This window comes from Balaenoptera musculus, chromosome 3 (genome assembly GCF_009873245.2).
Source record: "Balaenoptera musculus isolate JJ_BM4_2016_0621 chromosome 3, mBalMus1.pri.v3, whole genome shotgun sequence".
NCBI classification, from domain to species: domain Eukaryota; kingdom Metazoa; phylum Chordata; class Mammalia; order Artiodactyla; family Balaenopteridae; genus Balaenoptera; species Balaenoptera musculus.
In genome coordinates, this window is record NC_045787.1 from 1,867,244 (window position 1) to 1,938,643 (window position 71,400).

General features: G+C 47.9%; 1 protein-coding gene across 10 annotated transcripts; it reads right to left on the reverse strand.

Annotated features, from left to right (window-relative positions):
• Positions 1–2,737: 2,737 nt before the first annotated feature.
• IRX2 (iroquois homeobox 2) lies at positions 2,738–41,159 on the reverse strand. Of its 10 annotated transcripts, XR_005019407.1 has the most exons (6): positions 38,845–39,514; positions 37,063–37,485; positions 36,037–36,759; positions 35,144–35,219; positions 32,257–32,384; positions 31,106–31,367 (listed from the first exon to the last, which is right to left on the reverse strand). XR_005019407.1 is itself a non-coding variant. In XM_036848271.1 (5 exons), exons 1-4 carry the CDS (start codon positions 39,413–39,415, stop codon positions 35,167–35,169), a joined length of 1,770 nt encoding a protein of 589 aa, XP_036704166.1. In that variant the 5' UTR covers positions 39,416–39,514; the 3' UTR covers positions 2,738–3,089; positions 35,144–35,166. The 10 variants fall into 10 exon arrangements, 9 of the variants coding, with proteins under 9 accessions (XP_036704166.1, XP_036704167.1, XP_036704165.1 ...); XM_036848271.1 differs by lacking the exons at positions 31,106–31,367; positions 32,257–32,384 and adding an exon at positions 2,738–3,089; XM_036848272.1 differs by lacking the exons at positions 31,106–31,367; positions 32,257–32,384 and adding an exon at positions 20,157–20,364.
• Between the last annotated feature and the right edge of the window lie 30,241 nt (positions 41,160–71,400).

The following is a 71,400-nucleotide window of genomic DNA, read 5'->3' on the forward strand; positions in this document are numbered from 1 at the left end:
CCCCATGGCCAGGGATGGCCCCCCTAAACAGGCTCTGCAGGCATCTCTCCACGAGCGTGGTCTGGGGAGAATGCCGAGGAGGTCCGCAGGCCACAGGCGTCCCCGGCCAGCCCCCAGCCAGCACGGGGGGATAACTCACAGCTCTCAGCCTCCCAAGTAGTGGGAAGATTAGATAATACATACAAAACCTCACTTTTGTAAAGCAACTATAAATAAAAGTTAATTTAAAAAAACACCTCACTTTCTCCCGTGGTCAAGGGCCCACACTGCACATTTGGCCATTTGGATGCAAATCGCAAAGTGTAGGAACCTCTAGGAACTGGCTACGTATGGAGGAGAAGGAAGAGGAAGCATCACCGCGAGAGATGGGTCACCTGGGAAAGCAGGAGGGGTGGACTCCCATAAAGAAGGAAAGCTGCCTGGGACAGCCTGGGAGCTGTGGACAGCGGCCTGAAGACGCTGCCTCTGGACAGGACGAAACAGCTCAACGGGACCGACTCCAGGCGGCTCAGGTGTCCTGTCGTGGGGACAGAGAGGGAAGCGTGGACGCTCCTTCTAGGGTCTGCCAGAGAATGGAGGGAAACCGGACGGGTGCGTGGGGATGGCAGGGGCCAGGAGAAGGTCAAGGGTGTGGGCTGGCCATGCTTACAAGGCAGAGGCAGCAGGCACGTGGGCCAGCACGGAGGCACGGGGGGCAGGCGACCCCCGGCACAGACGACGTTGTGCCCATGATGAGGCTGGAGCAGAAGCTTGGGGGCCCTGCCCGCTGCAGCCCACCTTGGAGGCCACCTGTGCAGGGGGCTCCGCTCCGGCCAAGGCTTCCTGCTTGACAGCCCTCCTCTGTGTCCGGGAGCCACCTGCAGCCACTGGGCTGGGACTCAGTGGATAAATACCCAGCTCGCCTACCCTTGGTGGCCCCGCCAAGACACCGAGACTCCCACCAAGGAGTCTCCTGACCCAGCCTCCGGAATCACTTCCCAAATAAACTCCTTGTCCTCAAATCCTTTACTCAGAAGCTGCTTTGGGGTCACTGTAAGCGATGATGAGGCATGAATGGGGGAAGTGTTAGCAGAATGCCTCCTGGAAAAAACCAAAAGGACGGTCAGGGCTGTGCAGACGGACAGACAGGGGGACGTGGGGTCCCCTCGGGGGAATTCAGGGGAGGCTCAGGGGGCAGAGTAGAGAGGGATTCAGATCTCAGAAAATGCCCCCTTTTGCCCTTTTAAAAGAATTGATAATGGTGCTGAAGAAGAAACGCCATTCAGTCAAGGTTACCAACGTGGGATTCCATGATCAGAAACAGGGAAAGGCTGGGTTCAACCACGTGCAGGACACGCAGCCCTCCTGTAACAACGGTGCACTTTTTTAAATTATTACTAATTTTTACTGGAGTACGGTTGCTTTACAGTGTTGTGTTAGCCTCCACTGCACAACAAATGAATCAGCCAGACACATACAGATATCCCCTCCCTTTTGGACTTCCCTCCCATTTAGGTCACCACATATACATTATTGATACTACGTATAAAATAGACAACTGATGAGAACAATGCACTTTTATCAGCAAGTCTAGGTGGATTTGCACAATCCAGTGAAGCTTCCCTTTTCTTCCATCAAGTTGCCCTGCAGGTTGGAGAGAAACCATCACTGTTCTCTCTCGCCCGGGACATATTCCTAATTAGTTTGCTTTTTTTAATTAGAAGAAACTCTATATCTCCGCCTTGTCCCCAACTTTATGGGCTCCTCCAGATGTTGAATAGGAAACAAGAAACCCCAGAAAAACAGCTGGATGTTAAAGACAGCGAGAATTACCAACAGATCACTTTGGAAACGATGCCTTATCCTCACGTTATCTCTGAGTAACCACTGCTGTGGCATTTTCCTTCTAGAAGGACCGAGTGGTGTGAGCCTGGGGCAGGACGTCCACTCTCGCTGTGCTCTGATGTCTCCTGCGCTTACTTCCCTGGGGTGCGCCCACGCCACCGCCTGCCCCTCCTTACGGTCGCTGCCCAGCAGCTCCCCCGGGCTCACAGGGCCTGACTTCCCTCCTCTGGCTCTGCAGATGGATTAGCCGAAGGTTGTGGGTGGAGGTGCCCTCTCACCCAAACCTCCCACCTTCAGCCACTAACGCTAACCTCCCCTCCATCAGGCTGAGAGTGATTTGGCATCTTTTCCTTAGAAAACCACATCTCTCAGGTGACTTAGAATTGGTAGAGATGTCTCCCTTCCAGACCAGCGACCTGCCTTCTCTGGAGCGAGAGCCTGGAGTGAGGAAACCTCTGCGGGAAGGCACCCGGTGTCCACAGCGGTGACCTCAGCCGCTGCTCAGGGCCGCTGCATGGGTGTCTGTTGAGGGGCTGTGTGAGTGCGGGACCCTCCCTCCTCCCCCGACCCCTTCGGATGGAGGTCAGTTGGATCCAGGGCACAGGCCAGCACCTCTAAGGCCCTCATCCTTGGTCACATGGAGCTTTCTCTACCAGGACTCACTCTTCCAAGAAGACGAGGGGAGATGGCAGGGGGCCTGCTGGTGTCAACCCAGCAAATGCTGGTCAGCTCTGCAGCACCTGGTGGGGAGGAATTGCAACTGGTGGATGCCTGGCCAAGCATTCCCTTCTTGATTCCGTGGAGAAGAACGACCTTGGTTCTCATCTTCTTTGAAGAAAGAATTCAGCAAAGAGACCAAGACTGTGAAATAGAAACAGTGTTTATTTAAAGCAAAGTACATGTGGAAGGGCACACGGGTGAACTTGGAGTGAGTTATGCGGGCAGCAGGGGAGGCTTAGTTTGCTTATGTGGGGACAGGTTTCTGGGTTGTCTCCGGCCTATCATCTCACTTGTGCCCACATTTGGTCTGACTCAGGGTCCTTCCAGGTGTGTGCGCATCTCTCAGCCAAGATGGATTCTAGCTGCCTCTTCTCCCTCCTTTTGTCCTTCCCCTAGACTGAGGGCCTTCTCTGCACACATGTTGGGCTGGGAAATCCACAGGAATGCACCCAATCAGAGCACATCGCGAAGCATCAGCAGGAGACCAGCTGCAGCTGCTTCGCCTGGGGCCTAACTCCTTCCTCAGTCTGAGTTCTCTATCATTCCTGAAATGATTAAAGCAAAATATATGACAAAAGCAAAACCCAAAGTATCTTTCTGTCATTTTCATGACTGCATTTATATAATTAACATACATAATAAATAAATAGATATTCAAGTTTAGTTAAGTTCAGGATAAGTTCATGGTGATAAATACACTCGTTTATTACCAAAAAATTGAAAAAAGAAATAAAAACACCTGTGTGATTTGACTAGCCCATAACTGTCATGTTTCGGATATTCTGTTTCAGTGTTTTTCTATATGCAAACTTTTTCATAAAATTCCGTTTATTTACGGTTTCTATGAGTTCATGTCCTGTTCCTTTCATTTACTGTCACAAAAAAATTATATGTTTGGTCTCTGCTCATTATTTTTTGTTTAAAATAAATGACTTTGATGTTTCAGTCTTTTGCTGTCTGAATCATGTTTAGTTTACCTTGTCTTTTCTAAGAAACTGCAGGATATATTTCTCCTGCCTTCAATTTTTCACATGATTACTTTAAATTTAGAAATGTGTTAATTCATATTTTATCATTAGAGTCAGAAATTACAATCATCTTAATCTCTTCATACAAGATAAAATTTCAGTCTATTTTTACCATTTCCCAACATCCTAGATTTTCTTGACCAAGTTTGAGGGTTGAGACACGAGTTACCCTCCTTTGAAGAGCTGGGGTCTTCCTTTCATTGTGGTTTGTAAACACCTCTCCAACCTCTTTCTGGATTTACTTGATATGTACTTTCTAAGACCCTCTGCCAAGTCTGGGTCTGTCTGCCCCACTCTGGTTTGCTTCAACCCCCAGCCTCCTTATGCTTCCTCAAGTTGTAGAGCTTTTGTTTTGTGAAGAAGGCAACCACGCGCCCTGCTCTCTGAGCACTGTCGATCTGGGTGGCTTGTCTGTGGGAATGGAAGCTTTCAGCTGCAGTAACAACAGGCCCTACTCCAACAGGCTGGAGCAGCAAGGAACACCCAGCCGTGTGCAGGGGTGAGGGAGGCCACCCGGGTGCTAGATGGAGAAGTTAAATGGGGCCATGGATGTCGCAGGTGTGTTCTGCCTCTCTCTCTGTGACACAGACCACCAGGGTCGTCCTAGGCTGGAAGCCCTCATGGTCACGGCAGGGCTGCCAGTGCCCAGCAGGACTGCACACCTCTTCCCTAGTCATGTCCTCTGGACAGAGAGTGGCTCATGTGTCACCATCAGAGTGTTTTCCAAGCAACCTCCACAAACCTCTCCTGAGCTCTCATCGTCAACTCTCGTTCCTCCCAGGGGTCAGGCTTGGCAGGGATAGGGTTAGTCCTAGAGCAGTCAGGGCTGCTGCTAGACGAGGCTTGTGACCACACAGGGGGAGCATGAGGAGCCCCCAACACAATCTGGGAGGAGGGAGTGGGGAACACACCCTCCAGGACGGAGTTCTGCTGACTTCCTGCATAAACAGCCCATTGTCTGGGCCGACGACGATGCTAGAATAAGTGTATATCTTTGGCCTCCGTGCAGTTGGGGAGGCCTAACCTCTGTTCCCTTTATAGAACAGGAACTTTTGTTGCAACTCTGTAATTAAAAAAATGATAGAACTGCAAGCAGTATTTCTGCCTGGAATATTCTAAGCATCTAAAATTTCCTTCCTTAATGAAAGAAAATTTTCTTCAATTTTAGTTCTAATTATGCTTCTCTTTTAGTCGCCCTAGCTTTTCCTACAAGGACATTTATAATTCTTAGTCTAGATTCCTTCTCTGCCCTATCTTCATTTACAAAGAATAAAACAATTAGTTTCATTTATTCTGCATATTAAAAAAAAATGTTTCTTATTGCAGTGAGCCAATACCAGAAGTTAGACATAAGAATACAAATGCCCATCACCAGGGGGAAAAGCAGTATTAATAGTGAACCATGTATCTTTTGGTCTTTTTTCTATGCGATGTACATCAAGTCACGTGTTAAACAGTCATCAAATACTTCTTGGCAACCTATTACGTTGGCCTTAGAATATACCCCTCTGAAGGTATACAGAATGCAGCGCTTAAAAATTAATCAAATTGGTTATTTTTCCCCTGTACTTATATCAGTGTGATCTACATTTATTCCTATTTTGATGTTGCCGTTTATCTCTTTTAAAATTGGATTGTAGTTTTGCCACGTGCAACATGTCTTGTTGCAAACCTCAGCCGGCACTCTGCACAGAGCTCTCCCCCTACACCCTCCCCACTCCCCTCCTGAGTGACCACTTTCACCATCGGTCCCCATGGGCCCTTTCTGTGTTCAATTTTACCAAAGTAAGGAAGATGCTGACCTTCTTATTTCACCTTCTCTCTGATTACACATGTAACATCCTCGTCCCTGAGCATTTGACTTCACAGCGTCACCATATCCTGCTCTGGGGTGGGGGGACAGTCCTCCACACCCTTTCCGTGTGTGGCCACACGAGTTTATGGTCACCTTCTCCCCGACGGGCTCTCTGTGTTTGCTTCCTGTGATTGCTGTGATAAAGCACCGCAAAATGCGTGGCTTACAACACCCAAAATGTTTTCTCTCCCAGCTCGGGGGGCCCAGAGTCTGAGATCAAAGTGTCAGCAGGGCTATGCTCTCTCCAAAGGCTCTAAGGGAGGCTCCTTCCTGCCTCTTCCAGCTTCTGGGGGCCCAACACTCCAACCTCTGCCTCCGTCTTCACGTGGCCTCCTCCTCTGTGTCCCTCTTTTCCCCTGTCATCTGTCTAATCTCCCTCTTAGAAGGACAGCTGTCATTGGATTTAGGGTCCACTCAGGTAACCAGGATAAGCTCCTCGTCTCGAAATCCTTAATTACATCTTCAAAGACCCTTTTTCTGAATAAGGTGCCATTCTCAGGTCTGAGGTCAGGACGTGGACAGTATCCTGGAGGCCACTGCTCAGCCCACTGCAGTTGGTGGCTTGCCATGTCTTACTGTAGCAAACACCACCTTGTGCACACGCCGCTTTGTGCTGTGTAGATAAATCTCTGGCACAATTTCTAGAGGAGGTGTTGAGACTTGAAGGGTGACTGCCTGCACGGTTTTGTTAGATTTTGTCCAATTCCCTTCCATGGATTGCATTTCTCTTAACACAAGTGACCTTGAGCATCTATCTACGGGTGTAAAAGCAATTTGTATGTGTTTGCATTTTCAGTGAAATATCTTTTCATGTTGTTTGTCCACTTTTCTTTTGAGTGTTTTGGTCTTTTTTTTCCTTGATTGTTTAAAACATCTTAAAATTTAAGGTTTTTAGCCCTCAAGCTAAGATAGGAACTGTTGATATATCCCCCAGTTTGCCATTGCTTTGGATCAAGGCAGTTGGCGGGGGGGAGATTTTTGGGCCATGCAAACATTTATATAGTGTTGAATTTATTCATTTTTTTCTTATTTACTTGAGTCTTTATTTGGATCATAGTTGGAAGGCTTTCACCAGTCAGGTTAAAAAGGAATGTGTGCTCTTCCAGTGTACTTGAAGTCTCATTTTTCATATGAATTTCTGACTCATTGTGGTTTGCTCTGTTGTTTAGAGGGAGATTTGGGTCCAATTTTGCCTTTTTCCAAATGGATGTTCAGTTCCCTTGATGTCATTTACTTTTACCTTGTTGGTATAAGATGCCACCTTTGTCATAAACAAAGTCCCCTGGGTTGGTGTCTCTACTCTGCCCCTAGGACCCATTTGTCCAGCTGGGCGCTAGAGCTATTAGTTACAGGATTTATACCATGTTTGCGTGTCCTTCTTCCTCACTCCTCTTTTTGGGATTTTCATATTCTTACATGATTATTTGTCCATACAAACTTTAAGGTCAACTGCATGTCTATAAAAAATACCTGCTGCCACGAGTGTTGGATTTATGCTAAATTCATATATTAACTCGGTAGAATTAACTCTTCTTATCCAAGATCAAGGTACAAGTCTACCTCGGAGACTTTGAAAAGTATTTGAGAGTTTCCCCATATAGATTTTACAATTTCTTATCAAGGGCATAAGAATTTCATGTTCTTAGTTGTTTTAAACAAGATTTTCTCTTTCTTTACGTTTTCTAAGGGGCCGTTGTGGGTCCATAGGAAGGAGATTGATTTTTGTTGGTTAGGCTTATAGCCTCCTAAATGTTCCTAAAGGCAGCTTTTAATTATTTAAATAATTTGCTTAGCTCTCAAAGTCATGTTGATAAAGGGATAAGAGTTGAATCTTCTCTCTAAACACACGGATATGGTAGATAAAGATTATTCAATATTTTAAAAAATGCACAGCCACCCATGAAAGCAAGCAAGGAGAATCCCTGTGGCTGGAAATGGGTGGAGTGCATGGTGGGGCCCATGGTCACAGTGGACCCAGAGCAAAACAGGTCCTTGAGATCGGTACTCACCTTGTGCAGGGCCGGACTTGGTGGGTGAGGACTTTGGGTCTCGGCAGGAAGCTGCCCATCCAGGAAAGGGTTGAAATTACCCACCCCTCACTCCCTCCCACACACTCAGGGTTGAGGTTGGGAATGAGTTTCCTGCCCAGAATGAGCCCAGCCATGCATTCAAATCAAGCCAGGCCCCCAGTGCATCTGTGTGTAGCCCCTGACCTGGGCTGTCGGGGCAGGATGAGGCCGGACCAGGTGCCTGCCCCGGGGACTGCGTTCCAAGCAGGTGGGAACAGTTGGCAAAGGGCCCTGCAGGAGAGGCCCTGCTCAGGATGAGCTCTTAAAACACAGGACTTGAAAAACAGTTAACAGTCCCATAAATGGGAGACGTCAATAATGATCAAAGAAATGTTCACATATTGAGGTGTGGGGAAGTCATTCTAGCTTATACATGAGATAACTTGAATTTTCTTCTAACTAGAACAGCCTGTTTGCGGCCCGTCAAACACACATTGTGCATCTGCTTTAATGATTAAAGGAAAGGGCACATAGACTAGAAGGGAAAGAATGTCCATGTTAAAAATAAAGATTAAATGCCCCTCTTGCTGGACGCTAATGCTGGTCCTCCTTTGACGATAAGACCCCCTTCCCGGGCACCAAGGCCATACTGACTCACTGGATATGTGCAGATCTTTTTTTTTTTTTTAAACCAGGAATGCCTCCCTGACTAGTTTGATGTTCTTGGTTCTGACGAGACATAAAACTGTGCTGAAAACCGTGCTTCTCAGGAGCAGCTCCGCAGAATAATCTGAGAGGCTGTCTCCCAGGCTATAGTCCTCAGTTTGGCTCACATAAAACTCTTTTCCATTCCTATTATACGTTGCTTATTGATTATTTTCATCCGACAGTAAGGAGGATATAGAAATAGCAGAGCGGGAATTCCCTGGAGATCCAGTGGTTAGGACTCCTCACTTTCACTGCTGAGGGCCTGGTCAGGAAACTAAAATCCCTCAAGCCATGTGGTGTGGCCTAAAAAGAGAGAAAATAGCAAAGCAATTTTCAAGAAACACTAAGCTAAGCAAGTGTGTACTACATTCTCAAGTAAATAAAGTAAAAATCTTCTTTGTGGAAAAATAAAACAGAAGGTTATAAAGCACACGTAGGCAGATTAGAAAAATGGAAAATCTGAAGACAAAAAATAGCAGCGATGAAACTTATCCAAATTCTTACACCCAGATCTCAGGAGGAGGGCTGCGCTGTGTAGCAGGCATTGTGGAGCCTGTTGGAAAAGGTGGGTGGTGGGGCTGGAGCCAGTGGGGCCCCCGGCTGTGCAGCCGCTCCTGCACTGAGGTCAGCCCAGCAGCCAGCAGGGTGGTCTGGTCCAGAGATTCCTGCCTGCAGAGGGGGGACAGCAGGGTCCCAGGGGTCACACTGGCACCTCTGGCCCCAGAAAGTCTTCCCCTCCGGATGGAGCTGCCGCCCCAGTTGGGTCTTCGGGTTTGATCAGGCTTCGTGCACCACCACCACCACCACCCCCCCTCCCCACGGTTTGGCTCACTCCTGCGTTTAGGCCAGTTCCCGGCAAGAGGCTTCTAGAGCATCTGCCCGCCCTGCAGCCCGTGCCGGCCACTGGGCCTGCATCCTCAGCAAGGGCATCCACCCCGCCGCAGGCACCCTGCCTGGCGCTGACCAGCACCGAGACCCCGGGCTGCGGTTGCCTTTCGGAGGAAAGTTAGACTTACTCTGGGATCCCCTAAGGGAAATCTTCTCAGAGCAGAGAGAGTTCCCCCACGCCCTGGGCCCAGACCCCTTTGATGGGGCGGGGAGGGGCCTCTGAAGGGCGCTCCCAGCTGGAAGCAGGTGAGGCCTTGGATGTTGTAACTGATGGAGACCCCTGTTCACACCGACGGGCCAATTAGCTCGAGGTGACCCTTTGTCCAGGACGGACCTGCCCCCAGGAGACCAGGGAAGGTGCAGGAGGCACCCTGCACTCCCGACAGGCCTCCATCCTCCCTATCGAGGCATCCAGCCTCCCATCACCCCTTCGGGCAGTGGAAGGTCTGTTTGAGCTGCAGCCCCTTGCCCGTAACCCTTAATCCGGTGACACCAAAAGGGAGCTTCAGCGTTCAGGAAGGAGTCTGAGAGTTACAGCGAGGGCCTGGATTTCAGAGCCAGGATGGAAACAGGGAAGATAGAATCAGACAGGACCCAACCCCCTCCTCAGAGCACTTTGCAGGGGGCACTCCAGCTGATTCCAGGGTTTGGGGTATCTCCACAAACTCTTGGATCAGATGCCCTCCCGGGAGAAGCAAAACCACAATAGAATTACCAGAAGACAGATTCTAGAGTTTCAATCGCATTTTTGTGAAGTTCTGTACCATATACATTCAATTTCAAATGTCAGCACTTTTCTTTTTCCATCTGATAGGCAAATGTAGATCTAAAAAACAGCCTAAAACCAAATCTAAGACAAAAAATAAACCATGGATTTACAGAATTTAGCATATCCTTGTCCTCAAAGATGAGGTTAGTTCATGCACAGTTTAAGCAAAATACCTACAATTACAGCCCCAGTTGCATGTTTAGTTACAATTCACGGAGAAGTGATCAGTCAGTAAACTATCTCATGGTTAATAAACCATTGCATGGAGGTGGACCCTCCGTGGTAACCACGCCCAAGCATTTCAACATACAGTTCCTGGTCTTGTTGCTGGAAGCTTCCAGCCCACCTGAACGCCCAGAGTGGGTCATCTCACAGGTGCACAGACACAAAACAATTTCTACAACTTACACTTTAGACCATTGTTCAGACTCCTACTTCTGACAATGTTCAATGTTTCATATTAGCTGTTTTTAAACAGCAAAACCAGCAAAGAAAATATTATGCAAAAAAAAAAAGAGAAGTATAATTCTCTTGCACTGTGCATTGATGGAATATTTACAGACGGGCTGTGTACGGAGGCCCTGCCATCAGCATATTTAGAATAATCATTTTCAGAGCCGGGAGCTGGGCCAGGCGGGGCCTGCTCTCCTTTGGGTGTTGAGGAAGGACCACTGGAGGAATGGCAGTGAGTCCCCTGTGGACCCCACTCAGGAGCATGATGTCAAGGTGGGGATTCTACCTCTGGCTTCAGTATTACTCACGAATTTAAAATAACAAAGTGTTAAAAAATATATCAGAACAAGTAACTGCCAACGATAAATGCATCAAGGCAGTGGAAAGGATTACATTTAAGGTATTAAAATTGAAGTTGATGGTGATCCCACATTATTCATTACTTCAAATGGAGATGCCTTTAAATTTATATTAAATTCAATTTAAATGCCATCAAAACCATGGTTGACAAAGTACTGATGGATGAATATTTTAGTCTGATTCAATAGCAGTAAACTTTATTTTCTTACCTTGAGGCAAGGTGATGGAGTTTTTATATGCAGTAGGTTGAACTGGGTTTGTAGTAACATGGCTTCTGATTTCCATAAAATAAAATTCTATCTTTAAAAAATGATTTTGAAGGGTTTAAGTCTTGCACTCTGAAAACACTTCTTCAGGGTTCTTTCTGCTTCACTCATTAATTTATACTCTGAAATCCAAAAGCTTTCTTATGCTTCTGTTCAAAATATCTTCTGGTTTAGAATTAACAATTAGTCATCTTAAAGGTTTTATGTTTGATGTTGATATTCAGTAATATTTCAACTTGATTTTTCCACTTACAGCTCTTGGTTATAGGGGAAAAGGGCCTTATACAGAAATTCACTTGGAGTTGGCGTTGAATGCATGTGCGTTAGGTGAATGAATGAAATGAATCAATAATTGATTAATTATAATTAACTAGTCTCTGTAACTGTTTCTAAGAAAGGCAGCCTTTTGTCTGTCTGCTAGAATAGCCCTTGGCTTAAGAGTTTACAGGCCTCATCACAAAAAGATACAGGCAGTCCCTCTGAAGAGATTATTAGTGACATAAATATTGATTATTACCGATGCAGGGAAATAGATAGTCATCTCTGGGCTGAGTCCTTCAGCCTCTGGCTCTATGTGCTTCCGTCTAAGCTCCTAGAATTCAGGGAAGGTTTTTCTCTCCGTATGTCGTTCCCAGTGTGCTGTCTTTCCTGGAGATGTACAGGAGCTCCTGTGGTGGGATCACATTCTGTCAACTCTTCCTCGTGTATCATTATTTTCTTTAGCCCAGTGTATTTTTAATTCCTGTCGATTCTTTTCTAGCTAATGGCTCATTTCGCCCCTAAACCAAGGCAGCCACAGCTTCTGGGGAAGGACAGATGCAACTGAAGGTCAGGAAGCCATGGCTTGGCTGTGACTTTCAAAATAGCCTTTACAAAAGGGCGGGGGGGTCCACGAGATTTGGGAGCCAGAACTTCAACTTCAAAAGCCAAGTCCTTGATAAATAAAAAAGGCCCACAGACATTTTCCATTTTGCCTTGTTGAATAGAGTGGGTCCTGTAGCCAAGGCTGGGTTGCCGGGACCTCTGAAGAGTAAACACACAGCTTTTCCAGGCTCTACTGGGGGAAGGGGGAGGGGGAAGGGGCTGGGCATGAGGGACAGCCCGCAGTGTGGACCACAGCCCTCTAGCAAGCTGTGCCCAGCCCTGTAAACATGCGGGGCCGGGATGTGGGCACAGGCGTCTGCCTCAGAGTCCGTCCCAGGCTCTCCAGGCTGCTGTGCTGCATTCCTCCCTGTGTCTCAGGTACGGCCACTCTGGTGATGAAGGTTGACAGCTCACAGAGACACTGTGCACAGAGGTTTACATTTTAACCATCCCTCTCCAGACTACTGAGCGATGCCTTCGGGGGAGACATTGTCACAATCTTAGTACAATTAGCATCATCGATTCTTTCATCTCCAGGATGGAAGGGCTGCATCCTGGGGGCCAAAAAGTAGGTTTGGGTCCTCAGGTTCCACGTGCCATAGCCACCTTCTCAGGGCTCCCTGAAGGGCCACCCAGTCAAAAGAATGGCCATCAATCCAACCTTGTTTTAGGTGGTGACCACTTCAAGTGCTTAATTTTGATTGCCCCATTATTTTTATAAATGTTTAGAAATTTTTTTCCAAATGTATTTTTTAATTAATCCAAAATGAATCATTTAAAAAAATCTGTAGTAGGAGGGAAGAATCAGTGCGGAAAGGTGATTCATTTCGGCATAAAATCAGTCACTTCTGGCTGAAAAGCAAAGATCTGTGACTGACATAGAGTATCGGGAAAATAATCTCAGAATGGGTTTTGTCTGCTTCTTGGCTTTGCAGTACCGAAACACAGACTCAGAAATAAAAAATAACTTCATAACATAATGACATGTCTAAAGTACTGCATTTTACTAACCTTTCACATGAGTAATTTAGAATAAAGTCGCTATGTGATTATATAGATTTACATGTTATTTGTCAATTAGAAATATTTTATTTTAAAGGAATATGGATTTGTTTTACTTATCAGAATCCCAATATACACATTCATGAAATTACTTACAAACTTCACTTTATACTTTTGAATTATCCCAGGCTCTGGAGGCTCTAGGGAGTCACTAAAACTTAGTAACTCCGAGTAGAGTATCCCTGCCTCACATTTAAAAATAGAAGCCATAATACTCTCTAGCTTTTGCCAAATTGCAAATAAGTGAGCAGAGTGGAGAGTGATGTGATGAGTCAGAGCTGAATATTCTCAAACCCAACAAGTGTCAAAGTGTGATTACACAGCCTTACCCTGGGGTCCCGCACCCTCAGCTCTGGCCCGGAGCCCATCTCAGGTAGGCAGGCACCAAAGTCAGGTCCATCTGTGCACCCTGGAGCATCTTTGAGGAAAGCCAGCAGATCCCAGCTTTGTAAGTAACTTCATAACTGTGTCTCTTGGGATTCTGATAAGCAGAACAAATGCATACTCCTTTAGGAATACGTTAGGACACATTGTTTTAGTTACTGTGGATATCATTATGATTAATTTGGAAAATACAAAACATATAAAAGACAAGCCAGAGGATCACGGCCTCCTTCTCTTTCACTCTCAGCCAGAAGAACCCTCACTGCCCACCTGGTCTTCACTAGAGCCCTGTGAGTCCTGGGAGCTCCTCATTCACTGAACGTTGAGCCCCCAAATCAAGAAGAATGGCCAGGTTGAAGGGGAGTGGCCCTCACCCCAGTGGCATGTCCTGGCTGCACTAACATGTTGCTGGGACATCACATAGGAGAGGGTTTATTCCCCATCAGAACAGAAACAGAGCCGAGGTCACGTGTGCCAAGGTCATTCTATCTTGTCATAGTGCATAGTGACCACTGACCTGTCTGCACAAGAGAGAAGGGAATTTACTGATGGAAATTAAGGTGGGCGTCTGCAGACAGGAGACCCCAGCGTCCCATCGCTCTGGGCTAGGGGGACCCTCCTACACCCTGGTCACCTCAGGGTCCACAGTGCACCAGGACACCAGGCTCCAGCACTCAGCAGTGGTCCATTTATTGGTTTAAACAAACCAGAACTTCCAATTCACCATGCTGGCGCTGTAGCCAGAGAATGTGAGGTTTCAGGACAACTGCAAAGAGAGCATAGCGCACTGGAGCAATACTTTGGAGGAAAAGCGTCCTTCGTATTCTAAAGTAGAGTCACAGAAAAGACGCAGCATCTCGCAGGCACCGGGCACGTGAACAGACCACCAGTTAGTTATACTTGTACCTGGCATGCTGACTACGGTTTCTTTCCCCAACCATTTTGGGACTTCAAGCTCAATGAATTTTAAGGGGTAATTGTACTTGGCAAAACAAAGACTTAGCTGGAAACGATTTTGACAATCTCCAGAACTTTCAGGGTGTGTAATATGTATTAAAGCATGTCAAAAGTTAAGCCCATAAGTCACAGAACCTCTCCTGGATTTGGATTCCAGCTCAGGAATGAGATGATGAAAGTATAAATACGCAGCCAACTGCGCTGAGCACCTCGGAGAGTTCCCAAGCTCACCCTCAGCCAAGTGGCAGGAAACAGCTGGCCAGAATTTCTGAGTGCCTTTAATGAAGAGGATTCTTCGTTGTTCGGATTTGGTGATTAAATGGAATAAGACTAATATTCCTTAGTGGGTTTCCTGAGAGAAGACTGTCCTGGAAGACAAGTGGGTCTATGAATCCATCCTGGGGCCCGACATGGCAAGGGCAGGGGTGGGGGGACCACACTTGGAAATCAAGCTTTTGGTCACACGGGTTCTTGTCAGTGTGCTTTTTGTCTTTCCACACATTTCAAGAATCTTTCTTAGACCCAGCTAAGAAGTCTGGGCTACTTTATTTGTTGGGATTTCCTTCCTCAGAATACAGTGTCAAGGATTTGTAAAACAGTCTCTGTGTGGGTCCGTGGATGCGTCATGGCTGGTGGAATTATGGAGTGAAACTACGCCGCACTCAGGGCAGAAGCAGGAAGACTGGGAGCCCCCAGAGGCCAGAACGCCCACAAGGGCACCGCGGAGACGTTTACAGGCCTTGGGAAGTTTCTCTCCATGACGGAAGAAGCTGTGATCATCACCAGTCATCGCTAGCAGCTCAAGGATGAAGTTTGTACCGATGAACTGTTCACTGAAACTAGGAACAGTCCCCATGGTTCCCGCGTTTCCACTTAATCAGCTTCTGTTTCACTCACCTTTTAGGGTTATTTATTCTTTCTTGACAGACAGAAATGGAGGCCTAGGGTGGCGGGTGGTGGAGCGTCCGGCTGGGCTGCCTCACCCCACACTAGGAATAACACAGGCCAAGCTCCGTGCTGGTTCGCTGACCCTGCAGCCCGGCACCCTGGCTTTGCTGCGCGAAGCCCCATGGAAATGAAGGGTCCCAAGTAGAACACAATTGAAATCCTGGTCACCTATCAGAAAAGCATAAGTCATCACTTACTTGCTCAAGCAGCGGCCTTCAGACTGTTGACCGAAATCCTCAGAAAGAAATATGTTGTGTTATCTACACACACACACGCACACGCGTGTGCACACACACACACCCCTGAAATACAAGTTCACAAAACACTCCTTATATTCCCGGTGATACTTTCTCTTCTATCCTATTTCATTTAAGGAAAAGTGGACACACAGTGGATAGAAACCCACAGTTTGAAAATAAGCCTGAATTGCTTAGACCGTCTTGCATATTCACAGCTGCATCCCTACAGATCCACGGCCGCAAGCATCTGTCCACTAGGCTGTTTCCACATAGGGTGAGACACTTTCGTTTCTGTAGCCACAAGAAATGTGTATTCAAGAGACACCGAGCTAGATTCTCAGTGCGGTTTCTAACCACCACTGCTGACTGAGCCCTTGTGTAGTTGAATCTATGACTTGAGCTTTCATCCAAGGTAGTTTAAACAACTTCATGAAACAGATGGGTGTTATCAGCAAACTTCATACGGGACGTCCTTTGTTTAAGGAGCTCTGACTGACTCCAAAAAGATCACATGTCAATCCAGAGACTCTTGGGATTATAAACTCTTAGGTCTAGAAGAAATCGAATTGGTCCTCCTTCCCAATTCTTGTTTTATTAATTAAAAGGAAAGCATCTGTGGACTAAATTGTCCCACCCAGCATCTGGTACACAACGGCAGTGCAGTTATACGAATTGAATTAATGAACTTGCCAACGTGGGCAGGGTCAAGGCCACACAACAGGCACCAGGCTGGGGATGCAGACTTTGGATCCACGGTGGTGTGTGTGGGAAGTTCTGGGTTTGCACCACGGTGTCCGTGGTCCGAGCTCGCCTTCACACCGGGAGAGGAGCCGCTTGCCCACAGCTAAAGGCGCTCCCAGCAGAGTGAGCAGAATTATGGCAACTCTGTACCATCTGCACATTCCTGCGTGGCCTCCCGCACCTCTGAGTTGAGAGATAAGATGGGGTCCTGCTTCCCCAAAAGGCTTCATCTCTCCTAAGCTCGTCTGGAAGGCAAACCCACAACCCTAGCCTCAGGAGCTCCATGTTTTGATGAGGTTGGAAAACATGGTGGGGGGGGGGGGACATGGAACAGGAAGTTTTGTTTAATCTATATTCACACCCCTGAGATGGCATTCCCAAGGGAAGTTAAAATAAGACTGTGAAATGGAAATTGCTTAAGAAGGGCCACGCAAATGATAGGGAGGGGCAGGAACCCACAGGGCCCTTCTGCCTCCTTCTCACCCCTGGATGTGGTTGGGAAGGTATTTCATTTGTAAAATCCAAGGTCATTTTAGTCACTAGTGAGGTGCTTGTGAGAAATTATTAATAGAAATTGTGAACAATTCCACTCAGACAGAACCCTGATCTATCTGCCTGTGACAAGCAGAGTGTTAGGGGTTCTGAGAGCTTTGGATAACAACAGCTGGTTCTTCTCATAAAAACGGAGCACCTGTCAGCTTTTCCAATGAGGAACTTTCACGCGAAGCATACTAAACTCTCCTCACCCGGCTGCCAGCGCCCTGCCATCGGGCAAAGGTATTTTTAAATGTCTTCCAATATATTTTATTACCTGCAAGGGCAGCAGAAATAGTTTGTCGATGTATGACGCCCTCCTTTCCCAGCACGACCCGAAGCGAGCCAGCAGCTTAGAGATGGCAAGCCATCACCCTAATCGCTTTTGACTTTTTTCTCCAAAACCACATCATGAAAATGCTGCACTATGAAAAAAGGGGATTGTTCGCAAGGAAAAAAAAAAGCCAGGGTTTCCGTTCAGAGTGCACAGAATCTCCTACCGCTCCATGTGCCACCCTGGGCCGTGGTCAGGGTGACACCTGAACCGTTAAGGGTGATGGGCTCCTCCCCAGTCCTGGGACAGCCAGGTGACCTCAGAAAAGGCACATGGTCTCTGGGACGCAGCCCCAGGTGATGCTGATTCCGCCTTCCTGACGCCCCAGCTGTTGGTGCATTGATGAATTAATATTTGTAAAGTACTGAGAACTATTTGCAGAGGGTCTCAGGGGTCAGGAATCACACGCCTCCTCTCAGAGTGAGAACGCATGAGGAAGAGACGTGCAAATACGAATCAGGCTAAATGCCCATTGTAAGTTACGAGTCTGCCCTAATTCTTAGTTTCCCGTGAGCCCGCGACTCCGTGAATTCAGATGTCCTCCCTAAAACCGGAACACGGAAGCTCCGGGGCCCACTTTCGATCTAGACAAACAATTAGCCAGGACATTCTTCTGTTTTACCAACAAAGGTCCTAAATCAGTGGAGCTCCCCCTGGCTTTCTTTTCAATGTTATAAAGTCTCTGTCAGTTTCCCCCCTTCTACTGGAAGGTTACATCACTTTCTTTTTCTTCTCTATTTCCTTTTAGGTTTGGAATCACATTCATGGACAGTAGACACAACATCTATTTGCCATCTATAAGGTTTAGGAACCTTTCTGAGTTATCCCTCCAACAAAGAATTCTATAATTAGCACAGCAGAGTTAATAATATTCAATGAATTGAATAATACATTACATAATCCTTAACAGTATCAGAAAACCTTCTGATTGTCTGGTGTTTCACATGGGCTCCATTTTACTTATTTTTGTTTTTGTTGTTGAAGTATAGTTGATTTACAATGTTGTGTTAATGTCTGCTGTACAGCAAAGTGATTCAGGTATGCATATATATATATATATACACACACACATTCTTTTTTATATTCACATGGGCTCCATTTTAAACACAGCCTTTTCATGAGAAAATAATCTTGAATTTGTTACCACAATGTACACTTTGCAGCTAAGGAATTCTAGAATGAAAACAGACATTCCTTCCAGATAACACATTAATGACTATGTCATCTGATATTCTTTCAATTTTGTAGAATTGCAGGGCTGCCTGATCCGGGAAGGCCCCGAGTCCCAGTGCCTCTGTGTGGATATGGCTTTAGGGATGGTTTCCTATGACCTGCTTCTGGCACGGGTGAGATGGAGAAGGCCGGGGAGTTGAGGGAGGCCGTGTCTGACCCCTCACTCGACGAGCCCTTCCCACGCCTTCTCAGATCACAAGATACTCAATAAAGGCACATTTAAAATGTGGCTTTCAAACTACTCCCTCTTACAATGATTCCTTGGGACACAGGAGTCAGACACGGGGCCAAGAGTGGAGCCAACAGCAGGTAAGGGAGAGTTTCTCCCGGGATGTTCCCTGCCCCCCACAGGGAAGGGACGCTGCATCCCCGCTGCCCCCAGGGGCGCTGTCAGGGGGACCAGGCGGTGCCCCGAGGGGCGAGGGCGAGGACAGACCCCATGGAGAGGCCTGGGAGCAGGATGCCCAGGTCACACAGCAGGAGGGGGACCCAGGTCACCAGGAGGCTGTGCTGGGGGAAGACGACCTCAGGCCCCAGTCCCAACCCTCGCCCATCACTCCCCAGAAGCACCCCGCTTGTTGAGCCCCCAGTGGTGTCTTTACCCGTCATCCTGAACTTGAAAGATTTACTTGTGTTCAGAATCTGGAGATGCGTGTCCACTGAAATTAGGCACATGGACCCTCCTCACTCAGCTCCTGATGTATCTGAAAGGGACAGAGTAACGCAAGGAAAGAGTGAACTCCACTCGGGCCTGTCTTTCCCCAGGCAGCTGGTGCAAGACAAACGGTGCCGAGTTGCTGACGGGTGATGAGTGACAGTCCCCAAATATTCCTGAAATACTTGGTCAACTTGATACATCTTGCTTAAGGGCTGTTACTCCACATGATGTAAGGTAGACATACCTCCTGCTCCAAATTAGATTGTGCAGGTGAGGCAGGAATCTGAGAGGCCCAGCTTCAGTGTGCAATTAGGGGAGAATCACGGGCTGCCCTGGGAACTTAACAGGGTGTGTGTTTGTGTGTGTGTGAAACCAAAAGGCAAAGATAGTGTGCCTGATTCCTAAGGTTTGAGCAATTTCAACTACTGTTTGTGCCAAGAACACGCCATTAAAAAAAAAAAAAAAAGGAAAGGAATTTACTGGAAAGGGCAAGAGATGGGGCCTGCCTATGTAAGTTGAGGGAGACTGGGGGGCGTCCTGTGGAACTCGGGTCAACTGGAAGCTGACAGTTTACTCTTTAGAAGAGAGTAAATTCAAGCAATGTTTGCATAAGCCACGGCTCTAGACTTCATCTCTCTTTCACATTTTGATTTATTCTTGGAAATTTAAACTCCATGGGTGAGTGTGTGTGTATGTGTGGTGTGTGTAGAAAGACAGACAGACAGACAGAAACAGAGAGAGAGAGACAGACACAGACAGAGACACAGAGAGAGGTATATCATATCAAAAAACTGTAAGGTCTCAGGAAAGAAACCAAGGGCTAAAATTTTAGTTTCCAGTTCCAGAAGATAAAAGGCCAGAGGCCCTCTTAGTCCTCATTCGCTGAGCCCGGGCAGAGAGCACAGGTGAGCACCCCTGGAGGATGGCAGAGGGTGGTTCCCCCACCAGGTGAGCCCCCGAGGTTTGAGGGCTGAGACCACCATCATCCCTGCCTTTCTGCAGGGCAGTAGTTTGGATGTTACAGTGTGTCTGTTTGTTTCTGCAAACCCTGAAGCCCTCTTTTGTGAACTTGCTGTAGAAAAATTTAAGGAGAAAATGATGCTGGCAGCTGCTCTAGTGAAACCAAGAAGGACTTTCCACCATTCCCCATCTGCAGAGGAAATTGCAGGCTGCACGCAGGATATCACGTTGCTGTGTTTGCACCTGTCTACAGGTCCAGTGGGCATTTATTGGGCCACTCCCTCTGGCAAAGCTGAGACACGAGGATGCATCACCCCCGCCACCCTTGGTTGGCCCCAGCCCATTGTCCTCACTTCATCCATGACCTTCGTTTGCTCAAAGGCTGGCAGCAGGGGAGGCCGGGGACAGCGCTGAGGGCTTGTGTTGCAGGGAGGGGAAATAGTCTGGAAAAGCAGGTCTCGGCTGGACCACTCGAGGAGCGTGGGGTTGGCGCCTGGCCCACGGTGGAATCCACAGCACAGCCCTCGCCCCGGGTTAATCTGGGCAACTCACAGATCTCAGGTGTCTCACCTGTGAAGCCAAGACGACAATCATGACTCTTTTGTAGTGTTGTAGGGAAGATTAGGTGAGATAACCCACAGCACGTGCACAGAGTAAGCTCTATCTAAACACCGGCAGCTACTTCCTTTACTTATTAAATGTGTGTCCTCAAACAAAACCTTCAGAACTTCCGGTGCCCCCTGTGTACCACGTGAAGAAAGTAGCATCAACCCAGAGAGGGCTGAGGGATGTCGTTTAAATGAGATACTGGACGTGGTCTGCCAGGTGAAGGAGATACAGCTAATCCACAAGGATGTGGGTCAACTCCAGCTCTGCTTGTAAAGCATCTCCAGCCAAAAGATCCCCCGCCCCATGCAAGTTCCATGAGATTCCCCAGTTTCTCTTCCAAACTACTGAACCTTCCAACTCCTTAACTTCACCCAGATCACTGGAATAAACTGAGGTTTAGGCATTAGCCATAAAAGGTACGTGTGTTTTAGATGAGTGGGTCTATTTTGGGTCACAGAAACTGACACGTAAGGATGGAATGGCTGTGCCTAGCAGTGGCTGAATGAAAACTCTCCCGGGTCACTGGCAGCTCTCAGTCCGTCCAACCTCTGTCCTCTGAGACTCCCCCCACTACACCTGCTCCATTCCAGAAGCCCAGGGCTAAGTCAGCAGAAGCACGACACAATGATGCCTCCCTCCACACGTTCCATGTGGGATAACCGTGCCGCCACCACCATCATCCCAAAACAAAATTTCCTCAGAAGCCAAAGAGTAAACACACCTCTGATCTATTCCTTTCCCAGCCCAACGTTGTCTGAGTTATGAAGCAAATTAGTAGCCACTGATTAAACAACTAAACTACTGGGTTGAGAGGAAAGTTTTCAAATGCACTTACCTATTTAACTTTTCTTTCAAGGCCACTCATTAAAATTAATAGCAGTTAACGTTAATAAAAGTCTCTTTTTCATCATTGAGTTGCCCACCCGATCAACATGTGTGTGTGCTGAGGCTTGTGAGATGGAAAAAGGGCCCGGAAGTAAAGCCGTGCTTCAGGGAAAGCTTCCCCGCCCCTCAATCCGGTGCCTGTGTGGACAGACGCAAGCACACACACGCACACACACACACACACACACACACACACACACGCACGCGCACACACACACGCGCGCGCATACACCCCCAAACGCGCGCGCACACCCCCACCCACGCACATGCACACACGCGCGTGCACACCTCACACACACGTGTGCACGCCCGCGCACGCATGTGCACTCACACCCGCACACACGTGCATACACACACGTGCATACACACATACGCACATCCACACACGCATGTGCACACCCGCACACGCGTGTGCGTGCACACACACACTGTTCCCTGCAGTTTTAAGTTTTTGGCTATAACATACACAAAATGTATTTATAAGCAGAGTTGTCAAATTAATTGATGTAATTGCTAAAAAGCCATTGCTTCTTCCATGGCAGTTAAAAGCCCATAACTTCAGTAATGTAGTAAACGAACTTGTTTTATCCACGTAAGCCCCCTTTGAATTCTTACCTAACAGGGATCCAGCACGTACCCCAGAGAATTTTACTAGAAGATGTCTCAGGTGAGAAGACATGTTTTTGCTCACTTCCTGCATAAAGAAAGCTGGAGGCGTGCAGGAGATGGCAAGTCATCACCCGCAGGAGCCGCCAGCAGGCGGCTGGACGGGAACGGAACCCCAGCTGCTCCCTCTTCGGCTTCTCACCTTGCAGACACTTCAGCTGCACGTGGCATTTCAAGACTCCAGGATCATTTCACGAGTGTTTCACAGGACACATATTTAAAATAGATGCTAGTCATCTGCATCTAACAAATTGCGCCAAAGAGCAGTTGAGGCAGCGCCGTGTGGAGGGGGTCCAGACAAGGTCAGAGGTCACAGAGGAGAGAGAACACAGGGTGCTGGCGGAGACCACGGCTTTGTGGTCCTGGCCTCCAGGACCTGTCCTCACTGCCTCTTGCACCCAACTGTCTACACTACTTCCTGCACCGGACTGTTCACACTGCCGCCTGCACCCAACTTTCTGCACTGCCTCCCTCACCTGACTGTCTACACAGCCTTCTGCAGTTAACCGTCCACACGAGACCCCTGCAGCCAGCAGTATGCGCAACTTCCCAGCACAAAGATGTGTTTTCAAACAAGAGCAGGCAAGGAAATGAGGAGGATTATGCAGGAAGCTGGCGGTCCGGGTCCTGCTGGGGGGTGAGAGTCTCGGGTCTGATTCTGCAGGCAGCTGGGTCCCCCTTCAGCCCCTCCACCAAGAGACTGTTAGGTCTGCGATATTTTGGAAGTCAGTGTAGAACAGCTTGGTGCAAGGAGGCCTCCGAAGCAGGATTCCAGTGCTTGGATGTTGCAGGGGGCAGACAGAGGGGTGAGGGCCACAGGGAAGGCCAAAGACAAGGATGGAGAGGCAGCAGAAGGGGACAGAGGAGGCGGACCTCAGGCATCGCTTTTCCACTATCACGTGTCTTCCCATCAGAACAGTTTTGGGACTTCGCTGGTGGTCCAGTGGTTAAGACTTCGTCTTCTAATGCAGGAGGTGCTGGTTCAATCCCTGGTCGGGTAGCTAAGATCCCATATGCCTCGCAGCCAAAAACACAACAAAGATTAAACAGAAGCAATATTGTAACAAATTCAGTAAAGACTTAAAAAACCTGTTGAAAGGACAATGTTCAATTTCATTTGAGTCTGTGGCTTAGTGCATCTCTTGTTCTTCCTTCTCAATAAGTTCTCTCTGCTTAGAGCATAAATTACTACTTGAAAGTCACGGTCTCTTTGAACAAACCCCGATGTCTTTCCGCAGACATGCAAGGTAGCCACCATGAACGAGAAATGGACAGGCCCGGGCTCTGGGCGTAGGATTACTCTGCTCTGTGCTGGTGGACGAAGACCATGGACCGAAGACCAAAGATCACTGTGTTCCAAATACATACTTCGATGGTTGCACAGTGACTGAAATTCTCAGATGCCAATAGGAAGCTCCTAAGAAACCCACGTCCCCTAGAGGTTTACGGTGGATTCTAAGGGGCTCATTGATAACACCCTTGGATTCACTGGTGGGACTGTGAATCAACCACACAATGAAATCCAACAAGAAATTATTCAAAACTCATCCTGCTTCTCCTGCTTTTAATTCTTGTTGAACTGAAAAGTAAGTACTTTAAAGAAACCCAAGTCCACTACCAAGAGCCCAGGATTCCAACATGAACCAATTTGAAAGCAGCTTGCACAGGTGACTACACGTCCCAAGATTCCAGACCTCAGGAAAAGCCTCACGACCAAACCTATCACTTTGATTCTATCATATTGTTCCTTACCTTTTCTATCTGTAAACACTTGAGTCGACACATATTCACTGTGTTGAGTTCACAACAAGGCAAACCTAGGAAGGCTGCCTACCTATCGCGTTCCTGGATCTCAGAGCTGGCTGAAGCTGGCACACACAGACTTGTAAATCAAACTGTCTGCACAAAAGGGGTCAGGGCCCAAGTCTGAACACCAGCATCCCTCCTGCTGAGTGTGGTGAAGGGTGATCTGTGTGCCCGCAGGGCTAAAGCCTCTTCCCACCCTGGGTATCACTACCTATAATGCAGACACTTCCCTGCCTCTGATGGAAACCAAAGGGCTTTCTGATCACCCTGTGGTGGCCATGCTAAGCCACTGTCTCCGCACAGCTCTGTTTGCAGGACGTCAGTGGCCTCTGGAAACGTCTGACACTTTCAAGAGCTTGTGGGATCGTCACATCCCCGATCTGCCCTGAAGGAAATACACCCATGTTACAGAGGCCCCAGCTCTGTCTCACAGGGCTCCATCACTCGAATGCTGCCTGAATTTCCACTGCAGCTGTTTTCTTTTTTCTTGTTTTCTCACCTCAGTCCTGCTGCACCCATGGCCCTGCCAGACCAATGGACCCCCAATCTCTCTCCAGGTGACTCCAGTGCCATCCTGGCTTAAGGTCCATTGGATTAATGCATGAAGTCACTTAATGTGGAACATAAAAGCCCTGAATGTGGGTGACTGTCAACAAATCCATGCCAAGGTAAAGTGACCGTTTTAAAAAAGCAGCATTTACTTATGAGAGGAGCATGTGATTTGGGAACGGGTTTTCACGAGAGAAAGGCGAGATGGAGGGCTTGGAGGGCCATCCTTTGGTGGGAAGGACTGTTGAGGTCTCTGTGTATAAAGACAAGGTCTGCCTGCTTTCTACCACAGGGTGATGGGAGTCTGGCTTGAACCCGAGCCACCTTACACCTCTAATTCTATCCACTCACAGTCACTAAATTCAGTTCTGTCAATTCTGCCTCAATTTCTCCCTTCCATACACCTCTCCTCCAAGCCATGTACGAAAAAATCTCACTAGACAAATATTTTTAATGTATCTCATCAGTAATAGGCTTGCCAGACTTAGCAAATAAAAATAAAGAACATCCAGTTAAGTTTATTCTTACATTTTGCATGTGGTTTACTATACAGTTTCTGTTGAAAATATACTTAAATGTACACTTTGAATACAATTACTTTTTAATTTTTGAATCATTATTGTCAGTGGAACACAAATTATATGAAAATCTTGATTACTACAAGGGAAGGAGTGATCCTGCTGCAAAGAAGACAAGGAAAAAAATGAATAAATATATAATTTATGAATTACACAGTCTTTATTACTAATCCAAGCTTTGCCACCCCTCAGAATGAAACACTCAGACGTGCACAGTAATCATTAAATTCAATCCTCTTTGATATGGTGATGACTCCTGTGCAAGTTATGCTTTGCACATATTTTGTGACTGTTGTCAGTTGAAGGTGTACTTTCCCAGGTAGAAAAGCTAAAACATATTGCATGGAACAGTTTATAAGCCTGATTTACAAATGTTCAGGATTCGGACACTGAAGGGGCCTCATTTATCCTCTTGGCCTGACCCCTGCATGGCCGTCACTGGGCCTCGGGCTGGGATGAGGTCTGTGAGTGGACCGACCGGGGCAGGTGGATAGTGATGCCAGGGCCAGCCTAGCCGAGCAGGGAGTACCCTGGCAGAGCCTCCGGGGCAGGAGGAGCTGGGCTTTGGGAGGAGAGCCACTTGGGGCACACAAAGGGCCACGGCAGAATCGCTGAGTGCTATTCCCTCCCCTGCCTAGGTTGTGGAGGTCACCGGCCTCCATTGCCTTGTCCGGGGTTCTCTGCCTAGCAGAGCGCAGGCACTACTCCTCCTGCAGGACCGCTGTCCAGAGCCAGCACTGGGGCCCTGCTAAGCAGGCGCCTGCCCGCCCTGCTCAGAGCTTGCACCCCATCCTCTCATGCGGGACACCCTCCAGGCGAGGACCCCATCACAGTCGTCAGCGGCTGCCTCTAAGCACCCAGCCTGAGGCTGCCAGTACTCCTGCGCATAAGCCCCTACCAGAAAAGAAGTGCCTCCTGGGCCTCCTAACACCGCGGTGAGTTAGGAACACGACTGGTCCCTTTCCCACAGATGTGCTCTCAGCGGCTTCTCCTTACCTCGAGGTAAGAGGCCAGGAGTGCACCCAGCCTGGGACAGCCCGCCGCACTCCTGCAGCCCACAGCCCACCTGCAGCGAAGCCTCTCCCTTCGCACTCTGCCGAGCTTGCAGGGGGAAGGCAGGGAGAGGAGGGGCTTCGAGCACCTGAGCACATCATTTGCTTCTACTTAAAGATCTAACGTCAGTCGAAAAGTTTACATTATAACTCATTTGTGTGCTGACTCCTGGCAAGACGGCTTTATCTTCTTTCAAAGCACAGCCTTGACTCAGCGCCTGCTTCGTAAGAGGTCCAGCCCCACGGAGAGGTTAAACCAACTGTGTTTCCCATCAGGGCTTGGGCTCATCCTACCCACCGCAGACAGGCCCTCCCGGAGGAAGCGGGCCCTTTCAGTAACTCCTGTTTACATCTGGGCCCATTACCACCTAACTCACTATTATTTGAGGGGCTGAGTATCACTAATCATTTTAAACGGATTGTTTTCCCACTGCTTGAGAGCCAGAAAGAATAAACCTGGAACTGGCCTGGGCCTCCTATTTAAATAAACTAGCGTCCTGGCGCCCGATCTGCCCCGCACTTGGGCCCAGGGGTCCCCAAGGCCCCGCCTCCTGCCTCCCGCCCCACCCCCTTCCCGCCTCCAGGCCTTGGCGGGCTGGTCCAGGCTCCCGTCCACCATCTCCGCTCCGGTCCACCATCTCCCCATCTCGGCTGTACGGACCTCCAGGGTCGAGTTACCCCCGGGAGTCGGATGGCGGGAGGGACGGGGCCGAGGTCGGGTCGGGGGCACAACTTACCCAGATCAACAACAGGGCCCGACTCCCAAAGGTTACAAAGCACACCGCCTCCCCGGACCCAAACTTCACTGCCCCAGCCCCACCCCAGAGCCTCCCCCGCGGCCGCTGGGGCCTCCTGCAGGTCCTGCTCTCGGGGACGCTCTCCCCACCGGTGGGAGGATGGGGGCGCTGCTCCCATGGTCCCGCCCCGGCACTACCAGCTCTGAGCGTCCAAGTCAAAGTCGCCAGTGGCCACCCCACAGTGTGGTCTGGCAGCCAGGAGTCCCAGAAATGAAGTGTTGGCAGTGAGACTGGGTTCCAGGACGCCCCCCCCCCACCGCCTTTGACTCTAGAGCTTGTCCTCAGGAGCTGTAGCTGGACGAAACCCAGGCGACCTGGCCGCTCGCGGGCGCCCCCATCCAGGCCGTGAACTCCGCTGCGTCCACGTAGGCTTGTCACCACCTCCAGGCAGCCCTCCAGCTTGTTCTTAAAGAGAAGTGCGGGGCGGGAGTTGGGGGGAGGGAGAGTGTGTCGAGGTAACTAAACTTGCTTGATCGGGCCTATAAAACCCTGACTTCTCCTGGTAAATTCCCTGAAAAGGAGAAGAGATGTCTCAGGCCACTGGCCTGCGGGGAGTCGTACCCAGACGCCAGCGGCTCAGTCGAGCGCCCTCCGGCCCCTGGCTAGGTTTATCCAGGTCGTCCCAGAGGGAAGGCCCCGCCAGGCGAGCTGTGCGGTCAGGCTCCTCCGCGCGGGTCCTGGGAAGGCGGCTGGGGGCGCGCGGGGTCCCCGCCCCGGTCACTGCCCGGCGGGACCTTCCGGGCGCGCGCCACGAAGGCGGCCACCGGTGCGGGGCAAGTGCTCTCAGCTGCCGAGCGAATATCACCTCGAGCTCTGCTCCCAGCACCGCGCAGTTGCCTTGTGCGTGCCGTAAAGACCCGCAAAAGAACCGAGGGAAGGGGGCGGACAGCAGGGCTGGCGGCGGCTCCTCCCTCCTGGGCGTGGGGAGGGCGCCCAGCCGACCCTCCCTCATCCTAAACTTGGAGGCAGTGCTTTCGATTCGCGGCAGCTAGGGTGTGGACTCGTCGCCCCTTCCCCGCGCACGCCCGCGCTCCTGAGCGGCAGGGTTGCGGCACCCAGAGCCGCCCGCGAGGGTGTCCGGAGCAGGGCTGGAGGGCAGGGGGCCCGCGAGAGGGGCCGGGAGGAGGAGGGGAGACTTGTCCAGGGGAGGGAGCAGGCGTAGGGCCAGGGTGGGGGCTAGCGGAGGGCAGGCGGGGGCGGGAGTCGTCGGAGGAGCCCGGGATGGGCCCCCGCTGGGAGCGGGCAGGCGTCGCGCGTGCCTGCAGGCTGGTGGACGGGCCCCGGGCGCCTGGCTGCGGCCTTCCCTAAGGAGGCTGCGAAGGGCCAGACCGTCTCCCTGAGGGGACGGGGCCTGGAAGTGGCGGGAGGACATCAGCAGGCCACTGGACCCGGGCCTCCCGGAGCGAGATCTGGGCGGGGGCTCTGCCCTCTCCTCAGCGGCCCCCGCGCCCCCCCGCACTTCCCAGTACCCCGGGCGAGGGCTCCCAGCCGGGCCCTGCGGTCCCTCCCGCGCTCTCCGCGGTCCCTGGACCTGCTGCTGCTCTGCTAGCCCGCCTCGGTCCTGGCCGCTGCCTTTGGGGGCCTCGATGTGACCAGTGAGCGCACACGTGGCGGCGCAGCCCTGGAGGCCAGTAGGACAGAAATGGGTCTAGGGGTGTCAGCTGAAGGACGTCCTCAGCCCGGACGGCCCAGGGGGCTGGAGACCGTGGAGGAAAGACAGTTCCTTGAAGAAATGATTGTAGTAGTTGTGCAGGGGCCAAACGTGGGCTCAGAACCGACCCTGGGTTAAAGGCCCTTAATGAACTTCGGGCCCCCGGGGGTCCCTGTGGAGAGCGCGGCCGGGAGCAGGGCGCCTCCAGGTCACGCACCTCACCCGGGGCCGCCGGCGCCCACGGCTCCCCCTCCGCACGCTGCGGAGCGGCCTCCTGGGCTGACACTGCCTCTGCCCACCCAGCACGTCGGGGCACCGATCGGCCTCCCCTGTCTTCCTGGGCCGCCTACTTGTCCCCACCTGACCTGCTAACTCACCTCCCAACTTTTCAGGGCTCGTGACACCCCCGGGTCCCGCGGGACCCGCACCTGCTCAGGACGAACGCCCGGTACCCTTCCCATCCCTAGGCCAGGGTGGTCCCACTGTGCTGGTAGGAGCAGGGCCTGAAAACAGGGGTCCTCCCCCAGCCCACCTTCCCCTGTTAGAAAATGTCAGGGGTTAAAATGTTCGCTTTGCGCTTTCTCTTGATCTTGGAGGGGTAAGGCTGGAAATGCTGGCACCTTTACCGGCCTTGCTTAGACCTGCGGCTGCGAGTCCCAGCCCCACTAACTCTGGTCAGCCTTATTAATTCCAGCTGCACTCTATTTGTCTGTCATTTTCCCCTTTTCCTCCCGAATCATTACTTATGGCAGAGGGGGGACATAAAGGTGCCCGTTAGTAGAATGGAGGCTGGGAGGGAATTTCTGACAAGGAGAGCATGAATGTGTGTTTTCCCTAAAGGTCGCCAACAGAAGGGGCCTGGTCTGATCATCTCTTAAAATGGTTACTCAAGAACATTAACTAATTACCCAATCAGAGAAATGAAAATATATATATATATTCTTTAAAATAACCAAAGGTAATTATAACCCGGTTGTTGACACTAATGGTGAATAACTGATCAGGACTTACAATCAATTGTCAATTCCCCCCGCCCCCCCTAAAAAAACGTGAGTGCTTGTGTAGTGTTATTTTGTTCCTCCCCTCTGGGCATTGCCTATGAACATGCACTCAGTTCCCGTTTGGAGGCAGCCCCAAACCTCACAGCTGCTTCTTTAAGAATCTTAGATTTAATTTGTTTTCAGTTTCATCTAGAACCAAGTAACATCGGGACACCTTTTTAAAAGATACTTCCTTATTATCTTGGAGCCACACTTAAACAAACAAACAAAAATCATTCTTCCTCTTTCCTTTTACCTGGGGTTGCAAAAGAACAGACGGCAGATTTCCTGACTCATCCCATTTGCATTATATTACCAGTAGAGTCCTCCTTCCTAACAGCTTCAATTGTTATCTTTCTTAGAAAGAGCAAGAACACTCTGCCCTCAGTAGAGGGAATACAAGCCTCTTTTCTCTGCCTGGAGGGTGGAGGGTGTAGGTGCCAGCTGAGACTATATCCCTCTGTTTGCTGGAGATGCAGGTGAAAAAGCAGAGGAGAGCATGAAAATGGGGGTATTTGCTCCCCAAACTGGGGGTAGAAGTGGTGTCTCCCTCGCCTACCAATGCCTGGCATCCAAGTGCATAGCATCAAACACCGGTTTCCTAACATTCTAGCCCAAGCAAAGGGAAGGGCTGGCGTGTGGTTTCATCGTGGCCAATAGAAAGTAATTTCCAGCAACTGGAAAATTATATTGTCATAGATTACTTCTCCTTATAATAAGCCTTTAAAATATCTGCAGGGATTTGTCACTTACATAAAGGTTTGCAAATACATCAAAGGGATATGTCCCCTTTGCGATTTGTAGAAATTCAAATGATGTTAATCATAATATCCACATATCACAGACTGTTGTGTATTGTTCCCAAGATTGTCTCTTGGGTTAACACATTTTTTTTTTAATGTTTAAAATGTTATTTTTGTAAAAGGCAGTGTAAAAACACATATTTAATGGGTCTATTTATATCCTTAGTTTGAGGTTAAAATGAATGTTTTCCTTGGGATTTTCAATGCACTGGGAAACTAAAGAAAAAGTATATGGTGGATAATCAGTGTAGACTGTTACTTGGAGAAACTTTCTAATAATCCAGCGTATTATTTACATCTGAAAAGGGATGCCTCCGACTGAAAAGATAAATGGCTTTGTAATGATTTTTGCAAACTGATTGTCTCTTTACTGCGACTCGAGCAGAGAAAGTTTAGGGCACATTTATTCCGTCACGTTAAGAAACAAAAGGGTCGACTTGACTCTTAGCCTCTTTGATAGTATTTCAGTGCGATTTTAAATGACCCTAAAACGCACGCGGCCAGTGGAGGGCGGCTGCTCCGTCCGCGCTTTCCGCAGCGGTGCGCACGGGCCAGGTGCAAAGATGCCGGATAAACACGCGCGGAGGACAGCCTCGCGGCCACCCGGCCGCTTCCCCGCTTCCTGGACCTGCTCGGCGGCGGCGGCGGCGGCGGGGGCGGCGGCAGCGAGGGATGCGGGTTGCGCGGAGCCCCGGCCCGGGCGCCCGGCCCCTTCCTCTCCGCCGCCCCCGCGGCCTCGCCGCAGACAAAGGTGGATGAAGTTCTTTTCAAGTTTCAAAGGCAGTTGCCCGGCAGCTTTACAGAAACAATAACTCTTTTATTGGGAACAAATGTTGACATTTGACGGGAGCGGAGCCTGCGGCCGCCGGGCAAGCGCTACCCTTGCTCTCGGCAGCGCCCGACCCCGGGGCCCACCTGAGATTAAAGCGCGAATTCCGATAAATCTGCTCTAAAGCACCCGGGGCCGCGCGGGGTAGAGGCCGGCCGGCCGGATCGCGGGCTGCATCCCAGCCGAGGGGCGGGAGGCCGGGCCAGGCCCGCGTCCCCAAGGCCCCGCGTGCTCGCCACTGCGCGCCTCCCTCGCCTCCGCTAACATCTGCGAAAGTCTTCGTGGGCCAGGACGTAATGTTTGATTAGCTAGATTTTAAAGCAAAAGATAAAAATCAGACGCAGCAACTTCCTTCCCTAAGAAGGGTCTCTCTGTCTCTGTGTCTGTGTCTCTATCTCTGTCTCTGTTTCTCCCTCATCTTCCCTAAGGATCTGCGTGGAGAAACCATAACTCACTCTGCATTTCCTTAAAAAGATCCCGCTAAACACCTGCAGCTTTTATGTGCTTAGAGCACATTTCAAAATCAAGTTTTCCAGAAAGAAATTCAGGTCAGGAGGCAGGGTGGGTAAGTTATGGAAATCTTTGATAATTTGTTGGACTTATAAACATCAAAGAAGATTCGTTAGCCTGGGCTAATCTCCTGCGCTGCTTTGAGTTTTCACCCATTGAAAGGTATGCGTTATCCCTGAGCGAGGGCTGCTGTGTGTGTGTGTGTGTGTGTGTGTGTGTGTGTAGGGAAGGGATCACATGTCCAGGTAAAACAATCTTCGGTTCCAAAGGGAGACAGCTTTTATCCAGGCTTCAATTTCTGAACATGTGCAAGGGAGATCAATTTTTGCCTGGGTTTCCTACTTCTCCACTCCACACTTCTTTAAGAGATGGAGTGCCCTCGCTGTGTATCCTCACTGGGGGCATGGTCTTTCAGTGCTTAATTTGTTAAATATTGTTAACTTTCATACTTTTCACTGAAGTCTTCAAATATTCAAATTATAATATTGCATATAGCAGATATTGCTGCCATGTGCATTGTATTCCCTGCTGACTTAGGAACTATAGCTAATATTAGTAAAAGCAAAACTACTTAACGCCTTCGTATGGCAATGTCAAACGCTATCTGGAGGGAAAATCATTATCTTCACAGTAATTCTACAAAGGTTTCATCTAAGACAAAAACAGGCAAAGGAGCTCCCGCCTCACTTTTATGTCCACAGACTCGAATTTGTTTTCTTCCAGACGTGCTGCCACAGAGTAACCAGGCTGCCCACGTGAAAAATCTTCCCTGTTGCCAAGAGATAGCTCAGATCCAAACATGTCAAGGTCTCTTACTAGGAGAGGCAGGAAGGAGAAAAAAATAGTTGTGTACCCCAGAGATTCGCTTTCTGCTAACCTCCAAATGCTTATCTACTCAAAGCCAACAAAATGCCTGAGAAGTAATAGAAAACCGAAACCTTGGCCTGCGTCTCCATTGGCAGTCAGACCCCACCGTTCCTCCCCATAGGCATGGCTCTGTGACCAGTTCACAGCCCCCTGGATTTGCCTCAAGTATCTAAGATTACTTTCAAATACCCTTTCTAACAAGACCCCAGCAAGAGGCCACTAATTTCTAAGGCACAAAAAGCCACTGGAGAGAGATCCGTTTGTCAATATCAACTGGTCCAGCAATTTCCCATCCTCAGACACATCGGCCTATCGGAGCTGGCAGATGTTTAGACAAGATTTTATAAATTGTTCAATATCAGCCCATAATGAACCCCAACTGACCATTCCAAAGCAGCTAAAAGCATCCGGGACGACCCCCGCTGGGATCCAATAATGCTCTCAGGCTGCAACATTATTAATCATGGAATAAAATAGATGAACCTCTTGAAAAATAAGTGTATGATTGATTAAAGGGCAATCTAAGAAGCTATTATTCTTGTTTTATAACTGTAAGTTATATTCACTCAATTTATCTTTGGAGAGGAAATAAATGATTGTTCATTTCTTTTCTGAAATTATATTATATGGATATCCATATAATTTTGCTGAAAATTAAAGTGACAGTTTTGCTGCTTTTATGATACTAATCAAAGGGAATATGTTCCCTGACTACAAATTCTAGGCTTGTCCTATAATTAGATAGTAACACAATAACGAGGCAATAGGCTAAGGTTCTTTAAACTTTTCTTTCCCCCCAGGGTAAGGGTAAGAGTCACTGCAAGGAAAATAAATCTCTCCTCCCAGATTTTCACCGTGTGTTTAATGTGAGTTATATGAAAACGAGAGTTAAGAAGTCATCCAATAAATCTGAATAATCTGTTCCAATTTGGATAATTCAAGGTTATAATAAACAATTATTTCCCTCAATAATTTATGGTGAGGGTGTAACTATTATCCATGTTATCACAATTCTCTAGTTACTGAGAAGGTTCAATAAGCCTATACCAGAAATAAATATAAAATGGATCCTAATGCATAGGCATATCAGATCATTTTATCTTGCCATGCTTTTAAAATGTACACTAACAAGCCGTTTTCATATTCAGAACACAAAATCTGAATTTTCTTGCAATGCATGTGTATATAAATAACCTAAAACCATACATATCTCCCTACTGTGTACTTCTCTTCCATCTGCCTTTTTGTAGGAGCAGGAGAAGGGAGAGATTATTTTACACATTTTCATTAAAAAGCCTGAGGTCAGATCACCTGGGCAGAGGGGCTGCTATCACCAGGACTCCCTACCCAAATCACTCTTCCAGGACAAATGAGCCCCAGACACCACATTGTTGTAGACTAGTTTGTTTTTATTTACAATTTAAGATATAAATTAGTAAAGAATTCTTGTTAAACAACCAACAAAGATTATATAACCAGCAATGTTCAAATAAAAACCAGGCAGAATTTATTTACAAAAGGTTTAGATTCCATTGCAATACAACTTGCATAAATTACTAGAAGCTTTATATCATTATAAAAATAAATATCAAATTTGTTTCCACTTCTTAAGTACTCAAGTTCTATAATCACGTTTTATTTCTACTGTGTACATCTTTTACAAATAAACTTTACAGTAAATCCTATCACACCTATAGAATATATACCGTGGCAATGAAGTGATCAATTCAAGATATCCTGAGAAAAAAGATTGTTTTCAAAAGTCACACATACATTGGGGAAGCTATACTATGCCAACAAATTCACGTATGTCCAACAAAAGTCTGTTCCAATAGAGTCTGTGGGTTGGCAGTGCCCTGTGGATCCTTCTCTTTTACAGTGGCACAAGATGTGGTCCGGATTTAGAGATCATTTTTTGTTTTATATATCTGTATATTTATGAACTTGGGAAGAGAGAATGGCCTGCTGACTTTTTTTTTCCAAAGCAATTGTGACACCTACCTGTGGACCAAGGAAAAAACCAAATCATCCCAAATCCTTCAGTCCCATGCCAACATCATCATATTCTAAAAAAGAGTCCATCTGAAATGGTTTTGCATCTTTCCCATCTTCAAGATCTGTGATTAGCAATTGTGCCTACTTGTAAAGTAGGTATTTTTTGAGTTACTGCTGTCAGCCAGGCGAACTGCACGGCCCTATCTAGTCCATCTGGACATAGGGACAAGCCTGATAAAAGACTAGACTAGTCCTTCTATGTCTCTACAGTCTGACTCTGCAAAGATCATCTATAAAGGGGTTTGATACCCCAAGTTTCAGGAGCACTCGCTCATCAAAGCAAGTGTCTATTAAGGGTCTAGCGTAGTTAAAAAAACAAAAAAAGTTCCAAGTTGCATACAAATACCCAGATTTTAAGAATCTATTTTTTCCAAAGAGAAAACAACAGCAGTAGTGCAATAAATACATTCCAGTTAAAGGAGTGATTCTGTAAAGCAGAACTTGAGCAGAAAAAGAGGGACTCTCTAAAAGAGAATGGATCCTCTCCCACTTAAAGGGAAAAACAAAACAAAAAAAACCGGGGAAGATTGCAGTGCTCTGTCCTCAAACCCCCTGACGAAAAGCAAGAAATACACATTAAGCAAGTTTACAGGGCAACTGGTTCGGGGAGGCTCCCCAAGGGGTAGGGGGGAACCCCAGGGAGCCCACTTACTTGCATTGCTGCGTGCGGCCCTTCTATACGTAGGGCTGGAGGCCTCCACCAACCACGGTGCAGCCCTCACTGGCATCTGTCAGGGGAGGGGGCAGTGAGTCAGAACCCACCCCCAGAGCCATCAGGCTCCCAGACAGCAGCACAGCCACCAGCCCGCACACCCACGCTTGCAACGCCCTTGCCCCCTGCGCCCAGCGAGCAGTTTGGGGGAGCCCGCTGTCTCCACCACCCCTGCCTGAGACAGACTTCGGTCACGTTTCCGCGTCCTCATTTTCTCTCCCCCTCGACTCCTTTTACAGGTCTTATCAGCTCAAGCCTGAATTATGAGCAGCATAGACGATATAAAGAAAAGGAGAGAAAGAAAATAGGTTCTCGTTTTCTATTTTGAAGATTTAAAAACTAAGGCCTCTGGGAAGAACTAGAACGTTTTGTTTCCTTCCAGCCAAAGGCGGACGAGGAGATTCAGCTGAGACTCTATAAAGGGACAGAACATACAGACGCTTAGGCTCAGTCAGCAGGGGGAAAGCTGGCAGCTGCATCTTGTGGCAATTTGTGTTTGCCCGAATGAAAACAGTCACGAGAATACTAATAACGGTAATAATGATAAATCAAATGAAAAGTCAGTTATAAGGGGGCAAGTCCCGTTGCGAGGCAGGATCGCCTGGCCCTCCGCCCCCTTTCTGCCCTCACCACCCCTTCACTGCTAACTTGTAGTCCAAGAACCACCGTCCAAAGACGTCCTGTCTTTTTCCTGTTCTCGTGTAAGCGACAAAGCTTCCCTGGCCAGACCTACAGGTCCCCCTGCCCCTTCCCCGGCTCCTCGAGGGTGCTCACCAACCGGGGACCCGCCGGCGCCCCCTCCCCCAGGGCCCCGCGGGCCGCAGGCCGCCTACCTTTCTTGGGCTCGTAGCCGCCGCCGGGGGGCCGGTAGTGGGGCTCCAGCGGGTGCGCGCCCGCCTTGCCCGCGTCGCTGGCAGCCTTGGGCGCCGCGTGCAGCGCCTCTCCGGGGGCCGCGGCCGCCGAGTTGTACCGCAGGAGCCCCTGGCCCTGCAGCGCCGCGTTCAAGTTCCCGTAGTTTGTGTAGTTGCCGTAGAAGGGCGACGTGTAGTAGAGGTGGCGGCCGAGCAGCGGCGACGCGGGGTAGGGCGAGCCGCCCGGCGGCGCCCCGGACGAGGCGGGCGCGGCGGCCGCTGGCAGCCCCGGCGGCGCGCAGCCCGGGCCCAGGCTCGGCTGCTTGAGGTCCGACGTGGCGATCTCGGCCAGAGACCACAGCTTGGGCTTGCTGGCGGGCGGCGGCGCGCCCGGCGACGTCCGGCTGCCCAGGGGCGTCTTGCCGCCGCCGCCGCCGCCGCCCCCGCGGGGCGCGGCCTCGGATGGGGGGCTCAGCAGCGGCGCCTCCACGCCGGTGAGCGGCGACGAGGTCACGGGCTTGGGCGGCGCCAGGTCCCGCTCGCCCTCCTCGTCGTCGTCCTCGTCGTCCTCCAGGTCGTCGTACTTCTCCTTGCACTCCGAGCCCGACTCGCACAGGGGGTCCCCGGCCTGGCACGGCAGCTTCTCTCCGTCCGACTCGGCGGAGCACGAGTGATCCGTGAGCGAGTCGACGTGCAGGCTGATCCCTGCAGGGGCGCGGGCACGGTCTGTGGCACCCGGGGGCTCTCTGCCCCACCTGCTCCCTCACTTCGACCCAACCCGAGCCGCGTCCTCGAGAGAGCGTGACCTCCCAGGACGCGCTCACCGAGGAGTTTCTCGGCCCCGGAGCTGCCAGGCGGCCGAGACTCCAAGCCCGAACCTGGAGCGTCGGGCGGGCAGCACCCGCCCCGCCACCCCCAACCCCGGACCTCATCCTCCCTGACCTCAGCTTGGTGCCCCGCCTGGGAAGAAAGCTCCTGCGACCCTGCGCCCGCCTCGGCCCCTCTCACCTTCGTCCTCCGCCGAAGTCTCGGTGCCCTCCTGCGCCTTGTCCGGACTCTCCTCCTTGCTCCTTGCCGAGTCGCCCTCGTCCTCGTCTTCGTCCTCGCTTTTGTTCCTGGGGGCCCACGTCATCTTGTTCTCCTTCTTGAGCCGCCGGCGCGCGTTGGCGAACCAGGTGGAGACCTGCGTGAGGGTCATCTTGGTGATGATGGCCAGCATGATCTTCTCGCCCTTGGTGGGGTAAGGGTTCTTGCGGTGCTCGTTGAGCCAGGCCTTGAGCGTGGCCGTGGCATCCCGCGTGGCGTTCTTGCGGTAGGCCGGGTCATTGAGCTGGTACGGGTAGGCCGCGCTCCCGTAAGGGTGGTAGCTGATGGCGCCCGTCATCCCGGTCGTGTGTGCGTCGTAGGGCGCACCCTGCAACCGACAAGAGCCTGGTGAGCGGGTCCCTTGGGGACCTGCCGGGCGTCAGCGCCAAGGCGACCCCTCCACCCGCCCGTGGCCGCCTTTCCCACGATGCCTCCGGCGCTACAGCTGCGCTTCCCGCAGCAACAGAGCAAAAGGACACAGCGGGTAATTTAAGGCCAGCTGTTGATCAAGAAAAGCGATATGGTTTTATTCTCAAAATTTCCAACTATTTCACTTTCCTAAAATGACGCATCTTCCCCCAAATGCCCCTGGGCCGCCGGTACAGACGTACACAGATACGAACGCACATACAGGCCCACAGGTAGTTTCTTGATATCTAAATTTCTCTGGATGTTAAGGGCGGCTGCCTCCCCTGCTCCTCCTCCCCCGCCCTTATATGGTTAAAAAACTACCCCAGAGCCCCCGCTCCGCTATTCACCATCCTAAAGCTCGACAAATCCAATTTGCAACTCAGAAGCCAGTCACCGTTTCGAATTCGTCAAATACGTGGTAATTAGCATGTTAATTCAGCCTTTAACGTTTAAATTCGAGACGTTTACAGCCTTCGCCGAGGCCCCAGCTACTCCATCGCTGCCCTGGAATTCCGCCGAGGGCGGGAGGTGGCCACCAGCCCCCGTTACGGCCTCCACCGTCTAAAACGCACTTCGCCACACCCGGCCGGGCCCAGCTGCAGACCCCGCGGAGCGCGGGCCGACCCCGGGTCGGGGAAGCAGGAGCTGCTCTCGGTGCGCAGGGGACCGAGGCGGCGCTTAGCTGGCCAAACGCCGGCCGACACGTTTTTCCGAAGCATGGCCTGTGGGACAGATTAAGGCTGAGATCTTGGCGGCCGGGCCGGGCCCCAGAGCCTCTGCCGATGCTCCCTCCCTTCCCCAGCCCGGTGACCCCCAAGCTCCTACAAGTAGATGCTAAACACTCGGTAATCGCCCCGGAGGCCCCAGTGGCGCCGACCCTGGCGCCCCGCGCCGAAAGAAGCGAGCCCCGGCCCGCTCCGGACTCCTGGCCGAGCTTCGGCGCCTGAAAGAAGGACCACCCAGGACAGATCCCATCCCGACCCCAGCGGAGTCGCACTTCACAGGCTCTTGGGGAAAATGACCCCTGCAGCCGAGGGGAAGGGCGTGGAGCGCGAGGCTCGGCCCGCGCTCAGGACGTCGCCGGCCGACCGCCCTGCCTCTTGCCCTGGACTCTCGTCCCGCCAGCAGCGCGGCGACCCCAGTCGGCGACTGCGGAGACACCTCCCACGGCACGTTCCCCGCCGCCCAGCTCGCGGATCCCCGGCCCCGCTCCTCCAGCGCCGCGATCAGTGTCTCCGCGCCCGGCGTCCCGCGTCCCGCGTCCCGCTCGCCCGCCCGCCCGCGCGCGGTTACCATGTAGGATGGGAAGCCGGCGGCGGCGGCGGCAGCGTCGGCCGAGTACTGCAGCGGGCTGCCGAAGCCCGTGGCCGCCTGCGCGGTGAAGGCCGCGGAGCCCGGGTAAGGGCTGAACGCCGAGCCCGACGCCGAGCGCGCCAGCTCCTCGCTGCGCGGCGCCGCCAGTGCCGACGCGCCGTACGCCGGGCACGAGTATAGCGCCAGCGAGCCGGGCGCCTGGTACAGGTAGCCCTGCGGGTAGGACATGGTGGGCGCGGGGCGCAGGGCCCGCGTCACGCCGAGCAGCGGGCAGGGCGCGCGGCGCCCTCCATCCACGCCCGGCCGGGGCGCGGCGCGGCGGAGGCGGGCGCGGGGACCGCCGGCCGAGGCAGGCTGGCCTGCGCACTAGCCCGGGCGGCCCGCGGGCCGGGGGAGCGGCTGGGCGGCGGCGGCGGCGGCGGCGGCGGGGGCGGCGGCAGCGCGGAGCCGGTGGGCGCAGCCGCGCGCCAGGCCGGCGGTCGGGGTTTGGGGGAGTCTGGACTCGGGAGTGAGGAGTTGAGGAAAGAGCGCTCGAGTTTCCGAGGGACATTGGAACGCGGAGCTGTCCGTCACGAGCTCATCTGCATATTCGGGCGCCCGCCCCCTCCCCTGCCCCGCCCGCTTCGCCCGCTCCAGCCGCCAGGCCGGGGCCGGGGGAGGGGCGGAGACGGGCCGGGGAGGGGGGCGGAGTAGCGGGGGGTGGAGGAGCGGGCGGCGGGAGGGAGGAGGAGGAGGAGGAGGAGGGAGGGAGGGAGGAGGAGGCGGTGGCGACGCGCAGGCTTTTGTGGCGCAGTCGACTCTCGCGCAGACCCAGCCCGCGGCTCGCGGCCCCGCAGCCTGGCGGGGCCGAGCAGTGCGCACCCCCTCCCACTCGCGCGGACTCCCGGCACCCGCCCTCCCACCTTCCGCTGCCAGCCCCCCAGACCCCGCCGCGCTGGCCCCCTTCCCTTGCCCCGCCCCCAGCTTGGCCCGCGAGAACCCGGCAGAGGCCGCCGGGCTGCCACTTGGGGGGACGAACGGCCCGTGCCCCCTCTCCGCCCGGGTGACTGAGCGCAGGACCCTAGTGCCAGGGCCGAGAGCCGCGGGTGATGGGGCGGGAGTGTGGCACCCGAGGCCCGGGTCCTCCTGGGGGTGCCGTGCGTGGCTCTCACTTCCACCTTCCTGCGTCCACCCTGCCTGCCGCACGGTGCGAAGCTCCCCGCGTGGCCTCGCGTCTGGTCTCCGGCCCCGCGCCGCCCGGCGTGTCCCCGCGGGACCCGGATCCGGGGCACTTTCGTTGCGAACTGCCAGGAGGGCCCTGAGGTGAGCTTTCTGCCCCGAAATCCGTAGTGGCAAGCCGGTCCCGGGGTGTTAGGACTTTCTGCTCTAGGAAGCGTTTTAGCCCACGCCTCCAGTGCTTCGTCCGGGAAGACGCAGCCCCCCCAAAGGGTTTTATTTTATTTTGTTTTAATAAGTTGACTCCTCTTTCGGATTTGTGTTGTAAAACACTCGGGGGAATGATTGTCACCGGACAGACCGCCTCTGGCGCGACGTGAAGCCTCGCTGTCACTCGGGAAGGGACGAGAAAACGACAGGCTGGTGGCAAGGGCGGCGCAGTCGGCAGCACAGGTAGCTCAGGTAACAGGCGACTCGGGAGGTGCTTCGCAGGGCCCAGCGGCGAGATGCTTAGCAAAGGGCCCTGGGACCCCCAGTCCCTCGAAAACACCCTTCTCCCCATACCTTCTCCAGGGGCCGGGCCAGCGGAAGCGGGCGTCTGGCGACTGGGCTGGGGGGGCCGAGGGTTGGGGAGGTCACCGGTGGCGCTCAGGAGGTCCACGGGGGGTCGGGTGTGTGCGGATACGGCGGGGTGGCCCACACAACAGGTGTCACTTCTTCGGCGGCCGTCTCGGGTGGGTGACCTGTAGGGGGAGAACGCGGTAGCTGGGAGCTCCGGCCCGCAGACCCCCCCCCGCTTCCCGCAGCCCCCTGTTGGTTGGGTAGCTCTCAGAGTGACCAGAGTTATCGCTTTCGGGTCGCGGTCGCGCGGGCGCCGCGCGCGCGTCCTGCGGCCGCTCTGCTGGCTGCGGCTGCAGCGCGGGGACCATGAGGCCCCAGTCTGCGGCCTGGTCGCCTGCGGCACCTTCGAGGCAGTCAGGGTGCGTCTGTCTTTCCCTAGGTCCAGGGGACCAGTTGTAAACGGCAGTGCCGGGCTTGAGCAGAACCCACCGTCCTTGGCCTGCGGGTGGGTGGCTCCCGGTAGGTGCGGTCCAGGCCCTTTAACGAGCCGCCTCTCCCCCGAGGCCCCAAACCACTCGCCCCCACCTGTCCCCCCACGCTGCCTACAAACCCCAGCCCGCTCCCGCCGCACCTCACTGGCCACCTCCCCCCCAACACACCCTCCTCCGCCCCGCCCCTCCCCCACTACTTCCCACACACTCTGGGCCGCTGTGAGGACCCAGCAGGGGAGTTTCAACAATGCTGTGACCCCAAGCAGGACGTCCTAATTCAGTTCAGGGCAGATATTTTAAATCAATTATCCTAGCGTTAAAAAGGAAAGAGAAGGAGAGAGAGCCAGAGGCCCCAGCAGCCCTGTGGAGCATGCCTTTGACAGGACCCACGGCATTTGTGGTCTTCCTGGGAGGGAATTCGGCCGGGAAGAGGCCATAAATGAGACAGACACACGTTGGATGACCAACATAAACAGCAACAGATCAGGTTACAGGCCTTCGGTTCGCTTCCAATTACATAGTTTAAGTGAAAAAATCAGGTCTAATTTTTATCTCCAAGGAAGACTGGCTTGAGTATTTCCATTTCTAAAGACCAGTTCCTGCTGTTGTCTCATTAGCATTTGGGCCTGCCCCCCCCTCGCCCTCCCTCCCCCTCCCTCCCGCTCCCCCGATCTCTCTCCTGGGCCTGATCTCTGCCACGGGCAGAAAAGAAAACAGCGAATTATTACAAAAACATCCCCGGTTTGGAGCAGAAGCAGAAGCTCCGATACACTCGATTTTGACATCAATTAAGTGTATAACCAGACATGTGCACGTGGCTTTGGAGGGTCTCGACTCGCCCAGGGTGCATCTCCAGAAAGGGCTGCCAGGCTCTTCCCTCTGCCTCTAGCTCGGCGCTGCTGATTCTGAAGACAGCCTCTTCTCCGAGTGTATTTATCCCCCAGCAATTACACTCCTCCACTGAAATCTGAATTCTCCGTACTGCTGCCTGCTACTAATAAAACCCGTCTACCTTGCACTATTAAACAGCCGAATCGCCCTACATGCCGTTTTTATTAGTAGAGACTGTAGCAAATTAAAATGCCTACGCAGAGACATTAAAACTTAACGCTCTGCATTGTTATTGGGATATATAAACTCCGTTTCGCTTTAAAGCTCTCTGATTTTTTTAAAATCACTTTCCCTTTTCGTAGGTTAAAGTTGGCTGGGTCTTCTTTTTAAAAACTCAGTCGAAAGAACAGGCTGCATGTGTCGAGGCTCGACGCGGTGGCTGGGAGCGCGGCCGCCTGCGACGGTGGCCTGGATTCGCTGGAACTGCGTCTCGGGTCACCGCGGGGAGCGCTCGGCTGCGCCCCGGGCCGCCAGGCCCGCCTCTCTCCGAGAGCAGGGACCTAGATGCTTCGCTCACGGGCGTGGAGGGCGTTCAGGCCTGTGGAGCGTCTGCGTCCGGACGTACACTTGGCTTCTGTGGCTTTCAGTTGCCCTCCGAGCTGGATTTAAAGAGAAGGGCCGGCACGCAGGGCCAACCGGGTAAGTGCCCGGAAAGCGCGCTCACACGGAACCATTAAAATGGGCAGTGAGCTTTCAGGTTTACGGTGGATCCCCTCGCCCCTTTGCCCCAGGTATGCATTCAAAAAAAAAAAAAAAAAGCGGGGGTGGTGATGGTTAGCACTGTCACATTTCTGTTTCTTGTCCCAACAGTGGCCGATGCCTTTGGAACAAGTCGGCGTGGACATGCACGTTTCAAGAAGCTGTGGTTTCCTGGAGGCCAAGCTCTGGGAAACGGCAGAAACGCTCGCGGGCTTGGGCTTCGGGCCCTTCCCGGAAAGCGGCGGCGGCGCAGACCGTGGCGCCCTCCACCTCCGTCCTGGGGCTCCCGGGAGCCGGGCAGGCTGAGCGGCGACGCGGCCCGAAGTCGTGCGCGCGGGCGGCGAGGGGGCGCTGTGGCCCGCGGCTGCCGCCTCGTCCCCGCCGCGGTGGCCCCGGCGCTGTCCCTGGCCACCGACGGGCGGCGGGAGTCCCGGACCTGCCTCCTCCCACGTCGGTTTGATTCGGGGAAGAAGGACAATAACACTGGAGCATTTCAATAAAACCTGAGCCTCACTCGACCTTTCTCTCGTTCCGCCTTCTGCCCTGTCTTCCGAGGAGTTTGTAAGAGTTTGGTGGGAAAATAGGTGCCATTGTGGAGCGTGTAAATTTGGAGGGGGGTCAGTTAAGATTAAAGAGACACGTTTTACGTGGTTCCCCCGAATAAAGTCACGTGTGAAATGTAAGTCGTTTCAGTGTATAAGGCACATTTCCAGTGTGTTCCTAATCGAGTTCTCTTCCTGTGCCCGCACTTCCTGGCGGGACTGCGGAGCGAGTGACAGCAAGAACCAGGAGAAAGAGCACGAGAGTTCGGTTGTGCGTTTTCCTTTGTTTTTCTTTTCTTTTTTGGAAAACCGAAATACGTCGCTATAAATTGTACAAAATTTAAGTCAAACTGAAACGTAAATGCCTTCCAAGCGGGGTTGAGCCCGCTCACGATTCTGTGGATACTTTGGATTTCCGAGGTTCTCAAACTCTCTTCTGATGCGGCCACGTGTGTCTGGAAAACAAAGTCGTAGGCGAACCCGCGCGAGGCCCAGGGGTCCCCGACGCTCCTGTCCAGGAACCCCGAGCTGGGACGCGGCCCGGGGTTTTCAAACGGGCCCGAAAGCCAGGGCCCTGCGGGCAACGCCGCGGGTGGGCACCCGGGCTGGGGCCCCAGGACGCAGGGAGCTCTCTTCTGCACCTTCTGGGCTCAGTCGGCGACCCGGCTCTCCCACCAGCGGCTCGACCTCGGAGCTCGGACGACTGCGAGGTCTCCTGGCCGCTAACGTGTCCCTCCCGGTTTCCTTTAGTGGCAGCACAGATGCCCCGCCTCCGACGCGCTTCCTGAAGTTTCTCCCGCGCTGCGCCCCGAGAATCCTCCCCTCACCATTTCTCAGCATCCCGCAGGCTTGGCCTGCGTGCTCCCCTGGCTCTCGGCTCATCCCTCCTCCCCGCCCGGAACCGCAGACCCTAGAGGCGAGGCGTGCGCGCGGCCCCGCGCCCAGGTCCCCGCCGGCGTCCGAGTCCCGGGCCTGGAGCGCCGAGCGCGAACTGGATGGCGGGTGCGGGGGGGCGGGGGCAGGGGCGCGGGCCGCGTACGGGATGAGGGATCCGAGTTACCGGAGACCCGTTTCCGGAGCAGCGAAGACCCGAGCGCCCTCGTCCTGCAATCGGCGGCTGCCTGGAAGGAGAAGTGTTCGGGAGTCCTCAGCCCTCCACGTTCACGGCGTGGACTCGCACACACGTGCGCGCGCACACGCGCGCTGCCCGGGGAGGTCCGCGCGCCGCGGGAGCTGCTCTGGGCAAGTGGAAAGAGATGAGTTGTCAGTTTGTTCTTTTCACTTTTCTTTAAGTGTTTCTGCAAGACAGTCGTTGGAAGAACTTAGTTCACCTCCATCCCCCACCTCTCCCCACCCCACCCTCAGTCCCTCCGGCAGCTACTCCATCACTCGCTTCGCATTCTCCGTTTTACACTCCGGAGCGCACCGTGGGACGTGAGCGCGCCCAGGGGGCTGCAGAGACCGCGCGAGTCGCTCCGACCGGCCGGAGCAGGTAGGATCCTCGCTCGCAAGAAAACATGGGAGGAGAAGGAAGTGTGTTTTGACAATTGCTTTCATCAGAGAAGCGAGGCTGTGTAGGGCGTTTGTCTGGGGCCACGCTTCATATCCTTTTGCTAACTCTCGGTTTGTGCACCCAAATGGCTCGCCCAGACCACGATTCGGCGGCACGTAGTCAGGCGCACACACCAGCCCTCCCCAAGCTCTCCCACACACTCTGACACAGCTGGGTTGCAGAGCCAGGGGTAAGGGAGGATTTTTTTTTTTTTTTAATTCTGGAGGGAATGCAGAAAGAAAAGTTTGATACATTTGATTGCATTAAAAGTAAAAATTTCAGTTGGATAGAAAATAAATTGCTGACACCAACCGGGGAGAAGATATTTGCAGCCCACCTAAACGGCAAAGACTGCTCTGCAGAATCAGGAAGGGTTCCCAAGGTCAACGGGTGAAGGCAAGCCACCCAGTGGAGAAATGGGTCAGGGATGCGGGCAGAGACCCTCCACACAGAGGAGACCTAAGAGCCAAGTTCGCAGAGGCTCACAGTCACTCTTGACAGGGAAATCATACAGTGTATAAGATGCCACTTTACGCCCACTGGATGACACCAAACGAGGCCCAGGGTGTGCAGAGACAGGGCACTCACTCTCCCTGCCATGCTAGTTGAAATGGCTACAAAGGAATTAGGGAGACATTTGGCCACATCTGAAAGAGCAGGAGATGCCCACTCCCTGTCACCCTTGGATGCCTTGCCTTATCGTCCACCACAAGAAAAATGCCAGGCAGGGGCACGGAGGCCCCAGCACAGCCCTTGCAGCATTGTTTGCAAAGTGCAGGGCTGGAAACGTCCTAAATGGCAGGAGAGGCCTGGATACAGAGTCTGTGGCATATTCCATGGAACAGAATGTTCCCCAGGGATGAAAGTGAGTAAGATAGGTCTGCTGGTATCAACATGAGTGAGTCCTGAGAATACAGAGTTGAGCGGGGAAAATAATAATAATTTTTTTTAAAAGGATACAGACAACTTGATGCCCATGACAGAATTTGACAAGACCCAGCAATATGTGTGCTGTTTACACATGGGGGTGGGGAGTGCAGTAATGCTGTGAGGAGAAAGGTCTCCCCTCCGCTGCAGGCCCACTGAGTGCCTGGGAAGGGGGGTGAGGGGACTCCACTGTGTTAGTCATGTTTTATTTCTGAAAAATACATCTGCTGCAAACGTCACAAAAGATTATTAACTTGGAATGATGGTTACGTGGGATTCTATTACTCTGTACATTCCTACCATGTGAAATATTTTACACTTTGAAAATTAAAAGAAAAATATGTGTTATCATTTAAAAAGAAGAGTCATAGCACAGAAGTATAGTGAACTAATTTAGGAGAGCTTTCTTTAAAAAAACATAAAAAAACAGGTTCTCAAAAATTTGCATTTTTGTCTCTTTCTTCCTCTCTTCATCCCCCTACCCTTCAAAATATGAAGGTAAACAAAGTCTTGGATTTGCAGTTTAGACCTTTGAACGGACTGTCACCCATGTGTCTTTGGGCCATCGTCCAGAGCATGGCAGGTAGAGAGGGGCTTCCTGGGCGGGGCGCTCCCTACAGGACCCTGGGCCCCTCGTCTGGGACCTGCAGGTTAGCGGCTCACCCCATGGCCACTTGCTGTGCTCAGGGCCGAGGAGGCACCGTCACAGAGGGCTCTGGAGGGGAAGGACAGCGTTGCTGCCACCGGCCACCTGCACGCGTCTATGGGGAGAGAGATACCTTTGCCCTGGATGGAATTCTGCATCTTCTCTCTACACACAGTACATGTATTTTAGAAAATTAAAGTTACGATTAGAGAGAAGGGCTGTGGAAGACAGAAAGATGGGGGGATGGCCAAGGGGGAGGGCAGAGTGTAGCCTAGAAAGGAAAGCAGAAGAGAGGCTGGGGCAGGGTAGGAAGACTCCAGGCCCCGGCAGGCCCTCACCCCCCACACACTCCTCACTCCCAGAATACAACTCTGTGCCTTTCTGGCACTTAGGCTGCTTCTAGAAACAATTCTCCCTGCTCTCATTCTCTCCGTTTCAGCTAGACGGATCGGGTCTTGCACACACACCTGCGGAGAGGCCTTGCGCAGGCAGAGAGGCCGGCAGCTTGGCCCCGGCAGTGATTACAGAGGCCTCCACGTTCCATTCTATTCCCCAACCTGCTCAGAGCCAGGCTGGGAAAGGGTGCTGCTTCCTGGGAATCCCCGCAATTCCAAAGGCTCCCCTGCGTCCACCACCGGGTGGAAGGCCCTTGCGGCTTACTTCCACTGGCCGGCAGCCTTCGGGCTGGCTGCCCCCTTGCTCTCGGCTCGGGCCCCCTGGCCTGCTGACCCTTCTTCCTGCAGCCACGCCCCCTCGCACATCAGCCTCTACACGTTGCTTCCCCCGAGAGCATCCTGCCCGCGGGGCTCCTTCATCCCTCTGCCTCGGGGCTCTGTGGCAGCCGCAGCCAGAGCTGCTGCTGGTGTCCGGGTGTGAAGGTTCTCTGACCTCAGTGCCGCCTCTGCCTTCAGGCCTGGCAAATCGTGGGAGCTAGACAAGTATTGATTGAATGAATGAAAGAATGAGTGGATGGCTTGCTCTTGGTTATTCACCTGTACTTCTAAAAGGTACAGCAGGGTGTTGAGGGAAAGAAACAAAAAAATCACAGGGATACTTGCTTACGTTTTACCCCCGCTTCCCTCCTTGGAGATTCCTCTGCACCTGAGTGTCATGGACACTCGTAATCCAGGCAGATCCGATCACGTCTCAGGAGCCCTGCTCTCCAGTGTAAAGCACGGTTGATTTGGGATGTTAAATTTTAGGGCCCAATGGAAATACGCACTTAAAATAACATTTAGTTTTAAAAATAAATTCCTGAGTTAGCAATCAGCCCCAAACCTTGCATTCCTTGAGGAAAGTGAGCGTGCATTTTTATTTTTGCATCTCAAATGACCTGTTCCCAGCACACAGACATTTGGGAAAAAGGAAATTTGACCAAAAGCAAACTGGACTTTTATGATATTTTTAGTGAAAAATTCAGTGAGAACAAGTGTTTAAAGCACTACTTAGATCTGAGCAAGGGTTTTGTAGATACAGACAATCTTATTGTAAAACTTATTTTTAATGGCACAAACCTTACGATAGCTAAAACAATTTTGACAAAGAAGAATAAAGTGGGACAAATCAGTCTACCGGATATCAAGACATGACATCATTGGAACAGAAAAGGCAATCCAGAAACAAACCCAGATGAATATTCATGACTTATTTTGACAAATGTGCAAAGCATTTCAGCAAATGGTGTCGGAGCAATTGGACATCCATAAATCACACACACACACACACACACACACACAAACTCCAACCCAGTTTCATATCTTATACAATAATTAACTAAACATGGATCACAGACTTAACTGTCAAATTATGAAACTTTTAGAAAAATAGAGGAGAAAATCTTCAAGATTTAGAGCAAGGCAAAGAATTTGTAGACTGGACACCAAAAGCACAATCCATAAAAGGAAAATTTGATACATTGGGCTTCATCCAATTTAAAACTTTTGTTCTCTGAAACAATGAAAAGGTAAGTTGCAGACAGAAAATATTGGGTTGGCCAAAAAGTTTGTTCGGTGGTAAGTAAAAAAAGAAGACACATTTTTCATTTTCACCAGAAATTTTACTCAACAATGTACTCACTAACTGGACAAACTTTTTGGCCAAACCATATATCCGACAAAGGACTAGTATCTAGAATATATAAAGAATACTCAAAGCAAAATAGTAAACTAAAACAATAAAAAACAGTCCAATTAAAATTTAGTCAAAAGAAATTTCACCAAAAAGGATATATAGATGGCAAATAAGCATATGAAGGATGTTCAACGTCATTAACCATCAAGGAAATGCAAACTAAAACCACAGTGAAATATATGCACCTATCAGAATGGCTAAAATTAAACAAATAACATAGAGATAACATCAAAGTCTGGTGAGAATGCAGAGAAACAAGATCATTCATCCAGTGCTGGTGGGAATATAACATGGTAAATCCACTCTGGAAACTAGTTTGACCGTTTCTTATAAAACTAAACTTGCAGCTACCATGAAGTCTACAGATTGCATTCTTGGGCATCATTCCCAGAGAAACAGAAACTTATGTTCACACAAACCCTGTACACGGATGTTCATAGCAGCTTTATGTATAATAGACAGAAACTGGAATCGGCCCAGATGTCCTTCAGTAGGTAGAACGAACTAATGCTCAACCGTATGCTGGAGTGAGTTATTGGTCCACACAAGAACTCTCATGAATCTCCAGAGAATGAGGCCGAAAGACAAAAGCCAATGCCAAAGGTTATACACTGCGTGATTCCACCACGAGAACATTTTGAAATTACAAAAGTTGAGAAATGGAGAACAGTTTGGTGGTTGCCAGGTAGGAGAGACAAAGTGAGGGAGTTAGGAAGTAAGAGGGAGGGGGCGTGTTTACAAAAGGGAACAGGAAGGAACCTTGCGGTGATAAGGGTCAGTACCTTGACTGTGTGTGTCTTCAGAGACATTCAGGGCATGAGGACTGGAGAAGATGTGGGACCCACATTATATGATGCCCCCTCTGAGCACAGGAAGGCAGGGCACATGACAAGGGGACGGTAGAGGAAGCATTCTCCTGGAGATGCAAAGCCAGGAACTGCCTTCCATATTTTTTGACTTTTATAAATATTTGGTGATTTTTAAAAGTTATATACGGTCGGGGGAGGGATAAATTGGAAGTTTAGGATTAACAAATCTATTATATATGTATAATAGATAAACAACAAGGACATACTGTATACCACAGGGAACTATATACAATACCTTATAATAACCTATAATGGAAAAGAATCTGAAAAAGAATACATATATATGTGTGTATATATATATATGTATACAATAGAATCACCGTGCTGTACATCTGAAACCAACACAACATTGTAAATCAACTATACTTGAATTTTTAAAAATTATATACAAATATGATGAATTGGGTGTATACTGTAATGGGATGAGAAGAAGAGCATGTTTTTATATTTATCTTTTGAAATCTCTGACTTTTCTAGATTTTTACATTAGTCTGAGAAAAAATATATATTATATATATAGATCCTGAATTATGGTAGATACTAAATTATATCTGAAATAAGCACACATATATTTTAACTCATATTTAATGTTAATGTTTCTTTATATCTCTCCTCATATATTGAAAGTCTTGTTTCTTTCACCAATGTATATTTATTGATTTATTCTGAAATATACATAAAGTTTCAAAACCATAAATATCAACATTACTACTAACAATAAATCACTCAGTACAGTTTTTTTTTTCTTTGTAAATCATTTTGCATATAGAACATATCACAATTGGGATCCACAAAACAGTATTCAAAATTACTTGAAGATAGTATTTTATCTGTTATCAATTTTACACAAAGATTTATTTTTTTCCTACCTAAATTAATTTTAGGACTTTTCCTCTTTTTGACTGAATTTTTGTAATTCAATAACTTCCATGGTTAAGAGTCACGGGAAGTGTGCTCAGCAGTCTTGGCCCCTTTGTCTCCCCCGTTTTCCATCTCTCCTGCCCTCCAGCTGTCCGTCTCTGCCCTCATTAACTTCTACAAGTCTTCCCAGCATTTCTTTTTTTTTTATATGAATGGCATTTTTTTAAAAATAAATTTATTTTTATTTATTTATTTATTTGTCTGTGTTGGGTCTTCGTTTCTGCGCGAGGGCTTTCTCTAGTTGCGGCGAGCAGGGGCCACTCTTCATCGCGGTGCGCGGGCCTCTCACTATCGCGGCCTCTCTTGTTGCGGAGCACAGGCTCCAGACGCGCAGGCTCAGTAGTTGTGGATCACGGGCCTAGTTGCTCCGCGGCATGTGGGATATTCCCAGACCAGGGCTCGAACCCGTGTCCCCTGCATTAGCAGGCAGACTCTCAACCACTGCGCCACCAGGGAAGCCCCTTCCCAGCATTTCTTTTTGCAAATGTGAGCAAATACATGCACACGTTCATGACCATAAGTCAATAAACCCTCTCCCTTTCTTTCTCAGGTTACATACCTCCTTCCCAAACTTGCTATGTTTTCTTAACAATAACTCAAGGAGATCACTACGAATTACTTTCTACAGAATTTTCCCAAAAGTACCTGAGTAATATTGCCTTCAAGGGTGCATCATAGTTATTCAACCAGACCCTGAGTGAAGGGCCTTTGTGCTGGTTATAAGCTTGTGCTTTACTAATAGTGCTGCGATCGGCAGCTTTCTTACAGGCTCTTGCTGGGGAAGGCGCAGCTTCAGCCTGGAACCTAAAAAAAGGGATGTCTGGGCCGTAGGGTGACTAAATGTGTGGTTTTAGCTGGAATTGCCAAATTTCTGTTCTGTTTTGTACTCCAAATATCAGTATAAGAGACTGCACGTTTCTTCACATCCCAACCAGTGTAGACTGTTTAAAGAAACTCGGAATGTCGCCTGATCTGATATGTGAAAAGTGAGTAATAAATTCTTCTTTCGATGGCATTAACCTCTCAATATTGGAACTCAGTCACCTCCCTGAGGTAAAATCCCACACGTATGTTTCAGAACAAAGTGGCATTTCATTACGGTTTAATGTGAATTTTCCAAATAACTAATGATGCTGATCATCCTTGCATGTGCTCGTTGGCCATCCATATACCTTATTTTCTGAAGTGGCTGTACAATTCTTGTGGTCATTTTTAAAATGCATTGTTTTTCTTCTAATTTTTGCATTATAAGAGTTCTTTATATATTCTGGACACAAGTCCTTTTTCAGATATAGGTTTTGCAGATATTTTCTCCCAAACTGTGGCTTGCATTTTCATTTTTTTTATTCTATTAATGGAGTTTTTCAACAAGCAAAACTTCCCATTTTGATAAAATTCAATTTTCAAAAATCATTCTTTTTGCCTTGTGGGATGTGTATGTGTGTTGCGTGTCCTTTTAAAGAAATATATGCCTGATCCAAGGTCATGAAGATTTTCTCCTATGTAATTTTTGCAACTGTTATGATTTTAGCTCTTACATTTACCTATTATGATTCATTTTGGAGTAATTTTGTGTGTGGTATGTAGTAAGAGTCAACATTATTTTTTTCCCCATCTAGTACATAGTTGTTTCAGTGCCACTTATTGAAGACTATACTTAACCCAGTGAATTATCTTGTCACTTTTGCCAAAAAATACAGTTGCCCATTTGAGTGTGGGTGTATTTCTGGCTTCTCAACAATGTCCCATTGAGATCTGTCTATCCTTAGCTCAATACCATATTGTTTTGTTTTTATCTCTTTACAGAAAGTCTTAAATTTGAAGTTAAAAGCATAAGTCCTTTAACTTTAATTTTCTTTCATAAAATTGTTTTGGAACTTCTAAGTCCTTTATATTACCATGTAAATTTTGAATTAGTTCCCCAATTTCTACAAAAAGGCCCATGGGGTTTGATTGGGATTTAATTGATAATATAGATCAAGTCGTGGAAAACCACTCTCTTAAAAAATATTGACTCATTCAATCCGTAAATATACTCTACCGTTCCTTTTATTTAGGCCTTTAAAAATTTTCTCAGGAATGTTTTATAATTTTTAGGGTAGAAATTTTGAACAACATTTATTAAAGTTATTACTAAGCATTTTACTTATTTATTTAAGCCATTGGGAATGCCTTTGTGCGACATATTTTGACATTGTTTATATAGAAGTACAAGTAATTTTTGTATATTGACCAGGTGTTCTGCAATCTTGCTAACTTTGGCTATTGGTTATATTAGCTTTCTGTAGATTTTTAAAATTTTCTGTATAAATGATTATGTCTTTTGTGAATAAAGTTTTATTCCAACCTTTCCCGCTTGCTTGCTGTCTCCTTCGTTGTCTACCTTCCTTGCACTAGCCAGAATCTCTGGTGTGATGCAACAGAAGTGTGAGGGAGGCATCCTTGCCCTCACCCGAGTTGGGAAGGTCAGTCTGTCTTCACTAAGCATGGTGCTGCTGTAAGTTTTGAAGATGTCCTTAAGTTTGGAAGATTTCCCTTTTTTCCTAGGTTGCTATGAGTTTTTAATCATGGATGGGGGCTGTACTTTCTTGAAACTTATTTTTCTGTATCTATTGAATAAACATATTTTTTTAAATTTAATTCTATTAATATAGTATGTTACATTAATTGACTTTCAAATGTCAAACCAACCTTGCATTAGTGAGATGAACTTCACTTGGTCATTGGTACATTATCATTTTACAGGGCTGTGCGTCTCATGATATAGAAACAAAAATCTTCAAATATGTTAAGGAATCGAGTCCAGCAACTTATCAGAGGATGACAGATCATGCACAAATGGGGTTTATCTCAGGAATTTAAGATTGACTCAACTTGGCAAAATCAACCAATGTAATTCATCATATTAACAAGATAAAGGAGAAAGATGATATGATTATTTCAATAAATGCAGAAACAACTTTTGACAAAACTTACAATTCCTTTATTAACAACACTCAGAAAACTATGGGTAGAATGAAAAATTTTCAAACTGACAAAGGACATCAGCATACACCTAAAGCTGACACCACTGTTAATCATGAAAGATTGCATGCTCTCCACGACTGGGAGCAAGACGAAGGTGTCCACTTCTATTCAACGTCATATTCACAGTCTTAACCATGGTAATAAGACAATATGTAAATAACAAACAAACAAGAAATAAGACAGAATTTGGAAAGGTTTCCTAGACAGCACAATTGCCTATGCAAAACAAAATACCTATTAGAATTACTATGTGAATTTAACAAGGTTACAAAACACAAAGTCCACATTAATGTCAGTCAGTTGTATTTCCACACAGTGGTGACAAATAATAAGAAAATCTAATTTTTAAAATTCCATTTATAGTATTGCTGAAATATTAAACAAATAGAAATAAACTAAATCAAATGTAAAACATACAAATTCTACATGGAAAACTACAATGTAGTACTGAGAGCAATTAAAGGAAATATAAATAAAATGAGAGATATAACATAGTCATGGATTGAAAAATTCCATATCGTGAAGACATTCATTCTGCCCAAATTGATATGTAAATTGAGTACAGTGCCAATCAAAACCTCAATAGGAATTTTTGTAAAAACTGATGATTGATTCTAAAGCTTATTTAGAATTTCAAAGGACAATAGTCAAGCAATTTTGAAGAAGAAGAACCAGACTGGAGAGCTTCTGCTACTTGATTTCAAGCCTTATTATAAAGTTACAGTAATTAAGACAGCTTGCTATTGGTGAAAAGATGGACACATAGATCACCAGAACAGAACAGAGAGCTGAGAAATAGATCTACACATTTGTGATTACTTAATATTGACAAAAATGCCCTGGTGTTAGAACAACTCAACATCCATATGAGAAAAAAAAATAATTGCTACCTAACACCATATACAAAATTATTTTGAAATGGATCATAGACCTAAATGCAAAGGCTAAAACATAGGAGTAAACTTTTACAATTTGGAGGTATTCCTTAGAGAGGACACACATAAGAATACCCTTAAAAGAGAAGAGGAAAGGGGCTTCCCTGGTGGCACAGTGGTTGAGAATCTGCCTGCCAATGCAGGGGACACAGGTTCGAGCCCTGGTCCGGGAAGATGCCACATGCCACAGAGCAACTAAGTCCGTGAGCCACAACTGCTTAGCCTGCGCTCTAGAGCCCACGAGCCACAACTACTGAAGCCTGCGTGCCTAGAGCCCATGCTCCATAGCAAGAGAAGCCACTGCAATGAGAAGCCTGTGCACCACAACAAAGAATAACCCCCGCTCACCACAACTAGAGAAAGCCTGTGCACAGCAACGAAGACCCAACGCAGCCTAAAATAAAATAAAGAAAGAAATTTTTAAAAATGAGGGAGAAAAGGGATAAATTGGACTTCATAAAATTCTCTTTAAGTGACCAAGACAATAAAATAAAAAGGCAAGCCACAGTGTATAATTTGTTGTCTGTGACATATTATATATAGCATATTTTTTGACAAAACACTTGCATATGTAAACACATCTTACATTTCAATAAGATGAGGAGTCTAATAAAAAGTGGGCAAAGTCTTGAAAAGACACTTGTCAAAAAAGATATAATTTCAAAAATGGTCAACACCAGCAGTCGTAAGAGAAATGCAAACAAATCCCAGTGAGGTTCCACTACTCACCTTCTAGAATGAGGCTAAAATTAAGGAGACTGACAATATCAGGTGTTGTTGATGAGGGAGAGCAACTGAGATTCTAAATCATTCCTGGTGGAAATGTAAAACTGGGCTAGCACTTCAGAAAACTATCTGGGCCGTCTGATATGAGCCTCAACATACGCTTACCACGTGCCCAAGAAATTCTACTCTTAGGTCTGCCCAAGAGAAAAGAGAACGAGTGTCCCGCCAACCATTTGACCCCCATGTTTATTGTAGCATCATTTATCATAGTCCCAAACTGGGAACAACACAAATAGTCATCATCAGGAGAGTTAGATTGTGGTCCACAGTGCACAGGTGACCTGTCTCATCACCATCAACCTGGGCGACTCTGCAACATGTAACCTTGAGGTGTTCAGGCTCCCCATCTTCTGCTTCGCCCTCCACACCTGACCAGACACTGTACCTACCCAGGGACCTTCTGTCCTCATGCCCGAGGGTGTAAGAGAATCTGAAGTCACATTTGACTTATCTTCCTTTTTCTCTTAATTAGTTAGTTAAATATGCCAACAAATACTTTTGGAAAACGGTTATGGGAGGAACTGAGGACCCACCAAATTCATATGTGGAAGTCCTAACCCCCAGTGCCTCCAAATGTGACCGTGTGTGGAGATTCAGTCTTTAAAGAGGCGATTAAGGTGAAGTGAGGTCACTGGAGCGAGCCCGGCTGCCGTATGAGTGGTGTCCTCGGAAGAAGAAGAGATTAGGACACAGGCACACACACAGAGACGACCATGTGAGGACATAGGGAGGAGATGGCCTTCTACACGCCCAGGAGAGAGGCCTCAGAGGGAAGCAGCCCTGTGGACACCCTGATCTTGGACTTCTGACCTCCAGAAAGGTGCAAAAATAAATTCCGGTTGTTTAAGCCGCTCAGTCTTGGTACTTTGTTAGGGCAGCCGGAGCAGATGATACAAACACCTGTGAAGTAAGAGCCACTAGGTCCACCTTCGTGAATGCCATTATGAGTATGGAAAAAAAAGAGGTGTGGTCGCATGGGGTTTATTCTCAGCTGGGGGTGAGGATGGAAATTCACTCATTCCCCAGCGGCCATGCCCACATGAGCCTCCTACTGCCTTTCCTGACTGTGACCCCTCTCTTCCGCCTGGTTTGCCACAATCTCCCTCTTGCTACCCTCGACCCTACCATCAAGTTAAGGGAGCATGTGATTTGCCACTTACACTCCCCAGATGACTTGTCCCTGGAGATGGGGCTCAATAGAATAGAAGTCACGGTGTCCAACTGGCAGACTACTAGCAGACTGGGAGGTGAGGCAAGCAGCCCCTACACTCCCCAGGCACCACCACTTGCCAGGGGCTGATGCAGACACTGAAGACCACAGCGGCCCCCCCCAAACTTTGTGCAGATTGGGTGAGAAGGGGCTGTCACTGAGATCTAACGCTATTCCCTTTGGGAATTCGTTCCTGTGTTCACAGAAGAGGGAACCAAAGCTGGAATGAACAGTGGCACCGGAGTGTTCTATTCACTTACGTACACCTTTATTGTGTGCTGACTTTGTACAGAAGAACCCCGCACTGTGGGGCGGAGAGAGATTACAGCAGAGTTTCTTCTTGTACCCATTAGAAGACAGGGAGAGACAGGCACGCCAACCTTAACCAGGTTATGTAATATATAAAATGATGCAGAACAGAGAGCGCTGGAATTTCAAAACAGGAGTCTCCTGCCAACATCCGAAGAGACTCCAGCCACCTCACGCAGAATCCCGTGTGGTGACCACCTTTCCCCAATGCATCCCACGTGCTCCAGGGCACAGGCCGGCGTTCAGACTCCGATACCCCCTCATCACTGATGCTCTTCTGGTTTCTCTCATTGTCTCTCAAGTTTGCTGAAGGATATGTTCATCTTTCTAGGGCTTAGAGTGTGCTTTCATTTTCATTTTTAAAAGTATTACAGTTTCGGGAATTCCCTGGCGGTCCAGTGGTTAAGACTCCGAGCTTCCACTGCAGGGGACCCGGGTTCGATCTCTGGTCAGGGAACTAAGATCCTGCGTGCCACAGTGTGGCCAAAAAAAAAAGTATTACAGTTTTGTTTCCAATGAGCTTCCCCTTCACCTGTATCCATTTCCAACATGTTTTTTGTGTGCTTGTTTTGGTTTTGTTTTTCCATCTTCATTCCAATCTTTATTTCTTAATATATCATGATAATCTAAAAAAAAAGATAAACATTTTTATCTTGTGCTTTTAGTTCATATTCAGACAAAATTAGTGCTGTTTTAGCAATGCAAATTTCACATTAATATAATACATTCCATTGGCTGAGGCTTCCATGTATTTTGTTGGTTTGATAAAAGCCCTTTTCAAAAGGCATAAGAAGTTATAAAGAAAAAGACAAAAAAGGTAGTTGAGTTTTAGGAATTAGTGTGATTATTGGTAATGCAAAAACATCCAAAAACCTGAAACAAATACTGAATCTTCAGTTCTAAACTGCAGCTTAAGCAAGCAAGCAAGTGACAGCAAATCAAAGCAAACTTGATTTACTCATGAAAAAATTAAGAAAATCCAACGTGGTTTTAATCAACTGTGATGTAATCACGGTTTCTCACCTGTGCCTCCATCGCCTTTGCTGTTGGACAGAATAACATTTCCGGGGCCGTGTGTGTCAGGTGGCTGGTCTTCTCCACCAACTTGGATTTCCAGGCTTGCGCTCTAAGGGTAGAATGAGGACTGGGGTCTCTACCTGATGGATCTCCTGTAGGTCTTTGCTGGCAGATGTAGAGATATCCATGTGTAAGGCATCCCTGAATCCCATGGGCACAAAGCTGGGGCTTGTCTCTGTGGTCAAGTCCCATCAGTTCTCATGGCAGGACAGGTGCAGACCTGGTAAACAACAGGTTAGAGAGGGACCAGGTACAGGGTCTGCGGGGCCAGGCTGGGCCCAGGCCCCAGGAGGTGTCTGCTGTTGAGGAGACACGTACCTGAGATGACTTTGCCGGGAGAATCCACTGAATCCATCTGTTTTCTTAGGTGGTGGGAAGTGCTGGGGAGAACAGGACGACAGGGCAAGCGAGCAGGGGGCTATTTTGTCAGAGGCCATGAGAGGTCACGTTGACAAGGGAACCTTTAAGCAGAAACCTGAGGGAAGCAAGAGAGAGCTTCCCGAAAGTGTGGGGAGGTGGGCACATCCAGGGAATGTGGGCACAGACTTCCAGTCTCACAGGGAGCAGAACGGAATTCCAGTTGTATTTGTTTCCTGTGGCTGATGTAAAAAATGACCCCCAAAGGGGTGACTTAAAACAGCAGGAATGTATTCCCTCACAGCTCTGGAGGCCAGACCTCTGAAATCAAGCTGTCCCGGGGCCGAGCTCCCTCCTGAGGCCTCTTTCAGCATCTGGTGCCCCAGCCTGTGTCTCTGGGCTCCCGGTGGCGTCACTCCAAGCTCTGCCTCAGTGTTCGGTGGCCTTCCACCCTGTCTCCCCTTCTTAGAAGGACATCCATCTTGGACTTAGGCCCTCCCAATCTGGGCCAGTGCTTGCCTCAATCACATCTGCAAAGACCCTATTTCTGAAGAAGGTCACATTTGCATCTTTTCTAGGGGGTCGGGGGAGCACAATCCAACCACCACATGTGTACGAACTACAGACTCCAGGAGGGATTCAGAATCAATGCAGAGAACACCTAGGACTGCGCTCTGACAGAGAGCTGCCGCCCCCAGGCAGGTAGACCCTGGTGGCGTCTAGGGGACAAGACGTTCACACTGAGAACAAAGCAGCCCTGGTTCGCTGGGGGAGGGGCAGGGGAGCCCCGCGGGCGGGTGGGCAGGTCAGCCGCGCAGGTCGGCGCTTTCCCCCCTACTCTTCCCCATATCTCTCTGCTGAGCCAGTCCTCCACCTTCGGTTTCCAGGGTCCCTGTACCACCCGATGGCCGCCCCAGCTAAACTCTCACCGCGCCAGCGCTCCCCTCGGGCTGAGGACCATTTCCTGCCTTTCCCTCTTCCCGCCCCCGGTCCTCAGGCCGAGGCCCAGCTGGCAGGGGTGCAGCCCTCCTTTCTGGAGCGCCCGCCGATGGCACCGTCTAAATTCGGGGCACGCTCTAGTTTGTGTTTCGGGGGGCCTTCTTCCCGTGCTGCCCCAGCCCAGGCCCGCCCTCGCCCCCCCCGCGGAGCTCGCTGCCTCTTCCGATTTGGGAACGTGCCCTGCGGTCCCACACACCCCCGTGCAGGTGAGAGGCCCTCCGGAACACAACTGGTTCGACCAGTTTCCACACCAGACTCTCCACCACCTGCAGGAAGCCTTGGCCACTCCGGGGGACAAACCGGTTTCAAGGCCGGCGCCACCCCGCGCCCCGAGGTGCATCCCCCGCAGAGGCCGGTCCAGCTCTGCATCTGCGCTCCCGGGATGCTGGCCTCGAGGTTCATCCAGCCCAGAGCTCCGCCGCCTGCCCAGACCCACGCAGGGGACCGGCTCCTGCCTCCAGTGGGACCCTCCCGGCCTTTATTGAAGCGGGGAGGGGTGGGAAGACGAGGGGGAGAGTCTCAAGTTATCTGCTTCAAGATAAAGGCAACTTGAGACTTAGAGCTGGACCTTCCATTGCCCCCCACTTTCGTCCCCAGGGGGCGGCTTCCTCACGCCTGCTATCCCTCCCTCCCGGGCCTGCTTCCCCATCAGGAGGAAATGCTGAGGGATGCCCCCTCGTTCTTAGGAAGGGCAGTGGGACCACTGTTTTTATAAGTAGGCTTCTGCCAACAGCCTACTGTCAATCTTAAGTTTCTTAAGTTTTTGTGCCGACAAAAATAGTTTTCTAAGAGGAATTCTTGAACCAGCTGTCAACTAGTGCCTTTTATGTGGCCAAATATATATATATATATTAATTGAAATTTTGCATATATAATATATACGTATATTTGTGTATTATCTGTGTACAAGTTGTATAGATATACATTTTCAACAAAGAAAAATAAATGTTTATAAAATTCATAGAAAATCTATTAAAAATGCAGGTTTGGGCTGCACAATTATTTCATAATTCCCCAAATAAAAAATATCCAGGCAACAATAATATCATAAATTAACAACAAAATGACCCCCAAATAGTCTACTTGGGATTAAACAACATTAACAATGACAGCAAGAAAAAGCTCAAGCTATCTGCTGAGTGAATGTGAGAATGTATTCATCAAGGTAGAGGGGAAACAGGAATATAGATTTGGGGCACAAATATACATTGATGAAGCTTTTAGGTATTTGGGTTTTTTTTATCACAAGTATGTAGCATTTTATAATTAAAAAAACAGAGAAGATAGAAAATAGGTCCTCAGTCAAATATATTATGATACAGTCTCATAATGGAATATTAAGTAGATTCTAAAAAAGGACAAAGCAGAAGTATATGAAGTAAAATAGGAAGATAGCCACTATAATTTGTTAGATTTTGTGTATGATAAAACAAGTGCGATCTACACATACGTGAGTTAATAAAACCATGGAAAGCTGAATGATATCGGCTTAGTGAGTGGTCATGAATACTTACGCATTATTTGCATGATAACAGTGATGGACTTTTTTGGGCTGATGTAGCAAAAACTTCTGTTCACCTCTTGCTAGCAACTCCCTGCTTCTTATAGAGCCCTGGTGTCCACAGGAGGCAATTTTGAATTGTCATAATGACTGGGAAACTATATACCTTAGTACTCTACAGCACACAAATCACCCCCACCCTAGAAATGCTGTTTTATAATAACAGAACCTTGGTTTCTAGCTGAGCACGTGGTCACCTGGAGCAAAGACTACATTTCCCAGAATTCCTGCAGATAGGTATGGTCATGTGACTTGGGGTTGGCTCTAGCGGGTGAGCAGAAGGGATGCGGCTGGTTCAGCAACCCATGGAGATGGAGAGCACAGCCCCGCCTTGTTTCCCTTCTTCCAGCAGGAGCACGACCCAGCCACTCAGCACTGGAGCTGTGGGGACACAGTGTCCAAGGGTGAAAGTGCATGGAAAGGGCCCCTTAGGCTCCCACACCCGCTGGGCCTGGACTGAGCCACATCCCGGCCTCCCTTCAGCCACCAATGCTTTGGTTTCCTGTCTCTCACAGATGAACCAAGCCCGAACAAAATCAAGTAGAGCTTGGTATTTTATTACACACATTCTAATGAATACGCTCTTCCTATTACCAATTTTAAGATAATTGATAAAGTTAAGCAGCCTGTGTCTGCTGTAAATACCACCACCTGGGTGGCTTTTAGCACAAGAGCAGTGTAGTCTCTCACAGTCTGGAGGCTACACGTCCCAGATCCAGCTGTGGGCAGGGTTGGCGCCTCTGGAGGCTCCAGGGGACGATCCGCTTCGTCCCTCTCTGCCCAGCATCTGGTGGCACTGGCAACCCTGGGTGGTCCTGGGCTTGTGGCCGACAGGCTCTAATATCTGCCTCTACCTTCACAGGGCCTTGCCCCCGTCTTCTCCGCTACCGTGAAATAAGGGGAGTTGTCTTTTTATTTAGGCCCCGCTTGGGTAGTCCAGGATGACCTCGTCTCAGGATTACATCTTCAAAGACCCTTTTCCCAAATGAGGTCTCATTTATATGTTCTAGGGTTAGGACATGGGCAGATCTTTGGGGGGCCCCCATTAGACCCACCTCAGACCACTACCTCAATCTCATTTCCCCTCCCCAGGGTCAGTGTGTACAGTCCGAAGCTTTCTCTAAGCACTTCTATACATGTACATGAATCTACTGACGTATCAGGTATATATGAGTGTGTGTATATATATATATATATATATATATGATATGGGTGAGGACTTCACTAACTTGTGATTAATGAACAGAATATGGCATAAATGATAGACTCTTAATTCTGAGATTAGGGTTACAAGATTGCCGCTTCCATTTTGGGTGCCCTTTCTCTTGTGCTACTCAGATCATACATTCTAGGGGAAAACCGGCTCCAAGTGAAGCAACCTATGAGTAGGCTTGCATCGTGAGGGGCCAAGGCCGGCCAGTAGACATGTTTTTGAGTTGGAAGGGGGTCCTCCATCCCAGTAGGACACTGAGATGGCTACAGCCTCAGCCATCAGCAGCATCACAACCACACCAGAGACTTAGAGCCACTCTCAGATTTCTGAACCACAAAACCGTGAAACAATAAGGGTATACACAATAGACAATATAATAGGTTCTATAGAACATGCTGTGTGTAATCTGTAATTTCTTCTTTTAATAACAGTATCTTTAAGAACCTTTCATATCATCAAATTCCTTGTTATTTATTGACTGCAAAATATTCCACTGTTTTAGATTTTTTACTTATTCTTGAGACAATGTTGGCCATTTATGTTTCCACGATAGTTTGTCTAGATTTTAAAATGTGTTTCTGTGAAGTTTTATTTACCCTCTTCCACCTTGACTTTTGGTTGTTGTGCCTTCCCATTTTTCCTATTCCAATTTATGTAGTTTGGATCTTCTTTCTTCTTTTTTTTTTTTTAATAGATCTTCATTGGAGTATAATTGCTTCACAATACTGTGTTAGTTTCTGTTGTACAACAAAGTGAATCAGCCATATGCATACATATATCCCCACATGTCCCCTCCCTCTTTTGTCTCCCTCCCTCCCTCCCTATCCCACCCCTCTAGGCCGTTGCAGAGCACTGAGCTGATTGATCTCCCTGTGCTATGCGGCTGCTTCCCACTAGCTATTTTACATTAGGTAGTGTATATATGTCGATGCTACTCTCACTTCACCCAAGCTTCCCCCCTCCACTGTGTCCTCAAGTCCATTCTCTATGTCTACGTCTTTATTCCTGCCCTGCCACTAGGTTCATTAATACCAGTTTTTTTTTAGATTCCATACATATGCATTAGCATATCGTATTTGTTTTTCCCTTTTCGACTTACTTCACTCTGTATGACAGACTCTAGGTCCATCTACCTCACTACAAATAACTCAGTTTTGTTTCTTTTTATGGCTGAGTAATATTCCATTGTATATCTATGCCACATCTTCTTTATCCATTCATCTGTCGATGGACACTTAGGTTGCCTCCATGTCCTGGCTATTGTAAATAGAGCTGCAAGGAACATTGTGGTACATGACTCTTTTTGAATTATGGTTTTCTCAGGGTGTATGCCCAGTAGTGGTATTGCTGGGTCATATGGTAGTTCTATTTTTAGTTTTTTAAGGAACTTCCATACTGTTCTACATAGTGGTTGTATCAATTTACATTCCCACCAACAGTGCAAGAGGGTTCCCTTTTCTCCACACCCTCTCCAGCATTTATTGTTTCTAGATTTTTTTTTGATAATGGCCATTCTGACTGGTGTTAGGTGATACCTCATTGAAGTTTTGATTTGCATTTATCTAATAATTAGTGATGTTGAGCATTTTTTCATGTGTCTCTTTGCCATCTGTATGTCTTCTTTGGTGAAGTCTACTTAGGTCTTCTGCCCATTTTTTAATTGGATTTTTGTTTTTTTGATATTGAGCTCCATGAGCTGTTTGTATATTTTGGAGATTAATCCTTTGTCTATTGTTTCATTTGCAAATATTTTCTCCCATTCTGAGGGTTGTCTTTTCGTCTTGTTTATGGTTTCCTTTGCTGTGCAAAAGATTTCAAGTTTAATTAGGTCCCATTTGTTTATTTTTGTTTTTATTTCCATTACTTTAGGAGGTGGGTCAAAAAAGATCTTGCTGTGGTTTATGTCAAAGAGTGTTTTTCCCATGTGTTCCTCTAAGAGTTTGATAGTGTCTGGCCTTACATTTAGGTCTTTAATCCATTTTGAGTTTATTTTTGTGTATGTTGTTAGGGAGTGTTCTAATTTCATTCTTTTACATGTACCTGTCCAGTTTTCCCAGCACCACTTATTGAAGAGGCTGTCTTTTCTCCACTGTATATTCTTGACTCCTTTATCAAAGATAAGGTGACCATATGTGCATGGGTTTATCTCTGGGCTTTCTATCCTGTTCCATTGATCTATATTTCTGTTTTTGTGCCAGTACCATGCTGTCTCGATTACTGTAAGTTTGTAATAGAGTCTGAAGTCAGGGAGCCTGATTCCTCCAGCTCCATTGTTCTTTCTAAAGATTGCTTTGGCTATTTGGAGTCTTTTGTGTCTCCATACGAATTGTAAAATTTTTTGTTCTAGTTCTGTGAAAAATGCCATTGGTAGTGTGATAGGGATTGCGTTTAATCTGTAGATTGCTTTGGGTAGTATAGTCACTTTCACAATATTGATTCTTCCAATCCAAGAACGTGGTATATTTTTCCATCTGTTTATGTCATCTTTGATTTCTTTCATCAGTGTTTTATAGTTTTCTGAGTACAAGTCTTTCCCCTCCTTAGGTCTGTTTATTCCTAGGTATTTTATTCTTTTTGTTGCGATGGCAAATGGGATTGTTTCCTTAATTTCTCTTTCTGATTTTTGATTGTTCGGGTATAGGAATGCCAGAGATTTCTGTGCATTAATTTTGTATCCTGAAACTTTACCAAATTCATTAATTACTTCTAGTAGTTTTCTGGTGGCATCTTTAGGATTCTCTATGTATAGTATCATGTCATCTACAAACAGTGACTGTTTTACTTCTTCTTTTCCAATTTGGATTCCTTTTATTTCTTTTTCGTCTCTGATTGCTGTGGCTAGGACTTCCAAAACTATGTTGAGTAATAGTGGCAAGAGTGGACATCCTTGTCTTGTTCCTGATCTTAGTGGAAATGCTTTCAGTTTTTCACCATTGAGTATGATGTTTGCTGTGGGTTTGTCAGATATGGCCTTTATTATGTTGAGGTAGGTTAGCTCTATGCCCATTTTCTACAGAGTTTTTACCATAAATGAGTGTTGAATTTTGTCAAAAGTTTTTCTGCATCTATTGAGATGATCATATATATTTTGTTCCTTAATTTGTTAATATGGTGTATCACATTGATTGATTTGCCTATATTGAAGAATCCTTATATCCCTGGGATAAATTCCACTTGATCATGGTGTATGATCCTTTTAATATGTTGTTGGATTCTGTTTGCTAGTATTTTGTTCAGGATTTTTGCATCTATGTTCATCAATGATATTGTCTATAATTTTCTTTTATTGTGATATCTTTTTCTGGTTTTGGTATCAGGGTGATGGTGGCTTTGTAGAATGAATTTGAGTGTTTCTCCCTATGAAATTTTTTGAAGAGTTTGAGAAGGATAGGTGTTAGCTCTTCTCTAAATGTTTGATAGAATTCACCTGTGAAGCCGTCTGCTCCTGGACTTTTGTTTGTTGGAAGATTTTTAATTACAGTTTCAATTTCGTTACTTGTGATAGGTCTGTTTATATTTTCTAATTCTTCCTGGTTCAGTCTTGAAAATTTTACCTTTCTGAGAATTTGTCCATTTCTTCATGGTTATCCATTTTATTGGTATATAGTTGTTTGTAGGAGTCTCTTATAATCCTTTGTATTTCTACAGTATCAGTTGTGATTTCTCCTTTTTCATTTCTAATTTTATTGATTTGTGTCCTCTCCCTTTTTTTCTTGATGAGTCTGGCTAAAAGTTTATCAATTTTGTTTATTTTCTCAAAGAACCAGCTTTTAGTTTTATTGATCTTTGCTATTGTTTTCTTCATTTCTATTTCATTTATTTCTGCTCTGATTTTATGACTCCTTTCCTTCTACTGACTTTGGGTTTTCTTTGTTCTTCTTTCTCTGGTTGCTTTAGGTGTAGGGTTAGATTGTTTATTTGAGATTTTTCTTGTTTCTTGAGGTGAAATTGAATTGCTATAAACTTCCTTCTTAGAACTGCTTTTGCTGCGTCCCATAGGTTTTGGGTCATCGTGTTTTCATTGTCATTTGTTTCTATGTATTTTTTAATTTCTTCTTTGATTTCTTCAGTGATCTCTTGGTTATTTAGTAGTGCACTGTTTAGCCTCCATGTATTTTTTTTTTTACAGTTTTTTTTCCACAGTTTTTTTTTTCCTGTAATTGATTTCCAATCTCATAGTGTTGTGGTCAGAAAAGATGCTTGATATGATTTCAATTTTCTTAAATTTTCTGAGGCTTGATTTGTGACCCAAGATGTGATCTATCCTGGATAATATTCCGTGTGCACTTGAGAAGAAAGTGTATTCTGCCACTTTTGGGTGGAATGTTCCATAAACATCAATTAAATCTATCTGGTCTATTGTGTCATTTAAAGCTTGTGTTTCCTTACTTACTTTCTGTTTGGATGATCTGTCCATTGGTGTAAGTGGGGTGTTAAAGTCTTCTACTATTATTGAGTTACTGTCGATTTCCCCTTTCATGTTTGTTGGCATTTGCCTTATGTATTGAGGTGCTCCTATGTTGGGTGCATAAACATTTATAATCATTATATCTTCTTCTTGGATTGATCCCTTGGTCATTATGTAGTGTCCTTCCTTATCTCTTGTAACAGTCTTTATTTTAAAGTCTGTTTTATCAGATATGAGTATTGCTACTCCAGTTTTCTTTTGATTTCCATTTGCATGGAATATCTTTTTCCATCCCTTCACTTTCAGTCTGCATGTGTCCCTAGGTCTGAAGTGGGTCTTTTGTAGACAGCATATATATGGGTCTTGCTTTTGTGTCTATTCAGCCAGTCTGTGTATTTTGGTTGGGACATTTAATGCATTTACATTTAAGGCTATTATTGATATGTATGTTCCTATTACCATTTTCTTAATTGTTTTGGGGGGTTTTTTTTGTGGGTCTTTTTCTTCTCTCGTGTTTCCCACCTAGAGAAGTTTCTTTAGCATTTGTTGTAAAGTTGGTTTGGTGGTGCTGAACTCTTAGCTTTTGCTTGTCTGAAAAGCTTTGGATTTCTCCATCGAACCTGAATGAGATCCTTGCTGGGTAGAGTAATCTTGGTTGTAGGTTTTTCTCTTTCATCACTTTAAGTATATCCTGCCACTTCCTTCTGGCCTGCAGAGTTTCTGCTGAAAAATCAGCTGAAAACCTTTTGGGGATTCCCTTGTATGTTAGTTTTTGTTTTTCCCTTGCTGCTTTAAATATTTTTTCTTTGAATTTATTTTTTGTTAGTTTGATTAATATGTGTTTTGATGTGTTTCTCCTAGGGTTTATCCTGTATGGGACTCTCTGTGCTTCCTGGACTTGGGTGACTATTTCCTTGCCCATGTTAGGGAAGTTTTCCACTATAATCTCTTCAAATATTTCCTTAGACCCTTTCTTTTTCTTTTCTTCTTCTAGGACCCTTATAATTTGAATGCTGGTGCTTTTAGTGTTGTCCCAGAGGTGTCTGAGATTGTCTTCAATTATTTTCATTGTTTTTTCTTTATTCTGCTCCTCAGCAGTTATTTCCACCATTTTGTCTTCCAGCTCACTTATTTGTTCTTCTGCCTCAGTTATTCTGTTATTTATTCCTTCTAGTGCATTTTTCATTTCAGTTATTGTGTTGTTCATCTCTGTTTGTTGGTTCTTTAGTTCTTCTAGATCTTTGTTAAGCATTTCTTGTATTTTCTCAATCCATGCCTCCATTCTATTTCCGAGATTCTGGATCATCTTTACTATCATTACTCTGAATTCTTTTTCATGTACTTTGCCTATTTCCTCTTCATTTATTTGGTCTTGTAGCTTTTTGCCTTGTTCCTTCATCTGTGACATATTTTTTTGCCATCTCTTTTTTTTTTTTTTTTTTTGATGAGTGGGATTGTGTTCTTGTCTTACTGGTTGTTTGGCCTGAGGCTTCCAACACTGGAGTTTGTAGGCTGTTGGGTAGAGCTGAGTCTTGGTGCTGATATGAGGACCTCTGGGTGACCTCTCTCCAATGAATATTCCCTGGGGTCTGAGGTTCTCTGTTAGTCCAGTGGTTCAGACTCAGAGCTCCCACCTCAGGAGCTTCAGCCCAATCCCTGGCTCATAAACCAAGATCCCACAAGCTGAGTGGAGTGGCAAAAAAAAAAAAAGAGAACAATAACAAAGTAAAAAATACAATAGGAAACTAACAGATATGTTAGAAATAATATAAAAATAAAAATATAGATGAAGCAACAACTGGAAGGTAGAACAGAACCACAATAGTAAAAAAGAGGAGGAGGAAAAAAAAAAAGGTGGAAAAGGCCTTGGCTGTGGAGGGTGGGGCCTAAGCAGGGATGGGTTTTGGTGGTGGGCAGGGCCAATGCTTAGGACCCACAGGGCTGGAACAGGCCCTGGGGGTTTGGGGGGTGGGGCTTAGGCTCAATGGAACAGATGAGGCCCAGGCATGGCCCCACCTCTGGTCTCGGAGGGTGGGGACCCCACCTGGGAGCCCAGCCGGCTTCTTCTCCTTCTCCTCTGGTCCTGGAGGGCCCCTTCCACCTGCCTCTTCTGCTCTCTCCCAGCCTCCATCCTATGCCCCCAGGACCCACACAGCCTGGAGGTGGTTTGGAGGGCAGGGGACCTCCCTGGGAGCTCAGTAGGTTTCCTGGCTCGAGTGGGCGGGGCAAACATCCTCTGCTCCTTCTCCTGCTCTTCCAGTCCTGGAGAGCCCCTCCTGCCTGCCTTTCCTGTTCTCCCCTGGCTTCCCTCCTATGCCCCCAGGACCAATGCAGCCCAGAGGGGGCCTCTGAGGGTGTAGGACCCGGGCTGAGAGCCAGGCAGACTTCCCTGGGCAATAGGGCAGTGTATACGCTGGACGTGTCCCCCCGATCCAAGCCCCCAAGGGTCCCTCCAGGCGTGGGAACCCCTCCCCTCTCTCAGCCCCCCCTCAGGGATGCCAGTCCTGTCCAGCCTCCACTTCTCCTCCCCCCTCAGTCACCCCAAGTCCTACGGGTTCACTTGGGGATTCCTCCCGTCTCTTTGGGCATCAAGGTCCCCTGCCAGCATCCTGCAGGTGCCCTAGTTGTGGGGAGATGTAAACTCTGCGTCTTCCCACACCATCATCTGCCTTATTTCTTTTCAAAGCACCAATTTTTATATCTATCAAGAGACTGTCTACTCTAAGATTTATTTATTTAAAATGTGTTGAAATTTCTATGTGCAGTAATAACTGCCCAATTTTTGTGACAGTTTCATGAATATTTTAAAAGAAAGAGTAACTTCTCATTGTTCAATTTCAATATTGAAAGGCAATTTAGACCAAGCTTGTTAAGTATGGGGTCCAACTTTTCTGCATTTTTTTTCTGTTTAATCTGTTAGTTTCTGAAATTTAAGTTAATGCCTCTTACTATGACTGAGAATTTTCCACTTGTCTTTATTTACTTTGTGTGTTTTTAAGCCATATTCTGGGGTACAAACACAGTTTCTGACTGACATTTTCTGAGTGCATTATTCCCTTTATTACATGAATATCCAACTTCATCCATTTTGTTGTGTTCACTCTGAATTCTAATTTATTCCATATCAATATTGCTCCAGTGGCTTGCTTCTTATTACCACTTGATTGGCATATCTTTATCCTTCCCATTCTTTTCAACTTTCATGTTTTGATGTGTCTCTTCAATTGATTTATAATGGGATTTTTCTTACCCAATTTGTAATATTCTCTTGTTTATGATGTGAATGCAGCTCACTTACATTTATTATAAGTACTGATGTGCTTAGCTTTTCTTTTCTGCATATTTTTTGCTTGTCTTTTGTTTTCCTAGGTACCATATTTTTCCCTTTCATCCTTTCCTTGTAAACTTCATTTTGTTGAATTAATCATCTTTTCTGAGTTACCCCCCAACCTCTCTCTAATTGTGTATTGAAACATCATTATCAGAGCATAATTTTAGATGTACTCATTTAGTGGGCTGTTAAGAATAAAACTGCTATGAACATTCATGCACAAGTTTTATGTAGACTGTGTTCTCTTCTCTTGGGTAAACACCTAGGAGTGCAAGTGGTATATAGTGCAAGGGCCATATAGTAAGTGTAAGTAAGTCCAACTTTGTAAGACCCTTCCAAATGCTTTCCCACGGGGTGTATTATTTCCACCAGTAATGGTAAGAGTTGCAGTTGTTCTAAATCCATGCCAGCACTTCTATCTACAAGATTTTTAATTTTAAGTATTCCAATGGATTTGTGCTGATATCTTCTTATGAATTTAATTTGCATGTATTTTATAATTTAAGATGGTAGACATCTTTTCATATGCTTATTGATCATTCTCATATCTTTTGTTTAGATATGGTATGTTGAAATATTTGCCAACATTAAAAAAATTGGCTGTTTGCATCCTTATTATTGAGTTACAGGAGTTCTTTATATATTTTGGATGTAAAACCTTGGTCTGACATATGTATTGTGAATATTTTCTCCAGTCTGTTGCATGCCTTTTCTTTTTTTGGAAATCTTTCCAAGACAAGAAAATTTTAATTCTGTTCAAGTTCAATTTATCAGTTTTTATTTTATGTAATTTATGCTGTTTCATTCTAAGAAATCTCTGCCAGCCTCAATGTCACAAAGATTTTCTATTATTTCTTCAAGAGATTTTATACTTTTATATTTAGGCCTATGATTCATTTTTGTGTTTGGTATTATTTTTTAGTGGATATACTGATGTCCTAGTACCATTTATTAAAAAGACTATCCTTTTCCATTAACTTGCCTTACCATCTTTGTAGAAAAGCAATTGACCACTGAAGTGCACATTTATGTCTAGGTTATTTATTCTGTTCCACTGATCTACATGTCTATTTTAATGCAGATACCACTATTACTGTGGCAAACTTTGGAATCAGACTAAGTCCACCATCTCTAACCTATTTTAAAATAGCCTTAGCTATTTCACATCCTTTGCATTTTCATATAACTTTTAGAACCAGCCTGTTATTATCTACTGATAAGCCTGTTGGGATCTTGATTTGGATTGCAATCCATTAATTGAAGGACATTTCATAATGTAAAAATAATGAAAATGCCAATCAATGAACATAACATATCTTGTCATTTATTTAGGTTTCTTTAATTTTTCTCGGTAATATTCTGTAGTTTTCAGTATATAGATATTGCATGTATTTTGATATTTTTGTTCCTACAGAATGTTTTTGATGCTATTGATAATGGATATTTTTAAAAATTCATTTTCTAACTGCCTCTTGATAGCATAGAAAACTATAATTAATTATAGTATATTGCCTTTTTATTACATGGCCTTGCTAAGTTCATTTCTTAATGCTAGAAACTTTTATAAGGATATTTTTAGGATTTACTACACACAACATTGTTATCCACAAACAAAAACCGTTTTATTACTTCTTTTGCAATTTGCATGACTTTTGCTTCTTTTTTTGGTCTTATTCCACTAGACAGAACCTTTAGTACAGTGTAGACTGGAAGTGGTGGGAACAGACAGACATCCTTGCCCTGTTCCTGGTCTTAGGAGGAAACCATGCAGTCTTCCAACATTAAATGTGATGTTAAATGTACATGAACTGTAGATGGCCTTTTTTAGGTTGAGGATGTTCTCTGCTTCCTTTAGTTCTTTGAGAGTTTTTAATCATGAATGGGTGTGGTGATAATTGCTATAAACTTCCCTCTTAGAACTGCTTTTGCTACATCCCA

Coding starts and splice junctions, on each gene's coding strand:
- IRX2 (XM_036848271.1), bottom strand. CDS start 39,415: ATGTCCCTCGGAAACTCGAGCGCTCTTTCCTCAACTCCTCACTCCCGA. Junction 36,760..37,062: donor GACTTCGGCGGAGGACGAAG/GTGAGAGGGGCC, acceptor GCGCCCCTGCAG/GGATCAGCCTGCACGTCGAC. Junction 35,220..36,036: donor CGGCTACGAGCCCAAGAAAG/GTAGGCGGCCTG, acceptor CTCCCCTGACAG/ATGCCAGTGAGGGCTGCACC.